Here is a 70,778-nt window from a genome sequence, read left to right on the forward strand (position 1 = left end):
AGATTGCGATAGGCCCAGGAACTGGAAGAGTGGAGAGAGGGTAGAGAGAGAGCAGCTGGGGCTGACACTCCCTCCTCCCATGTTACATAGCACCTGTCAGAAAAAAGAAAATTCACACAAGTCCCTATCCATTAAAAAAAAAAAAAAGAATAAAAATAAAGACTTTGAACAAAAGGAACATTTGCTGGCCTAGGGAGCATCTCAACTTCTATAGCACCAGAGATTCCTTCCCACCCCACCCCTTCACAGAGATGTAGCACCTTTGATACCAAACTGGGCGCGCTGCCACCCTACCCCCATCCCCGCCCCCACACAGTTGCCCCGGTGACACACAAAGACAAGAACGAGGTAGTCTTTTAGCAACACAATTACACAAGGAACAGAACGGTCTCTCCCACCCAGCCTGCACACACGTGTCCGATGTTTCCAGTCTGCTGTGACCCTGCCTGGCTCCAAATCCCCTGGAGGGGCAGGTGGCTCTCTCACCAGGGCCGGGGTGTGTTGCAGAGGCCATGGAGATGCCAGATGGTTAGGCTCCTTCAAAAGTCCAAGAACCCCATGTCCTGGCAGGATTTGGAGGTGCTGGGTGGGGAAGTAGGCTGGGGGTAAAGGGACTGATGGGATGTTTCAGCATTGCCTTTGGTTGCTGGGCAGACAATGCGTTAATTCCTGTGTCTTTGGGGGAGACTTAAATTTGGGAGCAATGGAGGAGAGGCCCCAAGAGGGGGTGGAGAAAGGAGCAGAAAAGGCAGCATTTGGGGTATCATAAGCCCAGCGGGCAGAAAGGGACTTATACCCACATAGGTCTTCAAGCAAGTGGACCAAGCTTCCTTTTTTAAAAAGTTATTTATTTATTCTTTTTTTTTTTCCTTTTTGGTAAGGTTGAATGCACTTTTGGTTTTTGGTCAAGTTCAGTTGGTCAAAGATAAAAACTAAGTTTGAGAGATGAATGCAAAAAAAAAATGTTTTCCAAAGTCCATGTGAAATTGTCCCCCATTTTTTTGGCTTTTGGGGAAATTCAGTTTGGGTTGTTCATCTGTTTCCAGGGTTGGGGGAAAATGGGCTGGGTGGGAGGGAACCAGATTGGGGTGGAGGGAGTTTACACGAAGCAGGCAGGGCCAATGTCTAATCCGAATTCCTGGTCTGGGGCACCAATGTCCAAGGGAGCCACATCGATGATGGGCAGGCGGGAGGTCTTGGTGGTTTTGTATTCGATGACTGTCTTGCCCCAACTTCCGGTATGACTCTGGAGTGGATGAAAACGGTGGGAGGGGGTCATTTTACCAAGGGCAGTGACGGAGTGAGGGTCACTCTGATCTGCCAAAAGGCTAAAGCAGAAGCCCAGAGAGGTGAGCTGGCCCTGTCTGGAGGACTCACCGTGCAGCCGTCAACAAGGGTGCTGTAGGTGAAGCGGCTGTTGCCCTCACCACGGAGCTCGATCTCGTTGGAACCCTGGAGGAGCAGGGACTTCTTGAGGTTGCCGGTCTGTTGATCCATGTAGGCCACGCTGTTCTTGCAGTGGTAGGTGATGTTCTGGGAGGCCTCGGTGGACATCAGGCGCAGGAAGGTGAGCTGGATGGCGACGTCAGCAGGATCGGAGCCCTCGCTTCCGTACTCGAACTGCGTGGGCCAGAGAGAGCAGGCAATGGGTGACCACATGGAATTTCTAGTCCCTGGCCTTCCTGCCCAAAATCTGCTAAGAAATTTCATCTCAAGTTAAAAAGTAGGGCACCCCTTGTCCATGGGCACCTAAGTGACCCAAGACTCCTGTCTCTTAGACTAACTCTGCCCTTCCACTAAGCCAGTATTAAATCTACTCCAGGACTTCCGCTGCCTTCTGAGCAGGAGGCTAGCCCATCTCCTGCAAAGTGGTTCTAGGGTTCAGCGCCTGTACCTGGAATCCATCAGTCATGCTCTCGCCGAACCAGACATGCTTCTTTTCCTTGGGGTTTGTGCTGATGTACCAGTTCTTCTGGGGCACAGAGGGCTGAGTGGGGAACACACAGGTCTGGCCTGTCTCCATGTTGCAGAAGACCTTGATGGCATCCAGGTTGCAGCCTTGGTTAGGGTCAATCCAGTACTCTCCTGAAGTGGGCAGGGCAACACAGAGTCAGGAGAAGTAGGCAGCCAGCCTACTTGTGGAAAGTGGGATGCATAAAGGCATGGGGGAAGCGGCATGGTGGGAGAAGGAGGGTTGGGGAGGGGAGGCAGCTGGGCTTGGTCCTTACCGCTCTTCCAGTCTGAGTGGCACATTTTGAGGTCACGGCACGTGCGGGCGGGGTTCTTGCGGCTGCCTTCGGGGCTTCGGATGTTCTCGATTTGCTGGCTCAGGCTCTTGAGGGTGGTGTCCACCTCAAGGTCACGGTCACGGACCACGTTGGCATCATCAGCCCGGTAGTAGCGGCCACCATCGTGAGCCTTCTCTTGGGGTGGCTGAGGCAGGAAGCTGAAGTCGTAACCGCCACTGGGAGGACCAGGAGGGCCAGGGGGTCCAGGAGGGCCGGGAGGACCCTGTTTAAAGAGAGGAAGTCAAGGTTTCCAGGTGTTCCAGTCTCCTAGGGGATGGAGAGTCATGAGGCAGAGGATGTGGGGCTACGTACAACAGGACCGCTGTCACCAGTGCGACCTCGGGGACCAGGGGGGCCAATGGGGCCGGGGAGACCGTTGAGTCCATCTTTGCCAGGAGCACCAGCAGAGCCAGGGGGACCCTAGTGGTAGAGATGGCCGGAGAAAGTTGGTCAGAATCCCAAGGCAGCCCCGACTCTGGCTGAGGAGCACCCTCCCCACCGCTGACTCAGTCTGGTCCCCATTTCTGCCTTAAAGGGTGTTCTCAACTAGTTACTATGGGTGTCCTGGAAGGAGCCAGGATCAGAAGGCCAGAGACTGAATAAGACCAAGGGTCTGTTTCTCCCCACCCTGTCTGGCCTCTGAACTCTTCTGTGGAGAACAGAGGGATGCCTGAAGGTAACCAGGGGTCCTCATGGTAGCTGAGATGGAGGACCCACGAAAAAGTAATAGAAAGTGCAACTTACCCGGGGACCTGCAGGACCAGAAGCTCCAGAGGGACCTTGTTCACCAGGAGAACCCTAAAGGACAGAGAAAGGCAGTTCAGGGGCAGCAGGGGGGTAACATGCCCCCTTCATTCTAGAACTCTAGCTCCAAGTTGTCCATATGCTAAGACCACTTCCACAATCCCTGTCTGGGTACCTCTCTCCCTGTTAGAAATGCCCAGAAATCTTCTGCCCCTCTCCCCCACTAGGAAGGAATCAGAATGTCTGTCTAGAGAAGAAACAAGGAAGAGCTCCTCCTCCCACTACGCAGCAAGCACAGGGAGATGGTGGGAGAGGTCAGAGTCCGGGAAACTAGGTATACTCACAGGAGAGCCAGGAGGACCCTGGAGACCAGAGAAGCCACGGTGACCCTTTATGCCTCTGTCACCTTGTTCGCCTGTCTCACCCTTGTCACCACGGGGACCTTGGGGTCCCTAAAAGAGAGCGGGAGACAGGTTGTTGGGTGAAGTTCTACTGCTGTCAAGGGGGACACTGTTCACACCTAGGCCGGTGTTCACAGGACGTGAGGTTTGCATGGGACACTTACAGCAGGGCCACGGGCACCAGCAGGGCCAATGGGACCAGCAGGACCAGCAGGACCCTGGGGAGAAAGTAGTGTGTTAGATCCTGACTAGGGGAGGCCAAGCCTGGGGCCTGCAGGATGAGCTCCTCTTGGTCCGATTCCTAGCCCACATCTCTGGTGCGGTGACCACCTCTCTTGACTGCCAGTCAAGCTTCCCCAGAGCCAGGCCTCCCTCGAAGTGCTGGGGCAAGCCCCATGCCTGGGGCGGGTGGAGATGGGGCGAGATGGGCCTCAAGGCCAAGTTATGGCTCAGTTTTTCCAGGGAGGCCAAGGACCCAGACAAATCCCAAGACTCCCGCTTTTCCCGCAGCTGGATGAGGTCATTCATCCATTCCCTAGCCTTTGGGCATGCCTGAAGCAGAGGCCCAGCTACTTACAGTCTCACCACGGTCGCCACTCTTGCCAGCAGGGCCAACAGGGCCAGGAGCACCGGGAGCACCAGGGGCACCAGGGGGGCCAGCAGGGCCAGTCTCACCACGGTCACCCTGGGAGCAGAGGGCAGAAGTCATAAAGTCAGTCTCAGATGAAGTACCCAGGCTGGGCAGGGGCCAGGGCAAACCAGAATCCAGCCCTGGTGTGGGGTCTGATCTCTTACCTTGGGGCCGGGAGAGCCATCTCTTCCAGGAGAGCCTTCAGCACCAGGGGATCCCTGTAGAGGGAGTTGGGAGAAGTGAGTGACCACCCCAGGAAAGAGGTCAGGCACAGTCCTAGTGGCCCCGCACCGTCACTGGCTAAGGGATGGAGGCTTCTTACCTCACGTCCAGATTCACCAGGAGGGCCAGCCAATCCAGGGGGACCCACGGGGCCAGGGGGACCGCGTTCACCACTTGATCCAGAAGGACCTTGTTTGCCGGGTTCGCCCTAAAGAAGAAGAGAGAGAGTAAGACGAGACCAGATGTGGGGTCTGGAGCCATGAGTCCGCTTCTATCATATTTGCTCTCCTCGCCTCTACCACTGCTGCCCCGCCCCTTCCAAGTCCTGGCATGATTTGTCTTGGAGACCCCCCCCCCCCCCCGCAACACGAAGGAGCACTCACAGAGGGGCCAGGAAGACCAGGGAAGCCTCTTTCTCCTCTCTGACCGGGCAGACCAACCACACCACGCTGTCCAGCAATACCCTGAGGTCCAGGGGTACCAGGAGAGCCCTGTGGGAGGCAGACAGGGGTGAGAAGGGCTCACAATAACACAGAGTATTCACTACTCTGAAACACTCCAGAACAACAGAGATCAGAGCTAGCACTTACAGCAGGTCCATCAGCACCAGGGGCTCCTTTCTCACCAGCAGGGCCAGGGGGACCTGGGGGACCAACTTCACCAGGACGTCCCGCGGGACCAGTCTCACCACGGGGACCTTTGCCTCCTTCTTTGCCAACAGGACCAGGAGGGCCAGGGGGTCCAGCATTTCCCTAAATGGGCACAAGAGGGACTGTCAGAGTCCAGGTTTCCAAAGCATCATAGTTACATGTCCCAGCCAAGCCCACTGTCCTGACAGTGCTTGTCCTTCACCCCAGTCCAAAACCACAGATACTCACAGAGGGGCCAGGGGGACCAACACGGCCAGCAGCACCAGGGAAACCAGTAGCACCCTGGCCGGAGAGAACACAGTGTGGTCAGAAGCGAACAGTAAGCTTACCAGGCCCGATCTCCTCCAATCTCTGGCTTTGGGGAGACGCCACAGAGACGTGGATGGTACTCACAGGGGGACCAGCAGAGCCACGAGCACCTTTGGGTCCAGGAGCACCAACGTTACCCTGTAAGAGAGTGTAAAGGTATAAGACCCAGGCTAGGCCCAAGTCTAAGGCTACCAGAAACTTGGGTTGTAGAGGATGAAGGACTCACAATGGGGCCAGGAGGTCCAGCAGGTCCAGCGGGGCCAGGAGGACCACTGTCGCCTTTAGTACCAGTTTCACCAGGTTCACCTTTAGCACCAGGTTGGCCATCAGCACCCTGGACAAGAGGGAGAACGGAGCAGTGGATAAGGCAGCCCGGCAGCAGCAGGCCTCTGAGCTGGAGGGGGGGCAGCTAGAAGCTTGGAGACAGCCAGTCCCTCCCCACCCTTCTCCCCTGACTCAGGGTTACACTTCTGTCCTCATTCAGTCACCCAAGGTTCTATGCCTCACATCTCAGCTGGTGACAGAAAGTAAAGAGGGTATTGGTACTCACAGGGGGGCCAGCGAAACCAGCAGGGCCAGGGGGGCCAGGCTCACCACGGTCTCCCTAGAAGAAGAAGATGATGACTTTGGAGAGATGTCTCAACATTGGGAAAGGAGAGAAACAGAAGGAGCAAAGGCACAGAGGTGATGGTCAGGGGTGGGGGTGGAAGGAGCAGAAAGCAGGTAAGAGAGAAGGGCTGAACACAGATCTTATCAGGGGGTTGTCTGTACTTACAGGGGCACCACGGGCTCCGGTGGGACCAGCAGGACCACTGGGACCAGTTTCTCCCTATGAGGGAGAGACAAGCGCTCTAAACTCTCCTAGAAGATGAACCAATAGCATCTCCCTTCCCTTCTGGTTCTTTGAACCTCCTGGGTCACCAGCTTCATGTGGCATGACCTGCCTTCCCTGCAAAGCCCCACCTGGGCTTGCTGAGGAAGCTGTGTGTTAGAAAATAAGGTGACAAGGCAGCCACTCACCTTGTCACCAGGGGCACCAGCAGGGCCAGGAGGACCAATGGGACCAGTCAGACCACGGACGCCATCTTTGCCAGGAGAACCATCAGCACCTTTGGGACCAGCATCGCCCTAAAGATAGGGAAAAGTCAGACTTCCAGCGTGGGGCCAGGAGTTGAGCTACAGCATCCTGCAGACGTTTCTCAGACCCGGTGCCAAGGACACAAGATCCTTTCCGGGGAAAAGGTGACTATGTGGGGTTCAGGTGGGACCTTGGTTAAGAGGCCCCTGAGCTCTACAGTGTGATAAATAAAGGAGCCTCTGTCAGGGAGATGGCCCAACTCTCATCACCATGGTAACACATCAAGAGAAGGGCCTGAATCACAGGTATAAGATTACCCAGCAAAGTGAGGAGATAGGTGAGACCCACCAAAGGCTCAAGGGAAGGTTGACTTACTCTGTCACCCTTAGGACCTGGAAGACCAGCTGCGCCACGTTCACCAGGCATTCCCTGAAGACCAGGAGCGCCCTGGCTACCGGGAGCTCCGGGGGCACCAGTATCACCCTGTTTGGTGAACAAGAAGATGAGTGAGACATGGAGTCCCAGGAAGCATCTCTGACCCCCAAGCTCACTTAGAATCTCCTATGTGTGGATCCAAGGTCAAGGTTCCAGCTAGAAGGACAAACTCATGAACCCGACCTCAGGTCTCATGGATACCTACTCTGGTCTTGTCCCCCAACCCTTCACATCCCTATGGCTTGGGTCATAACCATCATATGCTTTCCACGATGCCCTCACCTTGGCACCATCATTGCCGGGAGCACCATTGTTTCCACGGGGACCAGCAGGACCTGGGGGACCTTGTACACCACGCTCACCAGGGAAACCTCTCTCGCCCTGCAAAGGAAGGAGAGGGCACATGATGGCTGCTCCAACAGGGCCGAGCTCGGGACATTGTAACGGAAGTGGCATGAGAGGACCCACTTACTCTTGCTCCAGAGGGTCCAGGGGCACCAAGGTCTCCAGGGACACCCTAAGGGTGGGAAAGAGGAACAACAGTGAGCCCAAATTCCCCTTGAGAAAGAGTGTCCACCCCTCTCCCTGGGAGCTGGTCGTTGGGAGCCATGTTTAGAAGTGAAAACATTCTTGGCTGAGATTTGGAATCTCTCCTTACAATGGGAAGGCTTGCGGTAAAGCCAGAGTTATTCCAGGATGCGTGTAGAGAAGTCACCTTGCCTAGAAGCCATGCAAACACTTCCGCATCATATGCAGCTCCCTCAGTCTGTGTAACCACAGTCCTCCCCCGTGTCTAACCTCTATCCTTCTAGCTGCTGGTTCCCTGCTCATCTAGGGGCAGTGGGTGGTCTGTCTCTTTTTTATTTCCTGCCTGCTCCTGCCCTCTGGCCAGTTGCTACCCCTTACCTGTTCACCGGGCTTGCCTGCTTCACCAGGAGGACCAGCAGGGCCGGGGAGACCCTACAGGGTGGAGATGGGAGAGAGAGAAGGGTTTAGAATCTGTGAGAGTTAACAAAGAAACATTCTGCACTCCCCTACAAACCTGTCACCAGGTCTTACCTGGAATCCAGGGGAGCCAGCAGGGCCTTGTTCGCCTCTCTCACCAGCAGGACCCTGTCACAGAGAAGAGGTTATCATCATGAGTAGTCCAAGGGGAAGGGAGGCAGAGTCCCCCCTTTCCCTGCTCTCCAGGCCTCCCTGACAGGAACACTTACAGCAGGGCCGGGGGCTCCCTGAGCTCCGGCTTCTCCATCTTTGCCAGCAGGACCCTGTGGGGAGAAGGTGGCAAGCTCAGTGTGGTAAGGCAGATGGTAGTGGCAGGTAAGGCCTGGACCTCTGGGACAAGGCAGAGCCTGCTGTGGCTTCTGGTGTCCTCACAGTCACTACAGATGGTATGTGTCATAGGCAGGGGCAGAAAGGTGACAGAGACTTAAAAGAGATACTTACAACAGGGCCAGGGGGTCCAGGAACACCCCGCTCTCCAGCCTTTCCAGGTTCTCCCTGTGTAGAAAGGGAGGCAGAATTGAGGGTCATGGGATTCACTACAGTCAAGACCCCTCATTACAGTGAGTATTCCTAGAGGGCTTTCTGTTCAAGAAGGCCGAATCCTCTAGGGAAAGCCTTGCTTGGTCTCTCTCTGCTGTACACAAAGTGGATGCTGCCCAAGGCTCCTTCCTGGTCACCTTCTCCTCTTCCTTTTCCTGACACACAACTGCGGTGACCTGAACTGCTAATGGCTGTCATCTCCTCGGGGTTCTCTTCTTCCTACCACACTTAGGGATGACTATCGCATAGAAGACCAATCTTATCTGTATGCTGGGGGACGCTCACTCAGCAACAATACTTAATTATCAGGGACAAAACAATATCAAGGAGCCAAAAGTCTCCTATTTTACCAATGGGTCCCGAAAAGGTCATTAAAGGGCCCGAGGTCACGCAGCAAGTCAGCGGAGTTAGTGTGCCTGTTCTGCATTGTTCCTCAGTGAGTACTTACAGCAGTGCCCTTAGGCCCAGGGAATCCCATCACACCAGCCTGGCCACGGGCTCCAGGAGGACCTGGGGGTCCAGGGCGACCATCTTGACCAGCGGGACCCTGAGGATGAGAGGCACAAGAGTTGCGGTAAAGACCAAGGTGCATACACAGGAGGGTGGGGGTGACATGTGAGAGAGGAAGCATACTTACAGGAGGGCCAGTTTTGCCATCAGGACCAGGGCTTCCAGGGCTGCCAGTGAGACCCTAGGGAGAGGCAGGAGCATGAATGGAGGCAGGGGGAGGGAGCGGTGGAGGAGGGGTATGGAGCACCAGTTGCAGGCTGTCCCAGTCTCGTGCAGAACAAGAGGATCTTGGCTCTCACCTTGGCACCAGGCAGACCAGCTTCACCAGGGCGACCAGCTTCACCAGGAGAACCTTTGGGACCAGCAGGCCCGGGAGCACCACGTTCACCAGCAGGACCCTAAGTGAATAGAAGTCAAAGACACATCAGGGCCACAGCCTTGGCCTCATTACCACGGGCTGGCATCCACATCCTCTTCATGCTGGGGGAACGTTCAGGACTTTGAGGGGCATCGTTGGGGATGCCAAATATGAGGAGGAGGGAGGCACAAAGATGGGCCCAGGTAACAGGGAGCATTGTTGGGGTCATGAGTGTTGGGAGACGTGACCAGTCCTGTCAGGGGAGGTGAGCTCCTCTGCAAGGAAGAGAAATTACCTTGGGGCCAGCAACACCATCAGCACCAGGGAAACCACGGCTTCCAGGTCCACCCTGCAGGCAGAAGAGACCAGTGAGCTTAATCACCACGCCAGGGACAGGGCAAACACTCTGGGCAGAGAAGGAGAGGCACAGGGCACTTACACGCTCGCCAGGAGGTCCGGGCAGGCCAGTAGGTCCAGGTTCGCCACGGGCTCCTCGTTTTCCTTCTTCCCCAGCAGGGCCAGGGGGACCTTGAACACCAGCAGGGCCCTGGAGTGGGCAGAAAGGGAGTGGTCAGGGGGCACAAGTCTTGAAGCCCATGACGCTGGCCTCTAACCACAGGGCCCCTGGGTATGGGGCAGGGGCTCCCGTCCTCCCTTGGTCTCTCTTGAGAGTTGTCCACGCCCCAGGGGCTGAGGAGAAGGAGGGGTGATGTAGGACTTACGGGCTCTCCTTTGGCACCAGTATCTCCTTTGTTGCCAGGAGCACCAGGTTCACCCTGTGTTGGGGTAGCAGAAGAGAATGAGATGAATTGGCATTACTCTGTTGGTTCGCAAACGTATGCTTCCCCAGAAGGGGGTGCACTGGAGCTAGTGCATGAGTTGGGCGGAAGGGAGCGTTTTGTACTTACACTGTTACCCTTGGGACCTGGAGCGCCACTGGGTCCCTGGGGTCCAGAGGGGCCTCGGGCACCAGGGAAGCCAGGAGCACCAGCAATACCAGGAGCACCCTACAGGAGGCAGGATAGATATTTTAGCCCAGGGGTGGAGGGCATGAGGCAGGTGGCAGGCGGGCGTCAGAGGAGGGCTGGTGGTGACTTACGTTAGCACCTTTAGCACCAGGTTGTCCATCAGCACCAGGATTTCCCTATCACATAGAGAAAGGAGGGTGAGTGGCAGGCAAGGACTCTGAAGCTGGCAAGTAGCCCAGGAAGACAGTAGCAGGCGACACTTACAGCAGGGCCGGCAGCACCAGCAGGGCCAGGGGGTCCGGGCTCACCACGAATACCCTGGGGACCTTCAGAGCCTCGGGCTCCCTGGGGACCAGCTTCACCCTGTGTTGGAGGAAAGGACAAATCAGAACCCAAGCTGGGGCATCTAGCATTACTTCTGGATGTCAGGTGTGTGTGTGTGGGGGGGGGGGGCAGAAGAGGAAGGATGAGGACTTTGAGAGCTAGGAAGGGGACCCTAGGATAAGGGTATTGAGGAATGCGCTTCACTCTTTCCACTCTGGGCTTCTCTGGTACGGGGTGACACCCAGTTTTTATTCTGTGACAGTCATGTTCGAAGAAAGAATGGGTCTCACCTTAGCACCAACTGCACCAGGGAATCCAGGAGGTCCAGTGGGGCCAGTGGGACCCTGGGAACAAAATGGATGTTTAACTACAAGGCACAGATAGAAGCTAAGAGCTCCTAAGTTTCAACAGCTGATGTCAGCCCCAAGAGCTGACACTGAGACCTCACCCCACTCCCAAACTCAAAGTCAAAGCCATCCTTACCGGGGGCCCAGCTGCACCAGTAGCACCATCGTTACCACGAGCACCCTGTAAGAGAGAGGGGAGACCCAGTTATGCCCCTGAGCATTAGACAGCTTCCAGAGTCCCTGGTGAACCCCAGCCAGAGCCCAGGGACTTCCCAGGGGGCTAGGAGTACTTACAGCAGGGCCAGGGGCTCCAGGGCGACCTCTCTCACCAGGCAGGCCTCGGGGACCCTAATAACCAAACCAAGAGATGTCAAGCGAGATGGAGATACACTCTCTGCCAGCCTCCATCCACTCTTCACTCAACCCCTCCCTCTTGGTGCACCCCCACCCTCAAGGTAGCATATTCACCATCTGGCCAGGAGCTCCATTTTCACCAGGACTGCCAGGCTCTCCCTAGGGACAGAGAACAGAGTGAGGGCTTCGTGTACAGCAGGACTGTTGGGGTGTGTGTGTGCAGAACCTTTTGACAGCCTCTTACCTTAGGGCCAGCAGGACCAGCATCTCCTTTGGCACCATCCAAACCACTGAAACCCTAAGGGAGGAAAGAGAGATGAGGTGAGACTCTGGGGAGGAGTATGCCACTTGGATACCCACACAGATTTGAGGAGTTTTAGATCACCCCAGCCATCTCCCTGTCTCTGAGCCAGACCAGACCCCAATTCACCTATTGTCCCATCCAGTCTCTTTATAGGGACATCCTTCCCAAGAAAGGAAGTTCTTTTGGATGTCTAACCCATGACCTTTGAGACATCTGCAGCTACCAACTAACATGATGCACAACAGGATCTCTTGGGGGAAGGGTCTAGAATGGTGGCTTGGGACTTTGGTGACTTCAATGACTCAAAGGAGACTTACTCTGTGTCCCTTCATTCCAGGGAGGCCAGCTGTTCCAGGCAATCCCCGAGCACCCTGGAGAGAAAGGCAGATAAGGACACAGAAAGGAGTCAGGAGAGTTCAGGAACACTGCTCCTAAACGCATCCCCAGCTCAGTTAAGACCCGGGGCCTATCCTCACCTGAGGCCCAGGAGGTCCACGCTCACCAGGACGGCCAGGTTTACCAGCTTCTCCCTGCAGAGAGAGAAAAGGTCATTGTGGGTGTGCCCCACCCCATACTAGGAAGGAGTAGAAGGGCTCAGGTGTATTGGGGCTATTGAAGGTTTGGTCTGATTTTGGGACCCAGAATCTAACTTTGAATCTAAAACTCAGTTTAGATCTACAATGAAACCTCTGGTGACTTTTGAGTACCTTCAAAGTAGTTTCTGTCACCGTGCGTTCATTTCCACATCGGATCAACCAGAGCTCTTAAACTTGGATCACTCCAAGGAATGAGGATGGGAGTATGGACGGAGGTGGGCGCTGCCTTACTAAAACACGCTACTCAGTGGAAAGATCACTGCCAAGAACCCTCTGGGCATCAGGGAGAACTTTCATCTTCTTCCCCTGGTTATTGCCCCCGAGGGTGGTGAGACCCTGCCAGGAGGATCTAAGGACCCACACAGAGAAGGCCACGGGATGAGCTGGTGTCTTCCCCTGGGGTTACTCACATCATCTCCATTCTTGCCAGGGGGGCCTGGGGGGCCACGGGGACCCATTGGACCCTAGAGGAGACAGGAGAGGTTGTTAGCCCAAATGAGAGACAACAAAGAGGAAGACTGGAGTCAGGAGGGGACACAGGTCATCCTTCACTCAGTACGAGTGACTTTCACAGGAGAATTTGTGGAGAGGGAGGTGTGTCAAACGAAGGACTGACTTACTGAAGCGCCAGGCTCGCCAGGTTCACCAGGGGGGCCTTGGAAACCCTGAGGACCCTGGAGAAGGAGAGAAGGAGAGGCTCAGAAAGGCAGGTTCTTGCTAGGCTGTCTCCCTCTTACAAGAGATGTCTACCAGCCTCTTGCCTTCACCCCAATCGTTCTCCTCCAACGTCCCCCACATGCCCAAGATGATACACAAAGATCCTTGGATACGTACGGGTGCACCAGGGGGGCCAGGGAGACCACGAGGACCAGAAGGACCCTACAGAAGGAAAAAAAAAGGGAGGCATGTGATATCTGTGGGTGAAAGCCGCGTGGGAGAGGTCTGTTTTTACTGTGGGAATCACAGTTGTCCCGCATCTTCTCTAGGTCTGAGGTTCCAAAGCTTTACCTCCCAAAGCTTTCTGCACCTCCCCCTTGCAGGACCATGGTGGGCCTCTCTCTTCTGGATCCCTCCCCCCACACCCCATTCCCTTTGCCACCACTGCTCCCCCTGGTGGCTCACCATGGGGCCAGGCACGGAAACTCCAGCTGATTTCTCGTCATAGCCATAGGACATCTGAGGAGCAAAATTCTAGAAAAAGAAGAGAGAGTGCATGAGAAATTGGTCTGGGGTGGTGAACCGAAGGGCGGGAGGGCATTGCCAGGCATGGGGCAAACTGACATGCGCTTGCGGATGTGATTAACTAAGAAAGCCATCAACACTGCCTGTAAGATGTTTCCTGTAGCAGACACCTCAACTGAGCCATCGAACCAGACAATCCCAAACCACAGAACAATCGATAAAAGAGCCGCCTCTGCCTACAACCAGACTCTTCAAAAACTTGCTGAGCCAAGATGACAAAGAGTCTTAGAAACAGTCAACATTCGTGGGGACCGAAGAGGTGATGATGAAATGAAATTGGTGGACAGGAGGGGGGAGGGAAATGCTATAAAGGACACTTTGGGCATTGGTTAAATCTGACAGTGGATTGTATATTAGGCAATAGCGCTATATCAACATTAAATCTGGTGCTGTGGTCCCATAGGAGAATGTCCCTGTTTAGGGAAAGGCACTTAAGTGCTTCAAACACAGGGCACGGGCATGTTCTGTGCCCAGAGTGGCCAAAGAGTTGTGAAGAAGGGTGAGTAGAAGTTCTGTACACACTTTTCTATATGTTTATGATTATTTAAAAACATAAAGTTATGTCTGTCAAAGCCAAAGCAAAACAAAAACCGGGGAGTCACACAGGTCTGGGGTCTCAACGATCTACTTACTCCTCCGAGGCCAGGGGGGCCGGGTGGACCAGCAGGACCAGGAGGACCAGGAAGCCCAGGCTGTCCAGGGATGCCATCTTGTCCAGGGGGGCCAGCGGGTCCCTGGACCAAGAGAGGGTGGGGTTGCTATAAGCACAAACCAGAACCACACCCCCTCCAGTGTACCAGCTCACTTAGAATGCAATGCTTACCCTTGGGCCTTGAGGGCCACGGTCTCCCTTGGGTCCCTGTGGGTTTGAGGGTGAAGAAACAAGAGACAGATTAGAGAAACGAGGGAAGTTGCAGCCCATAGGAGGACAGTGGGAGTCACACGGGTGAGCTGAGCGGAAGCAGGGAGCAGAGTATTACCTGGACTCCTATGAGTTCTTGGTTTGGTGATTCTGTGGGGGCAAAAATGTGCAGTTAGAAGTAAATTTACTAAGGTATCCGAGGTGTTAGAGGCTTTCACGGCACAGGCAAAGATGGGTCTCTGACCTCCCCTAAGCCTACGTCCAGAACGTACCATATTCTTCTGGGCAGAAAGCACAGCACTCGCCCTCACGTCTTTGGGGGTTGGGACAGTCCAAGTTTTCCTGGCAAACCACGTCATCGCATACGGCCGTGCCATTGTGGCAGATACAGATCAAGCAGACATCGGCTTTCCACGTCTCACCATTAGGGATCTTTACGCCATTGTGTATGCAGGTGACTTCAGGGACTGCACAAATGGGAAACAGGACGTGAGCGGCTCTGAGACCCCACCTCGGGGCGCCAGGGATCCCAGCCCTACTCACCCTTTCCTCTGTCTAATAGCCGCACGTAGATTTTCCACTTCCCACCTCTCCTCCCCCCGCCAGCTCAAATCCTTAAATGCTGGTCTGCTCCAAAGCGGCGTTCAGTGATAGCACCGGGAATCCTGGTCAGGACAGCTATAACTTCCCAGTTCTCAGGAATTTAAACAAAGCTTTAGACCGGGGTTGCTTCCAAACTCAACTTCAGCCCACGCGCGCGGAAACCAAGTGAAGTAGAAAGCCTTCTGCAGGAGAGTAGGAGGGGTCCCACACAGTAGAAGGAGGTTCATGGGGGTGTGGTTTGCGCGCAGACAAGAGGCGGGGGTGGGAGGAGAGAAGGGGTGTTCCAGCCCTGGTCCCACCCCCATTCCCTGGGCAGGTGGGATGAAGTGGGAGGGGCTAAAATGTTGAGGAGCTGATTTCAGTGGAGTCCAGTCCTAAAGTTGGATACATCCTAACCCCCACCCCCGCTCCCAGGAATCTTAAAAAGCTTGCTTTCGAGACAAGCCCCGTCCCTCAAAGCTAAGAGAGTCTCTCTCTTAGCCAAAGAACTCAAGCCTGCAAACAGTAATTAGTAAACCATGCCCACGGCTCTAGTACCTGATCAAGTGAACCACTAGGTGGCAGGCAACACTAAGCAATGCCTAGGGCGGAAACAATTTTATCCGGCCTGAGCCACTTCTTTCAAAGACGGGCTACCCCAGCCCTGGCTTTATTTTCTCAGTCTGGAGATGGGGGTCCCAGCCCGGCAATAACCCAGATCTTCCCTCTTTAGCCCGCGCGCTGTAAAATGCTGACCCGGAACGCGTAGTGCTCAAGGTTGACCAGCAGGAGGCGCAGGGACCGCGCCCTGTCAAATCCGAGCCAAACTTTCTCATCCAGCAACCCTCCCACTCTGTGCGTCCCCTCCCCCCCCACCAGCCCAGCACCCCGGCGGCCCCAGCAACACTGTCTAGCTTGCAGAGAAGGCAAACAATCTTTCCTTATGAATCATCCCGCAGCCTTTTTGATAGCTTTTACATCTTGGGCTCCGAATCTCTATTCCAGGGGCCTTATTCCATCTTCGACGTACTCTGTCCCAGCTCGTGCCCAGATTCCCACTTTTCCTGTTATGCCACTGGTGGGTGCTTGGAATTTACTTCTTGTGTCATTTCACCCCGCGCTCCACTTCTGAGAACTGTCCACCCTCATCTGCACGCCTGGGTGTCCTCTCTCCTCCCAGTTCCCCTTCATTACCTTCCCACCTCTGACTGGAGCATCCCGCATTTCTGTTTAAGCCTCACTTGCCAGAATCCAGAGCAGAAAGCAATACCAAGAAGCCGTGAACTCGCCAAAGTTTGAAACTTACTGTCTTCTTGGCCGTGCGTCAGGAAGGCAGTGGCCCCTAAGAGGAGCAGGAGCCGGAGGTCCACAAAGCTGAACATGTCTAGACCCTAGACATGTAGACTCTTTGCGGCTGGGGTTGGGGGTTAGCTTCGGCTCATGCGTGTCCTCACTCCGCGTGCCTCCTGCTCTGTCCCGAGGAGAAACTCCGGTCTGCTCCGACGACTGGCCTGGGCCCCTTTTATACCATCCTGATGGAGAGTTGGGAGGAACCCTGCCTCTTGAAGAGGGGGAGTCGGCAGCCCGGCCCCCAGCCAATCAGAACTGCCTGGCCCGGCCCCCAGTTTGGATAGGAGAGGGGGGAGGAGGGGAAGGAAGGGAAAGGAGTCCACCCAGCCCCCCACCCCCCCTTTGCAATCCTGCCGCCCCTGCCCCCTGATCTACCCTGGCCAGAGGTACTGTCATCGGAGTGTGGGCCTCAGTATACTGATTTGTGGGTAGGGGATGCCCCTTGCACTTTTTTCCTGGGACCTCAAATCAGAAGGATGTGAAACTGGGGGTCTGAGTGGGGGGACATTACAAAGGAGTCAGGGTACAGGCATAATTGGGAAAACTGGCCCTGCTTCTTAATGCTTCTGACATCCTTGGGAAGAACTAAGGAATAAGCTGGACAGACATCTCTCCAAATCAGAAGAACCAAGTAGCTAAGCAGATGTGCCTGTTTGGGATGGTGGGGGGCAGAGGTAATCTCTTGGTGTGGTCCAGGTGTGAAGGGTAGGAATATGTCTAACAAGCTAGTTAGACATCTCTTTAAAGATACTGTGAATCAGATATATGATTGCTTGAAAGGAGGGAGGGGAATGGAGGTCTGTTTTGCTGTGCCTATGGCTCCAAGAAAAACCCATAAGCCCTTCTTCAGCTCCAGGTGTGACTGAGGCTGAGGTTGGGGAGAAGTTTGACACTCTGGACCTTCCAGAGGAGGCTTAGGCGTTAAGTGATGGAGTAGCAGGGTAGGCTGGAGGATTTCTGGGCCCCTAAAGCTATGGACTGGAGTTTGTTGTATAAATTAATCCCCTGAACTCCTTCAACCCAGAGCTGGGAAGTGAGCTTGTTGGGGGAGACCTGTGACCATGGATACCTTAGAAAAGGGTCTGGTACCAACAGTGGCTACAACCGGGAAGCGGTTAGAAGCATTCTTATGTAGCAGAATCAGTCCAGAGAGAACAGGTAGAAGGCTCATGGGCACAGAGGGCTGTTCTCAAAGTGACAGAGAGTCCCCTTTTCTTATTGTACCGTACCTGGACTTGATCTGGGGACACCTAGGTGAATTCGGTGTGTGGAGGGAACTTGTGTTGGAAGCAGAATGGCTTTATTTTAAGGCTTTCTCCCCCCCCCCCCCCCCACACCCTCACTTCTTTGCTAGAAACCCTGGCCATTGTTCTCCACCTCTGCAATCAGGAAAGGGACATTTGTAGTACCCCTTCCCCAGAACAGCGGGTTATATTTAGAGAAGATGTCTCTAGTATCCTTTCTTCCCCTATATCCGATCCCCCAAAATGCCCTGCCTGACCCCCAATCTATTTAGGACCTACACTCTGCCAAAACATGGGTGGTGAGGGAAGGCACTGGGGTCTCCTTGCAGGGCCTCGGATGTCCTGGGCCACTTCCCCCACCGGCTTCTTTAGAACTGCAGACGTGGAATCAGGGAGTCCCGCCTCCTCCAAACCATCCAAGATTCCATTGCCCCCCCCACTTCACGCCCTTCCCGAGCTAGTTTTGTGCAACGAAGGCAAAGGAAAAAAAAAAAAAGACCAAGGGAACAGAAGGGGAGGGAGCCACGTCGCTGGCCGTGGGCAGCTAGGCTGAGCAGTGCGGGTGGGAGACTGCATGGGGCTATAATTAAAGGGAAAATATAGAGTTTCCAGAGAGGCAGGGCTGGAGACAGCAATGGAAGGACGGGACTTCATCAATTATCCCAACCATGTGGCAGTAACTTGTGGCCCAGGATCTGCCCCCGCCTAGTGCCAGTGCCTGCAGGGCAAGACTGGGGGTTGAGATGCTGAGATGGTAGTTCCGGAAACCCACTGAAGCTCTGCCTTCCACTGTGGTCAGTTCCAAAGGGTGCTCCTGCTCCCCAACATTGGCCAGGAAGGACCCTGCGCCTAAGAGGGGCAATCATTTGAAGACTTGTCTAGGGTAGGATGCTGCACGGCTTGACAAGGAGTTGGTGTGATCACCTTTTATTGAGTTTTATATTAGGAAAGCACTGACCCAAATGAATCTCCTTTCCTTGCTCCTGACCTAGCCTCCCTCAGACTCACCTGTAAGAAGAGAAGAGCCTCACAGGTGTGAATTGGTGACTGCTACATCAATACATCAAGGGTCTGGGGTTCTGATGGAGACCTAGAGACCCCTGGAGGTGGGGGTGGGGTGGGGGCTTGGTGTGTATGTGTTAGGTGACAACCGCTACCCCAATTCCAGGTCTTTGCCCAGGGGTTGTAGCCAGATGGGTTCGGAGCTTTCTTTCCACGTGGCATGGAGCGGAGGCTCCGGGCCTCCTCTACCACTTTCCAACTTGAAAAGGCTGGCGGGTACCCAGCTCGAAGATGTGTCTTTAATTTCTGCAGTATGACAGTGAGGGGAAGAATGTGCTGGGGTCTCCTCCCAGCCTGGCGGGGCCTCCCTGGCCAGGCTGTGGACTGGAGACTGGGGGGGGGGGGAGGGGGAATTGGAGCTGGGAAGGGAGGAGACGCCACGCCACCTCATCTTTAGGAAACTCTGAAGCTCTGGCTTCTTGTGGAATGTAGAGCTTTGTCCGGCACTTGGAGTGTAGGGGGAGCAAAAGCCAGAATCTCCACCCCCCACCCCCAAGAATGGTAAAGTCATCAGCAATTGGGGAAAAAAAATTCCTCAAGAAGAAAAACAGAAGGAGGAAAGTGCTGAGCCCTGAGTTCTGTCTCTCTCCAAATTTTCCCAAATGTCCCCCCACCCCAGAGGGAGGGTGAGGACTCATCTGGACTCCGTGGTGTGGCACAGGGGTGGCAGCAGCCCTGGTATAAACGCACCTGATAGGGCACACGCCCCTGTCTCCTCTCACACGCTTCCCTGTCGTTCTAGTCCCTACATGAAGTTCTCTTGCCTTTCCCATTCAAATCCTCCAGAAAGTTGTTCTGCCTCCAGCCTTGGCTGCAGACCAGGGCCAGAGAGCTGGTCTCCTGGGAGAAGGGCAAGGAGAGTGCGCAGCTGTGTGTGGGAGTGGGCATCTCAGTCTGCAGTAAAGGCCATGGGCATGAAACATGCCCCAGCTCCCACCACAGAGCCCCACAGTCTTCAGAGGGAAGTCCCCAGAGCAAAACCTGGGGGTGGAGCCTAGGTGTGTGGGTGCCTTTCTTCTTCCCTTTCTTCTGCAAGGCACCTGGCACCATCTGAGCGCTTTGTTAGGTTCCCAAGCTCACCTCCAATTCTACTCCTTCCCTTCTGAGCATCCCCTTCCTTTTTCCATCCCTCCTTTCTTGGCCAGTTTAGGGTTAATGCCAATGAATTCAAGTCTCCTTATGTAGAGTGGTTGATGTGTGTGAGGCCTCCAGTCAGAATGCATAAAAAATCCTTTGTGGTGGCACACACCTTTAATCCCAGCACCCAGGAAGCAAGGCAGGCGGATCTCTGTGAGTTCGAGGCCAGCCTGGTCTACAAAGTGAGTTCCAGGATACCCAGGGCTACACAGAGAAGCCCTATCTCAAATGAAAGAGAGAGAGAGAGCGAGAGTGAGTGAGAGAGAGTGTGTGTGAGAGAGATATCTTTGTTGTCTAGATTCTAGATTTCAGAGGAGAAAGAGGGGACCCCAGGAATACAGTGACTGAAGCTGTGTGTGTGGTCGGTGTTGTCCCCAGCAACAGCATGGATGGTGGAGAGCTGAGGGCTGGAGCTGAGCCTCTAGTACCTTCTGGGTGAAGGATTGGGTAGAAGACCACACACTGGTAATGCGACAAGAGTGGCCCAATGAGAAAGAAGGAAAGAACTGGGCATGGTGGCGCACACCTTCAATCCCAGCACTCAGGAGGCAGAGGCAAGCAGAGCTCTGTGAGTTCAAGGCCAGCCTGGGCTACAGAATGGGTTCTAGGACAGCTAGAGATATACAGAGAAACCCTGTTTCACAAAGAGAGAGAAGGGAAGGAAGAGAGGGATGAAGATGGATGGAAGGTTCTGGAAGGAGGAAGAAATAGATGCTCTAGCAAGAACTAGGTGGCCCAGAGTTAACCATCCCCTGATTCAGCCACATGGTGTTTGGCGATGGTCACTTCTGGGGGAAAGCTGCTTTGGAGGGGTGGTGGGCAAAGAAAGGAGACTTCAGCCTCAGAGTGAGTGGGGAGGCAGATACCTCAGGTGGACTGAGGTGCGGTTCAGAAGTGGAACTCCCTCTGCTCTCCTGTTAGACCCCTTCTTCCCGCCAAAGGTGAGTCCCAGGGCCTCAGGCATCTCAGGCCTCTGGGGGAGTCTGAAGGCAGAGGAGGAACTCCTTAAAACCTGGAGGCACCACGTGACTGGGTTTTCACTTCTTCCAGGTGTTACTCATCCTGCCCTTGCTCTGTCTTTCTTCCTTCTCTTCTTTCCTGCCCCCCACTCCTCTCCCTCAACCTCTTCCCTTTTCGTGCATTTTTCCTGGTCTCCTTTCTTTCCTCTGCCTCCGCCCATTGTCTCCACCCCTCCACCCACGTGGCTTTCTCTCCTTCGTCTTCTCTTCAGGCATCTCTGTTTCCCAGTCTCTGCATCCTGTCTTTGCGGGAAGTGCTCTTTGTTGGCCGCGTGAGGATGCCCAGTTGTCTTCAGGGATGGGAGGAGGTCTAGGGGTCTTGTATCAACCCCGGATTCGGGTTTGAAGCACAGGGATATACATGCGAAGGTTCCAATGCAGCTGGATTTGAAAGTTTTAGAGTGTGTGTTTGCTGAGCTGGGTAGGGGGTAAAGTTTGAGTCGGGGACACCTATCCAGATATCGTCTCCCTTCCCTCATCCTGCTCCCCAGGGAAGCCTCAGCTATAGATCTCAGTCTTCCACTTTGTACCAGCCTCCAGCGCTCCCTTCTTAGGGGGCTGGAGGTTTTCACGTGTGGAACTATGGTAGGGGTAAGAGAAAAAGTCTACTCCCTGTGTCAGATCTGGGCAGAGGACCCAACAGGACAGAACTGGGCTTGTAGCAGAAAGAATCCAGTACAGAGGATCAGATAGCCCCACCTTCTTTCCCACAGTCACCCCCTTCCTTTGCTGAGGTGACCATTCATTTTTCTCATGTAGTCACTCCATGATGCTTCAACATCAAGGGTTTGTCTTCTCGGAATTCAGTGAGCTGCAGAGACCCTGTGGCTGCAGACGTGAATGAAATCTCATAATCACGACCATGCAGCAGACCAGGTTGTGAATAGGTGGGTCTGCCCTTGTCTTGGGACCCTGGACAGTCAGATGGCTGAGTGGAGATGGCTGAGGTAAAGGGCACACATCAGGTGGGGACTTGAGTTGACGGATGCAGCAATGCATGCAAAGATTCTGGAGCAAGCAGGTTGGGGACTCTCAGGAAGGCTCAAGAAGGCCCGTGCTATGACTGAGCATGGCCAATAGACCAGGCAAGCCTGTGAGGTCAGCACATCCCCTGTAGAGGGTGAAGCAGGAGGGAGCACAGTCACGTCTGCATCTGTGAAGGGTCGCCGTGGTGCCTGGATGGAATAGCTGCTGTGTGCTGAAGGGGTCCGAGGAGGGACAATGGCAGAGAGGTGCCAGTGTGGCCCAGTGAGGAGGCATGTGCCAGGTTGCTGAGAACGGAAACAAAATCGAGAATGGAGGATTCGTGAGCCTTGTGGAGGAGAACTTAGGGGGGTGCTGGGCTCGGAGTGGATGTGGGGTTGGGTGAGGAGGGGTGTGAAGCTCCTGAGCTTGTCTGGGGGTGGGGGAGCAGACTTGAAAAGAAGATCCTGAGTTGGGTGTCTGTGGCAGACACTCTAGTTGATGCTATTCAAGGCAAACTCCTGCAAGGCCTCTGGGATCAGCCTTGTGCTGGGAGAGTATTAGAGTCAACAGCTTGTACCCTCAGAAAAAGGGGGACAGGAAAGTCTGAGAAATGCAAACAAAAGTGAGTCTGGCCAAGACACACTGATTGTGGACTGTAAATTGCTTCGTGCCTCAGAACTTTATCTCCCTGATCTGTGAAATGGGGCAATAACTCCGCTTTTCTGACTGACTTATGTCTTGCACAGTAAATGGACACCTCTAGAAAGATGGTGGGGGTGGGGGGGCAATGCCTAGGGGAGAGGAGGCAGGCATCACAGAGGAGGGGGCTTTGGAGCCAGCCGGGAAGTACAGGCAATGGGGCTGAATGCAGGGCTCAATTTGGAGAAGAAGGTGCTGCAAATTCAGAAAGGGAGGGGGATGGGGTGTGAATGACAGCAAGCAGACAAGGGCTTGGATAGAGGAGTCCGCTGGAGCCAATTTCCAGAGGCTTGGAACTCTGGGGGCTCAGTTCGAGCATCTTAAAGGGTTGGTGACCACTTCTGAGCAGGGCATGGCTGTGACTTTTGACAAAGACTTGTCCTAAGCACTTTGACTCAATAACATCAAAAAAGACTCAAAAAGCTGGCGCCCTTGAGGTTCTGAGAAAAGTGAGTGGGGACGTGGGTCTGGATTAACAGGAGAGTAGACTGGGGTAAAGGAGCAAAGTTACCGTCCAACCTCTGCAGGGCTCCAGAATGTTTAGGGTCTGGGGGCTGAAGTATCAAAGAGAGACATTCTGTTGGAAGAAAGTTTTGTGCTCACTTTGCTCTCCTCTCTCAGCACAGAGAACTTTGAGGTCCAGAGAAGGCAAATGCCTGACAGGCCACGTTAGCTGGGACCAAGTGCTCTCTGTGTGATAAGATCTCTCGTGTTTTTCAGACCCTCTAAGTTCCCTTGGGAACTGCCCATCTAGGGAAGCGGCAGAGACTGGAGAGGCAGGCATGATACAAGACCACCATATCATTACAGCCCAAGCTTGGGAGCCCCGGGCAGTCCCAGACAACAGCTCCAGGCTCTCAGCTGGGCCCTGTGGCCAGAGGGGGAAGGGAGCTTGGTGGGCAGGGAGGAACTGCCACCTGGAAAGGCTTGATGGGAACCAGCTGGCTGGGGTGGGGCCCCGGGAGTGTGGGTTGGAGGGAGGGCGGGGCAAGACGGGCTGGAGGCCACGGTGGGCGGGCTACTGACAGCCCTGGGCTGGGAGTGGCTGCTGGAGGCCCCAACCTTCCAGACTGCTGCAGTCCAGATGCCTCCGCAACCGGCCAGGCTCATCCAACCCGCTGACCTCATTCCCAGCTCCCTCCCGTGCAGCCCCCCTCAATTGCCTGCCACGTAGGCTGGAGCCTCAGCAGCCGTCTCCGTTGGGGTGGCTGGAAGAGGACCCAGGCAACTTTAATCCAGAAAGCTGCTAGGCCAGACAGAGTTGAGGGCAGCTAAAATCACTCTGAGCCTCAGTTTCCCCTCCCCAAACATGAGGAGACCCAGTGAATGGAGAGGACTAGGGTTACAGGGAGCGGGGAGTGAAGCAGGTTAGAGCTGGCAAACAAGAATCAAGAGGTGGCGGTTGGGAGGGTCCCGGGGTAGGGTGTCCCTGGAGGTCATCCCAGCCATCCCTCAGCCTCTCAGGCCAGGAGAGGGCGTTGCTCTCCAGAAGAGGTTGAAGCAGGGGCGGGGTTTTCCTCCTTTTGTCAAACTAGTCAAAAGAAAGGAAGTTCCCAGAAGCTTTGAAATCCTTTGTGAAATCTAGACTCCTTCCCTCCTGCTGCTTTAGGCTGCAATTTGCCAATTTGGAACAGAGACGCAGCGGGAGTCATGAGGTGCCCTCTCCCTCAGCACCTCAGAGACCGTATCCCGAGTGTCTGGGCAGAAGTCCCTACCTCTGGCCACGGTTTCCCCCTTGCCTCCCTGTCCCAGAGTGGGTCTCCAGTTGACCCCAACTGGTCAGGGTTGTCCCCACTAGTCCACAACAACGAGTTCCAGGCTTGTGAGTCATCCCGGAATGTCTGCTGTGCCTGCAGCTCCCAGGGCTAGCCAGAGACCCTCTTTTCCCTCTTCTTTGGACAGAAGGGAAGCCTTACTTACACCTAGTCCCAAGTGAGCAGGAGGGACTGGCCTCTCAAAGAGACAGTCCCTTCCCAATGACAGGCTCCACGACTTCTACATCCCAGGTGGGGAAGCTGAAGAGGGGTGGGTATGGAAGGGCGGAAGGGCAGGAACATTGGGTCTCCCCAGCAGCGAGTCCACCCTCTTCCTGCAGCCCCGAAGACAGCTAGTTGGTGCAGCTTTAAGGGGCTCAGGATCTCCACTCTGTCACGCCCCTCATACTCCCAGTCCCAGCCCTGGTTTAGTTGTCTCTCTAGCTGCCACCCTAGACTGACCTGGTAACTCTGGGGGGGGGGGGGTCACTGCTCCATGCCTCAGTTTCCTTATCCGTAAAATGTGAATACAAAGACTGAACAGAAAAGTTCCTCCCCTCAAGTAGGAATGTGATTTACGAATCAGACACCAGTCAGGCATAGTGGTGCACTCCTTCAATCCCAGCACTTGGAGGCAGAGGCAGGCAGGTCTCTGTGAGTTCGAGGCCAGCCTGGTCTACAGAGTGAGTTCCCGGACAACCAGACCTCCATGGTGAGGCCCTGTCACAAACAAACAAATAAAAAACAAAAGAGAACCAGACACATCGTGGGTCGTACCCCTCCCTGCCCCTCGATGTCCACAGTACCCGCAATTTCTGTTTCTCCATCTGACAGCCCGTCTTCTCCCATGCCAGTCACCTTCGCCTACCCCTTACAGGCAGACCACTGACAAGGGCAAGGAAAGACAGAGGCTATGAGGTGTGAGCTTCAGGGTCAGCTCTGGTCAGGACCACTCCCGACTTCAAGAACCTTCAGGCTCCTCTGAGGTTTGCGGAGACAGAGGAGAGAAAGACCACTCTTTCCTGCCTGTTACGGACTTTCAAAGCAATACCCCTTACTTTTCTTCCCTGCATATCATTAGCAAAACAAACAAACAAACAAACAAACAAAAACCTGTCCCCTTTACATCTTGGGACTTCATCTTAAGTGTGACCAAAAGAGCAGCTTGCCTTGGCTGCTGCCTGAGGCTGCACCCTTCTAGGAACTTCTGACTAGGGGAGCCAGTCAGCTCTCAGAAGGGACGTTCCAGGGGATGAGATAGCCGCTGGCCCAGAAAGGCGTGGGAACTGGGAGGCCAGCAGAACTAACAACAAACATCTGTACCAGGCTGAGCTGTGAGCACTTCACACATTGATACTCCTGTTCGTACTCTCACGGAGTCCCTAGGGCGGCTGCGCATGCTGTCTGCAAGTTCAGAGGAAAGAAAGACACAGAGAGGCTAAGACAACTGCCACAAGTCACAAAGCCAAGAGTCAGAACTCAAACGCAGACAGCCTGGCTCCAGAGCTCTTGTGCTTGAGAGCTACTCAGGCAGGTCCCCCGGCCCCGGGATAGCCTGCAAAGGGCACTGTGGTACCGAGCTGGAAGAGGCTGCCATGTACTCAGACAGGCTCCCTCCGTGTGTGTGTGTGTGTGTGTGTGTGTGTGTGTGTGTGTGTGTGTGTTTGTGCTCACCCAGGGGGATTGCAAGGTAGCACGGTTCGACACAGATTTAGCACAGCTGCAGCAGACTGGAACAGTCCAGCATCTGCCTCCCTCCTGTCATTGAGAACTGGTGTAAAAACTGCACACTTTCATGGCCTCCCAGTGAACCCCCACAGCCCTGATATACCCAAATGTAGCCTTAATACCTCTGTTTCACACGTAGAGACGGAAGCCGGACAGGATCCAGGCATGACCTAAGGCCCCCTTTCTAGAACTGGGGGCTGACCGAAGCGGGACACAGTCATGGCCATTTTTGGCCTCCGCTCCATGTGTTCTTCCCTTGCGCATCCACACGGTTCCTGCGGCAGATCAGGTGCACTAGCGGAGATTGACAGCTTGTAGTCTGGATGCCAGCAACACATCCTTCCTTCTCACCGAAGACCTCCCAGGACGCTCTTAGGCCTGCTTTAGACACGACCAAAAGCTTCTTGCAGGGGTCTCCCCAGACAGGAAGTGGTGGGCCCTCTCTCCTTTCCGCTAACAGCCAGACTAGAATCCCAACTGCATATCCCACATGGCACCCAAGCTAAGGGTTCTTGAGTGTTTTCTGTGTCCTAGGCACCATCGTCAGGTCATTGAAGGGTCACAGCAACCCTATGGTGTAGGTTCCAGTTTTTATAATTTTATAGTTGCTTTACAGGTGACGAGAGTCTCAGAGGAATAATGTGTTCAAGGTCACACGGCCAGGAAGCTACGGAGCTGAGGGCAGAGCATAGCACTAAGCGGTGTGCTATTATATCTCGTTCTCTGACATTGATCGGGTGTTTACAGAGTCTGCAATTACTGACTGTCTTGCTGTGTTCTGGGTTAGGCACACAGAAGTCAGGGAGGCCTACGGTGTTCCTCTCTTTCTCTGCCTGCCCCTGCCTGACAGGCTTCTCAGTGGACTCCTTTCCCAGGGAGTCTTCCTCTAGGGTTTTGGCTCCCAAGTGTTTGACCCCTAGTGAGGGGACATGCTGAATTGGTGCCTGATGGGGAGGGTGGAGACCAGGAGATACACTGGGGTGAGTTTCTAGGGACCAGGACTGGGGTGGTAGAGCAGGGGAACATCTCTCTGCTTCTGCTCCAACTTGGGAGCTCGGGGTTCAAGAGAGGGTTTTACTGTGTAGCCCTGGCTATCCCGGAACTCACTCTGTAGACCAAGCTGGCTTCTTACAGAGATCCGGCTGCCTCTGCCTCCTGAATGCTGGGATTAAAGGTGTGTGCCGCCACCGCCCGGCTCTTGGCTCCATTTTGATTTTATGTTGCCATCTATCTGTGGTGACATCTGTGGAAGCCAAGAGGGTACCAGGTTCTCAGAAGCTGCCTGATGACAGCTGGAAACAAGACTCATGCCTTCTGCAAGAACGACAATTGTCCTTAACTGCTGAGCCGTCTCTCCAGTGTCTGTGTAGTTCATCTTGATGGACCCGCAGATTCCCCAGGGGTTAGTAGTACAGCTCATTTCTGGGCATGCCCGGGAGGGTATTTCCAGAGAGGATCATCTGGGGGATGGGGGATACTTCTCCTAAAAGTAGGCAACACCATCCCACAGACTGGGAACATGGATGAAATAAAAGGAGAAAAGTAGGAGGAAGCTGTGGAGATGGAGCAGTCGCTCATGGAATGGAATCACGAACCACAAGTGTCTCAGGTAATTGAAGTCTGGTGGACACATTCCCGTCTTAGACTGTCTCTTCATACCCATTATTCTGCTTGTGTCCGTCTGTCTTGTCTCCCTCTGGCCTTCCTGGGTACCCTCATCACTTACCAGTTTCTTTTTGCCCCCATGGAACAGCAGATTGGAAAGCCTGGACACCCATGTCTGAGTGAGACCCACTCCTTTGTGGTGGTGGTGGGGTAGAGGTCGGTCCCAGGGGACCAGGGCCCCTGTCCCTGCGTCCTAATGTTTGAAGGTTAATACATATACGTCATACTCTGTTCTTATTTGATCCCCCTCTTCCATGACCCCTCCGTCCTCTGGCTGACCTCTTCCTTCTTCCAGACTGAGTCCTCTCCTCAGTCCCATGAGTTCGTCCTTTCCTCACTCCCGTGAACCACCTCCCAAAGACCCTCTTTGGTCCTACCCCCGTTCCCTATTCTTCCAGATATGGTCTTACTTCAGTGGGACAGACATGGATAAGGACAGTCAGCACAGGATACTGGAAGCCCAAGACAGTGTCTCAACATCCTGGTTCTCATTCCGGAGGTTTCCCAGGATGCCTGAGGGCCTCCCGTCTCCTCGGCTCTGGATCCTCAGAGCTCATCTATCTAATACTTCCCTAATGTTAGTTTTCAAAATAACCTTTTCATTTTGGCATATTTTAGATTTACAGGTAAGTTGCAAGGAGGGGACAGAGCATTCCTGTACGTCCCTTAGAGCCGAGGCTAGCATCCTCCTTCAGTGTGTGATCTGTATAAGCCAAGGATGCCGGCACTGGGGCATGACTGTGAGCTAGACTCTGGACCCGACTCCAGCTGCACCATTTTCTCCTCGTGTCCGTTTTCTGCCCCAGGATCCTATGTCACACTCTCATGTCCTGTTGGCATGTAGCCGTGTCTTAGTCTTGAATTTTTCTTTGTGACTTTGACACTTTGGAGGAGAATGGGTCCTATGTTCTGTAGAATGCCCCAATGGTAACTTCGCCACAGCCAAACTTTCCTCAAATAAGACCTTCCAAAGCAGCCTTACCCTGGGCATAGAAGTGAATGTAGAGGGTGTGAAGGCATCTGTCGTCTGAATCTGAATATGACCTCCATGAAATTCCATTTGGACAAACTCCTCTCAGAGGCTGGGTTTTTTGTTTTGTTTTGTTTTTGTTTTTGTTTTGTTTTGTTTTGTTTTTTTTCAAAGGCTCCATTCGGGGGCATGGCCTTCATACTTTAGAAGAAGCCCTGGTGCTGGAAATGTGTGTGGAGTCTTCTTTCCAAGCGCTGTTGTGGGGAGCTGTGTGCTGGCCAGGTCACTCTGTAGTACCAAGACAGCCTATCTGCTAGGTCTCCATCCCTCTACAAACATCACTCTCAGAAAAAGTGGTCACTTTACCTGGAAGGTCATACTCCATCTTCAGAGGCATATCCCTGGACTGACAGTTACGAAGGCATGATAGAGCTGACCCATTGTCTAAAGATTGTGAGTGTCTGTGTGTGCTGTATATACGATATCCAGGGTGTGAGTGGACATGCATGTGCATAGAAGACCAGAGGACAAGGTTGGGTGTCTTTCTGAATTGCTCACTATCTTATCTTTGGGGACAGGGACTCTCATAGAACCTGGAACTGACTGGGTAAAGTGGTTGACCAGCAAGCACCCAGAATCCTCTCGTCTCTGTCTCCCAGCACTGAGACATAGCCACCAGGACCAGCTTTTTGCATGGGTGCTGGGGATCCAAACTCAGGTCCTCACGCTTTGCTTCATCCTCAGAGCCACCTCCCCAACTGTCTGTCTGTGGCTTTTTACGAGGCAGCATCTCTCTCACTGTGAATCCCTCGCTGGACTAGAACTCACTGTGTAGACCAGGCTGGACTCAAACTCCTGGTAATCCTACTGCCTTGGTCTCAAGTGGATTTCTATCACCATCCCTGGTTTAATCTGCATGTCAGCTGGTTCAGAAGAGGGAGAGGTGGCAGGAACCTTGACATGTGCCTTCCAAAAGGTATGGAGAAAAAAAAAAACTACAAATATTTAGAAGCACATAAGGTTTGTGAAATCTTCAGTAGTCTTAGATATGCCTGGATATTCCATCCAAAGAAAAGAAGAAATTGTTTCATTGTGTTTCCCTCCACAAATAAGAAAGTGCCCCTGGCTAGTTTCTTCTAGCTCCGGGGCAAGTATGTTCTACACTGGAGAATATGTCTACAGGTGGCGCGAGTGATCTGAGTGACAACCAGAGCAGGAAGGCACTCGGCAAGCCTTTCGGGCAGGGTAGAATGGCCCTGCCGCTTGGGCCGCACCACCTACAGACCCTGCAGTGTAAGAGGTGTATGTATTTGTGGATCAAAAAAAGCATTTGAAGCCTACATAAGTTAAACACATGTGTAATGCCAGCACTCAGAAGGTAGGATATTGAGTTCAAGGCAATTGAACTACATAGTGAGGAGAAAAGATAAAATGACTTTAATATATCAACGGGAGAGTCGCAATGTTGTCCCCAAGGGGAAGGTCATCTTCATTAGATTATACAAAACAGTTTCTACAAGGTCCTGGCAGAGTTAGAACATCAGGGGACATCAGGGGGCCCTGTTACCAGAGCTGTCTAGCATGAACTTGGTTCTGACATGTCCTGCCCACAACTGATCACTGTGATTTTCCTAGATCTCTCTTGGATACCCTGATATGTGTCTATTAATGATCCTCCTGCTAGTGTGTCACTTAGCCAAGAATACATGCACCTAGCAACAAGTGGCCAGAGAGCAGGGTAAGAGGAAAACTCCCCCTTGATAACCCCACTTCATGATATAGACAGCAAACTTGATGTATATAGACGTTTTATAATGTCTCCACCATTGGGGTGGCGCATCCCTCAAAGTCTACAAGAGCCCACAGGTACTGGATGTCTCAAAGGAAGAGATGAAGAGCATAGTGCTCGTAAACCTGAAAGGCCATATTCAGGAAGATTTTGTAGCAATCCCAAGTAACCGCCATGCCCTTTGATAGTGCACAGGCACGAATTTGGAGTCAATTGTTCTGTCTTGGCAGCTTGTCTCAGGCAGTATATTTTCATTTAGCTCACAGGGCTTGAGTGATCCCTCTTGTGAAGCAGAATCCCCTCGATCTAAATGAGTCAGCCTTCCAGCAGTGGTTCATCAAGGCGTGGGGCGGGAGAGCCACTCAGGATCTAGGACTGAGAGGAGGACTGGTAAACCCTGAAGAAGAATCCAGTTCCCAGCCCCACTATGGTGACACACGCCTTTAATTCCTGCACTCTGAAGGCAGAGGTACAGGGATCTCAGTGAGTTCAAGGCCAGACTGGTCTTCAGAGTAAATTCCAGGACAGTCAGGGCTACAGAGAAACCCTGGAGCAGGCTTTCTTGGACTGCCAGCCCACAAATCATGACACAGAGACTTATTATCAATTATGAATGCGCAGCCTTAGTTTAGGCTTGTTTCTAGCTTGCTTTTTTAAAAACAAAGTTAACCCATTTCTATTCACCTATGTGCTGTCCTATGAGCCCCACCAGCCCCACCTATCCCTCCTCTCCCTAGCTATTGACTGTTTAGCTTTTTATTATACATATTAGGTGCCTGAATCACACAAGGTGAAGCAACAGCACATCTCTACGTAGTTAAACAAATGCAGCATACACAAATGCAACGTATCTTTACATACTTAAACAATTATTCTGCCACGCAAACAAATGCGACACATCTTTACATAGTTAAGGTAATATTTCACAACATAAATAAATGCGACACATCTTTACATAGTTAAGGTAATATTTCACAACATAAATAAATACGACACATCTTTACATAGTTAAGGTAATATTTCACAACATAAATAAATGCGACACATCTTTACACAGTTAAACTAATATTCCACAACAAAACCCTATCTTAAAAAACAGACAAGCTGGAGAGATGGCTCAGCAGTTAAGAGCGTGTCCCCTAGAACGTATGAACCCCATGAGCTGGACCCCTACAAGAAAGAGCACTGGCTTCTCTTCCAGAGGTCCTGAGTTCAATCCCCAGCAACCACATGGTGGCTCACAACTATCTGTAACTCCTGTTCTAGGGCATCCGATACCCTCACGCAGACATACATGTAGGCAAAATGCCAATGTACATAAAATGAAAAGAAAAACAAACAAGCAAACAAAACCACCCAGCTCCCCACAAAGCTGGTCACTAAGAACTGGGACATGCTGGATGGTTTCACACAGGCAGCGGCAGAAGAGAAACAGGCAGTGGGATGCTGGACATCTGAGAGCAGCGCTCCCTGGATGGGTGATCCGTGCCATCTGAATCCCCAGTGTGCTGTATGTTATGAAACTTCATCCAGTCGTGGCAGGGAGCCACCAAGAGTCTCACATCATTTTCAAACACACACAGTGACCTTTCTGATGAGCCATTGGACAGATCGCTCTCTCTCTCTCTCTCTCTCTCTCTCTCTCTCTCTCTCTCTTTCTCTTTCTCTTCCAGAACAAAAGCAAAATAAAGTCTCCAGGACAAAATTGATGGATTTTTTTCACCACTCCCACCCCAGAGGCAGGAAGAAAAACAAACTCCAGAGGCTGGATCGAAAATTACATCCTCTCAGTTGAACAGATATTGAAGCAATGCGCCCCGCAAGACTTGAGCCCAGCTGCACTCACCACTATACACACACGAGAGAGCAGGAAGTCAGCCTTCAGGGGCCATGAAAAGGATGAGATGTTAGTTTAATTAGAATAATCTTGCTTGCTATCATTTTTTTTTTTTAAATACAGGGTTTCTCTGTATAGCTCTGACTGTCTGGGAACTCGCTCAGTAGACCTGGCTGGCATTGAACTCAGAGATCCTCCTGCCTCTAGGCCTGTGCCGTCACTACCAGGCAACTCTTGCTATCTCACACGCTCATTAAAACTTGTAAATTTGAGCAGGGCGAAGGTGGAGCACACTTTTAATCCTAGCACTTGGGAGGCAGAGACAGGCTGATCTCTATGAGTTCAAGGCTAGCCTGGTCTACAAAGCAAGTTCCGGGATAGCCAAGGCTACACAGAGAACTCCTGTCTTTAAAAACAAAACAAAAACCAACCAAACAAACAAACAAAAAAAAAGTTTTGAAAAAATAAAGGTGATAGGCCTCCATGTGCACACAAACTTGTAAGTCTTTTTCCCTGTCAAGTTTGGACTGTAACAAATGCCTGTGCACAGGATTTGCTCTTAGTGGCTGCAGCTGAGGAAATATCCTGTCAGGACCCCGAGGGCAGGCCAGAGCAGATGCCCGAATACTAACAATCTGCCCAAGCTTTATAAGGTCTTAAACAACTTGGTCTCTAGCAACCTAATTAAGACTTGAAGCTTTCTGTTGTTGAGACAGGGTTCCTTGCCAGACATGGTGGTGTGGCAATACCTTTAATCCTATAAGAAATATCAAATACGAAGGTTTTCTATCAAATTCTATAAAACTTGAGTTTAGAAAAATTTTATCTTCCCCACTTTGTAGGACTTTTATGCAAATGTTTTAATTCACCCACCCAGTAAAACCTTTGTTTACACAAAGTCCCACTGCTCTTTTCTAGGAATTTGAGTACCTGGAGCAATGATTCCGTCTTCCACCCCCTTGGAGTTAGTGACCTTGGGACTCAGTTCTCTACGGAGTAGCCAGCTGAATAAAACCGTGAGGTTGGACCTCAACTGGTGGGGAAAAGACACAGCCACCACCTGAGTCAGGATAAAAATCAAGTGCATTTCCCAGCACACACTCTTTTCCAGCACACACTCTTTTGTCCTGGAATTTGCTAGGTAGACCAGGCAGGCCTTGAACTCACTGAGTTGCCTACCTCAGCCTGGGATTAAAGGTGTGCACCAAGGCCGCCAAGCTGCCCAACACACGTTCTTGATCAACAGTAAATTTGGCCTTGTCCAGATTCTTCAGTTGGAATGGCCGTCTCTTCCTCTGTGAGCCTGAACTTATTTCTAACAAATCTAGCACTTGAGAGGCAGAGGCAGAGGCAGCTAGATCTCTGTGAGTTTAAGGCTACCTAGGTCTGCATAGTGGACCTAGCTAGTGTTTAAGATCTTAAAATTAATTTTAAAACTTGTCCAGCCGGGGCTGCAAAGAAAGACCCAGTCTCAAAAAATAAAACAAAAACACCCCCCCACACACACACACAAAAGTAATGCACGATTAATAAAAACTCGAGAGAGAAATTGGGGTTCAACCTCAAGACCCGAAGAGCAAAACAGCTAGTCACTGGCTCTTTCTTGACCTCAGTCTGAAATGGTGATCCTGCCTCCAGGTATCTCAGAATGAGACTGTCTGAAAGTGGTTTTACAATCCCCTCGAGGATTAGGATTAAAGGCATGCACCACCCAGTTTCTATGGAAAGCTAGTTGGCTACTGGGATTAAAGGTGTGTGTTGCTATTACCTGGTCTGTAAGGCTGACCAGTGGGACTGTTTTATGCTCAAATCTTCAGGCAAGCTTATTTATTAAAATACAACTGAAATGCCACTACATTTCCCCTTTTTGTCTAAAATAAAAAAAGAAGGCTATAACTAATAGAATAAAATTATACACAATAAATACAATGACTATATACAATATATACAGGCAATAAATACATCAACAATATCTAGTCCATTTGCATTTGACAAATTCAGAGAAAATACTCTATCCTATCTTGGTGAGTCTAAAGTCTTGTACCTAATTTATTTTCTATCATAACTTGCTCTCTCCATCTGGTAAACTATAACTATCTAATCTTCAGCTCCCTCAGAGATCCAAGAAAGAAATAATATTAACTGAGTAAGCAGGAAGTGCAAGCAAGTGACTTCCAAGAAAACTGTGAGTAATGACAGAAACAGTTGGCTTCCTGGACAGTCACCCAAAGTTCCTCTGCAACGATGGGGCATCCATCTTCGGCCTAAAGGCCTAGCATATCCGACAGACTCTTCTGTGAAGCGGAATATTTTTATAGTAAGAGGTCACTTGTTCGTTTCCTAGCTTGTTCATTTCAGCCCCAAAATAATCACACAGAAATCATATTATTTGCAGTACTATTTGGCCAATAGCTTAAGCATATTTTTGGTTAACTCATATCTTTTTTTTGTTTGTTTTTTTGTTTGTTTTTGTTTTTCGAGACAGGGTTTCTCTGTGGTTTTGGAGCCTGTCCTGGAACTAGCTCTTGTAGACCAGGCTGGTCTCGAACTCACAGAGATCCGCCTGCCTCTGCCTCCCGAGTGCTGGGATTAAAGGCGTGCGCCACCACCGCCCGGCTTGGCTAACTCATATCTTAAATTAACACATCTCCATTAATCTGTGTATTGCCACGAGGCTGTGGCTTACTAGGTAAAGTTCCAGCGTTTGTCTCCAGCGTCTGTCTTTGGCTGGGCTACATGGCTTCTCTCTGACTCCACCTTCTGTCTCCCAGCATTCAGTTTAGTTTTCCCCACCTAGCTCTACTCTGCCCTATCAGGCCAAGCCAGTTTCTTTATTCATTAACCAATAAAAGCAACACATAAATGAAAGGACCTCCTACATTACTGCTTGTCTAATTAGGACAGCATACTGTCAGCAGTCGAGGCAGGGACATTTTCTTTCCCAGTGGCTTACTTTTGCCACAAAGAAAGTAAACTCCATGTGGAGTTTCTTCAATGCCCATTATCTTCTCTGAAATAGATTGGTGCTGCCAGGAGCAGATATGTCTCGTCATAAAAAAGAAGAACCTAGGTTATTAAAACACCTTAAACACCATATTCTGTAGATCTCTGAAGTGTTTGAAGATGACCTGTCTGTTTAAAATATATCTTTGTTTGACCTTGAAAACATACCTAATGTGATTACAAGTTTGATTATACTAGGTGATTAACTACTAACCTATATTTCCTTATTATCCTAAACAGTTGGTAAAAATAATTTTCAAGGACTAGAAATTTGTATTACACTGTTAAATGAATTATATAAGTACAATAATTTGAATAAGAGTAGAAATGTATGTATAGCATATTTTAGCAAAATTAATCTCAAATTTGTATCAATATATAAAATTTGTATACAATATACAAAAGTCCAATTCAATGTAAATATTTAAAACTAGTAGTTCCTTTTTAAAGGTAGATTCAATAATCTACCTTTTTATCATATCATATCTATAGCCTCCCTTTTTTCTTTTCAGAGTAGATTCAATAATCTACCCTTTTATCTTATCATATATATATTCCTCCTTTATTCAAAATAAGAACCTTGAATCGGGCTGGAGAGATGGCTCAGTGGTTAAGAGCATTGCCTGCCCTTCCAAAGGTCCTGAGTTCAATTCCCAGCAACCACATGGTGCCTCACAACCATCTGTAATGAGGTGTGTTGCCCTCTTCTGGCCTGCAGAGATACATACAGACAGAATATTGTATACATAATAAATAAATAAATATTTATAAAAAAAGAACCTTGAAACTAATTTCTTTTGTTTAGTTTTTTCCCTGACGATTACCAATAATGACTTGCAACTAACCCCCTAAACAACGACAAATATTTATAATCCATTTTGGGGGAGGGAAATGTGGGTGTAGTTTTCTAGGCTAATTTCTGTTGATTGGGGGCACTGATAATCTTATGGGGACACAGAAAATTTAGGATTATGGTCAATTCCTGACTCCAGTATTCTCTAGGCTGGATCATCTCAGTCAGCAGTCTTGAAGCTGTTCTGGATGTAGAACTCAGAGGAAACTGCAACAGAGATGCTCTAATACATTAGATATTCTGGGCCATCCGTTCCCTTTGAAGATTTTTCAGGGAATCTTCCTTGATCAAACCTTATTTCAAGAATGAATCTACAGCTGATCAAACCTTAAATTTCTTAACCAAGAATGAATCCACAGATTCTCACTTCTTGTGAAAACAAAAACAAAACCTCCTTTCCAAAGTAACATATCTTTTGACTCAAATTTTGAAGTCAAGGCATTTTCAAACTGTATAGGTTGGATTAATCTAGTTGCATTTATAACCAAATGCAACCATTGGTTATAACCATTTTAGCAGCCATTGCTCTTCCTCAGTAGTCAAACAATGCAAAGAAAGCACAATAACATACAGTCAGATTCTCTCTATATTTTCCGTCTTTACATGGAAGCTAAACAGAGGCAGGTGGGGGATGGGAGTGCTAGTTTTTCTCCTGAACCCAGGTGTGCTGGCGCAGGCTGCTAGTTTGTTTCTCAACAGCCCTGACTCAAAATAACCACACAGAAATCTGTATTAATTACAACACTGTTTGGCCAATGACTCTAGCATATTCCTAGCAAGCTCTTACATTTTAAATTATCCTATTTTTATTATTTTATATTTAACACGAGGCTCAAGGCCTACTGGCAAAGTTTAGGTGGTCTCCAGCGGAGGCATCTGTCTCCTGTGCACTGCTACATGGCTTCTCACTGACTCCGCCTTCTTTCTCCCAGCATTTAGTTTAGTTTTTCCACCTAGCTCTAGTCTGCCCTGCCATAGGCCCAAGTGGTTTCTTTATTAACCAATGGCATTCACAGCAAACAGAGGGGAATCCCACATCACAGGTGGCTAGGTTTGGGCCCAGCTCTGGCCTGAGCCAGTGGCTAAAAAGTCTCAAGCAAATGGCTTTTTCGTAAATTTGTGCCCCAAAAGTTGGATGCCCAATGAAGCACGATTAATAAAAACAAAAGACAGAGTCTCATTATGTAGCCCAGATTGGCCTGGCATTCACAGTCCTGCCTTCACCTAAGTGCTGGGATTACAAGCGCGTGTCGTCATGTCTGAATGTACAAACAGTTGTAGCTCGCCTTTCTTTTAGGCAACCCATGTGGGACCATGTTGAAGTTGGCTAAAGATCAGTGGAGTGTGGAGTCCAGACACACTCAGTGTGTGTGTGGTTCAGACACAAAAGGAGGGTGCTTGGCAGTTTTCAGTTCAATCACAGTGCTTCTGGACCAAAAGGAATCTTTGCTTGCTAATTATTTTTTTAATCATGATATGAGTTGATAAAATGTTTTGGAGATCATTGCCTAGGGAGGACCAAGTGAGTGACATTTGTCATCAGGAAGGTCACTCCTTCCAGGATGAAAGAGACCACACATAACAGCCAGTTTCTATCTGTTTCCTGATTGCTTTTCGGGGTCTGTTAGTGCAAGTCAGTGTCCCCCAAGACCTCCTCTCCTCTTCTTGTCGTAATTGGTAGTTCCAATTTTAGCAGAACAGATGACCTAGAATTATAAAAACTACATTTCCCATCCTCACTTTCAACTGGATGTGGCCATCAGACTATGTGGCCAATGGGATGTAATCTATAAAGTGTGGCTTTCAGGGTCTTTACAGGAAGGGGCACCTGGCATTCCTCCCACTATCACTTAGCACCATTTAGTGGTCAACCATGGTGGAGCCTGCAGATGACAGCAGAGTCTGTGGGTAGCCGAAACACAAGATGAAAGGAGTCTGGGACTCTGAACAAATTGGAAAAGGGGAAAAAATTCTCAGTCTTGGGATACTGTCTTCCAGATTTTTAGATAAGAGAGAAGCTAAGCGCTGTCTTTTAATTGCTGTTTATTTAATTGCTGTCATGGAATGCAGCTCAGGCTGGCTTGAAACTCACTGTGTAGCTCAGGCTAACCTGGAATCTGACCCTTCTGCTTTAGCCTTCCAAATGCTGGGATTATGTGTATCATACCCAACCTTTACTGTTATTGTCTTTATTTTTTTTGTCTTTATTTTTTATCTTTCTTTTAATTTTATTTTTATTGTGTGTGTGTGTCTGTCTGTCGTGTGTGTGTGGGCACAAGTGTGGAGGTCAGACAACAACTTGTGGGCATTGGTTCTCTCCTTCTACCCTGTAGGTTCCTGTTAGTGAACTGGGGAAGTCAGGGTTAGCAGCAGGTACCTTACCTGTTGAGCCATTCTGATGGCCTGACACTTTTTGACCTCAATGATGAGGGGTCAAATCTAAACACTCCCCAATAGGAGCTGAAGGAAACAGTGGAAATTGGAACTGTGAGTCAGCTCCATCCCTGACCCCTTCTTTTCAGCTATGTTGTGCAAAGATACGAGAACCAAGGTTCAAAGTCTGTGCTTCGTCATGAGCTTATCCAACTGTGGAGGAAAATGTCTTGCACAGAGAACCTTGAAAAGAATGAGTAAATGAACCCATGATATCATGCTTTTGTAAGGCTACTCAAGATGACGTCCACAGTCCTGAGTGGTCTAAGCAGACAGCAGTATAGTCAACAACCGCACTGCTCAGACATCACTAATCTATCACAGATGTACTGTTGAGTTTATGTTAGCCCACTTCTCCTTTACGGTTTGCACCAGGGACTGAACCCAGGGCCTCACTCAGGCGCTGCTAAACACAGCTCCAATTGAGCTACAACCCTGAGCACAGCAGAATGCCCTAAAACCAAACTGCAGTGTGTCTGCTCCATCACCGGGGCTTGATCTTCCCAGCCATGTGCAGAGTTTTGTTTCTGAGCAGGAGACTGGAATCAATGACATATTATTAAGACTATTTGAAAACCACATCCAAACATTACATCAGAACTTAAAGAATTCTTTCCAGGGTCAAATTCAAACAAAGCATAGATCGCTGCATTTACGTGCTGCTCTCCCTAAGCTATGGTAGGCAGCCGGGGCCTTAAGTCTCAGAAATCTGCATCTACTGACCTTGCACTTGGAAGGTGAGGGTGGTTTGTCCTAAAAGCTCCCTGGACTCTTGAATCCAAAACCGTGGGACAGAGCCACTAAATATTTGCTGCCATCGCTAATGACCTATAATCGTGGCTTGGGGTTTTCTCATTCAGTATGAATAAGAATAAGAAAAGAAAGTGACAGGACTCAAAACCCTTGCGACTTCTTCCGCTAACTGCTGTGTCCTCTCCTTCATTAATGTGAGGTAATTCTCCCTCAGATTGCTTTCACAGTGCTGCGGGTTTTTTTAATTATTATTTTGGAAATAAACACTTCTAAAATTGGCTTCAACTTGGTGGTTGGTGTAAGAGTTCAATGCTGGTTAAGGAAGTGCTGATGTTAAGAGTGTGAAAAACAGCCGGGCGGTGGTGGTGCACCCAGCACTTGAGAGGCAGAGGCAGGCGGATCTCTGTGAGTTTGAGGCCAGCCTAGTCTAGAAGAGCTAGTTCCAGGACAACCAGGGCTGTTACACAAAGGAAAAAAAAAATGTGAGAAAATTGCATCTCAGCTTGCTCCCAGTGATAAGGAAATTCCAGCGAAAAATCCTGGTGGCCTTTAAGATCCTCCAGCCTGGCCCATGATGTATGGTCACACTGTGGTGACTGGGCCCAAACTCTCCATGGCTTTAGCTAGAGAGAGATGTTCGCTCCACATCCCAATGTCTGCCCTCACACAGTGGAGGTACAAGGCATTCCTATTTGACTTTGGACCCCAGCCCAGCGCTTCTCCCCAAAGCCACCCACCTTTTGTCTCAGATGTTTCATGGCCCCTCCCCCAGGCTGTCTTTCACATGACAACCTCAACAAGTTAGCAACCGTGGAGGCACCCTCACAATCTTCACAACCAAACCCTTCCAGCTAAGGGGATCCTCAGCTCCACTCTAGAGGTGGGGTCCAGGGAGGTTAAGCAACCTGCCCTTCGCCCTTCTGCTGTTAAAGGGCAACACAGGCTCCATCCTGAGGGCTTTGACTCCTGCCACAGCTGGTCATGAAAAGGGTTTTCTAGTTCCAAAATCAAAACTTCTCCATCATGGGCTGTCACCCAGGCTGTGACCTCCTTGCTCTGCCTCTCAGTCTCTGCAAATGCCAGACACTATTTCCTGCTCTGCTCCTCTCTCAGCATCCCCAACCCCCCGTCCATCCCCTCCCCGCTCCTCCCACCTCTGCTCTTTCTGGAAAAGGCAGCAGCAGCAGCGTGGTCTTCCTGGGGTGCCTGATCTCTACTCTGAATATTTGGCCCCTTGCCTAATGGTTCCCTTCCCCAAAGGGACCCGACCCCCAGCCATCCCTCAGGTCCTACAGCTGGAGGCGGTGTGGGTGCCACGTCCTGCATAACACTGGTGGCCTGCCAGTGCCGCCGGCCCTCCCTTCCCGGTGGCGCAAGGCCTGGGTGTGTCCTGCCCAGCATGGGCTGCTCTGGAGCAGCATTTAGGAGACAGTCCCCTCCCCTGTCTCCTGCTGCTGCCTCCTATGCCACCCAAAGCTCCCCAAGGCCCCGCTCTCAGGAGGGACTCTCCTGAGATGCCACCGCAGCACACCGGGCACCTGGTTTCCCACAGGCTCATCTCACCGCATTGCTGCCTGGCTGATAATAGGGGGCAGGGAGGCGGGAATGGGGGATTTGGGAAGGAATAAAGGAGGAGGGGGGAATGGTGCAAACAAATTTTAATTAAATAAAGGAAAATAATAACCATAAGGGTAGGTAGACAGCGGGGACTGCGAGAGCGAGAGAGGCTCCATCCTATCCCAGTGTCTCCTCGCGCCATCCTAGTTGGTATTGGATGCTCAGAGAATCCTGGAGAACTGTAAGAGAATTAGGTCGGTACGATAAATAACCAGGCTAGCTCAAGAATAACAGTTATACTTTAATGGTTAAAGAGGGCAAACTCACACTATAAGAGTGGGCGGTCCGACTTCAAATCGGTCCGGGCGGGCACTGCGCAGAGAGAGCTGGCACCAGGATCTCCCAGTTTTTCTTCCTGGGGTCCAGGTCGCCACTCCCCAATTAGCTGTGATTGGTTAACAGAATTTCCCCATCAGAGAACTGCTTAGGCTCTGGGCTCAGACCTTCATTTCCAATCCCAGGCTCCCCCTTTCCCTGCCATGTGATCTTAGGCAGGTTGCTTTCCTTCTCTGAGCCACCCTCATTTGTCCTGTCTCTAAGATGGGGAAAATCAGCCTTTCATTCTATGTAAATATAAGGCCCTTAGGTCCAGTCCAGGGCCAGGTGTGTAGCTGTCCCTGTGTCCTCCTCTGGGAGAACCCTTTTCCTGGGACTGGTCCCAGTCAGCATCCTACCCCTGGATCCTGCTCTCATTCCCCTCCCCTCTCCCAGAGACCCAAGTGCCCCCCTGTTTCTCTCAATTCTGGCAAAGGTCCCCTCAGATCTAAAGAGAGACTTGGGAGGTAGAGGCAGTAGGATCAGGAGTTGGAAGTCGTCTCTGGCTATACAGTTCGTTGGATGCCAGGCTGGGTCACATGAGACCTAGTCTCAAAAGACAAACAAGGGGATTGGGAGGTGGCATAAGGGCCTGGGCAGAGGAGAGAGCACAAAGAGGTAGGATGTCTGCTGGTCAGCTTGTCTAGTCAGTCAATGAGGCCCAGGTTCATGAGAGACTGTTTCTGTCCCCCAAAATAAGAGAGAGTGATAGAGGACACCCACTGGCAAACACCGGCCTCCATGTGCACATAACACACCACACACACATACACACACACACATACACACACATACACACACACACACATACACACACACATACACACATACACACACATACACACACATACACACATACACACACATACACACACACATACACACACATACACATACACACACATACACATACACACATACACACACACATACACATACACACACATACACATACACACATACACACACACATACACACACATACACACATACACACACATACACACACACATACACATATACACATACACACACATACACACACATACACACACACATACACACACATACACATACACACACATACACATACATACACACACATACACACACATATACACACACATACACACATACATACACATACACACACACACATGTCCACCTACCTGTGTTCCCACATGTACACACACACCTGCACACACACAAAACATGACCGCACAATCCAAGGGAAGGATTGTCTTTTCTATTATATCTTCCCACACTAGCCAAGACACACCATCCACAACCCAAGACACACTATCTATGACCCATCTCAGATAAAAAAGTCCCATAATGGGGGCTGGAGAGATGGCTCAGAGGTTAAGAGCATTGCCTGCTCTTCCAAAGGTCCTGAGTTCAATTCCCAGCAACCACATGGTGGCTCACAACCATCTGTAATGAAGTCTGGTGCCCTCTTCTGGCCTGTAGGCATACACACAGAACATTGTATACATAATAAATAAATATTAAAAAAAAAAGTCCCATAATGGACACGGGGTTTGCAGGGGTTCTCTAGTCACCTGGCTCTGTCACCGAATAGGCTTGAGATTGCAAACCTCTCTGAGCCTTTCTTTCCAGCGCAGGGGGGACGATCCCATCCAGCCTCCCTTCTCGGGCTTGCGGGGGTTCTGCTGCACAAACTAGCAGCCCAGTGCTTGGTAAACCTAGACAAGGTGGAGAAACTCCAGGCCTAGTTTTCATAAGAATGGGAGGGGATAGTGGACTGCGGCATCTCTACTAAGGCTGTGCCAAGGGTGTAGTCCGCGGGCTGTGGACTGGACACAGAGCTGTTGCGAGGAGGGGTTGACTAGGTGACAGCTTAGAACCAAGCTTTGTGCAGGCACTGGGGCTTCTGCTTGCCGTGAACCTTCCACCTGCTCTCCCCCTTTCTCCTACAGCACCTTCAAATGTCTACCCAGGGCGGGGGAGGTGCAGGAACCCACATTGGATCCTGATGCCCAGAGGCCCTGCCAAGTCTGGCTGTGGCTATAATTCCCCTCCCTTCCATCCTCTGAACTCCAGCCCAGTAGAATTAGGCATTTCCTAATATTAGTCATGATTCCTTCAGCCACAAGTGCCAACAGCCTAGCTCAAAGTGGCTTAAGCAGAAAATTAAAGGTATTTGGCCAGTGTGCCAGGCTCGGAGGGCTGGGAGGTTATCGTGAGTGGTCTCTCGCTCTCTCGGCGTTGCTTTTCTCCTCAGCAATGGCTTTTCTTCCTGCACAGTTTGACTTCGCAAGGGAGGTCCTCAGACAGCCTCCTTAGCCTATTTTCTAAAAGCTGAACAATCCCAGGAGAAAAACAAAACCTCTTTCACAATCATTTCAAAAATGAAAAAAAAAAAAATCCCGAAGATTGACCCACATTGAGCTGGCTTAAGTCATATGTCCTTCTCTCCACCAGTGACTACAGCCAAGCAGATGAAGAATACTGGCTGACTTGGGCAGATGCCCACACTTGCAGCGTGTGGACTGAGAGTGGGGGAGGGCGGGTTCCCCAAAATAAAATCTGGATGGCTTTTCTGGAGTAGAGAAGAATGAAAGCTAAGGCAGGCAGAAACAATGGGTGTCTAAAAACACCCCACCCCTTGGCTGCCGGAATATATACACATGAACTTTTTCTACACACATCCTTTTACAAGCTCGTCTGTCACCATCTTATCTTTCTTTTTATTTGGAAATACTTTCACATTTATAGAAAAGTTCCCCAAACGGTACAAAGCACTTTTCTTTGCAGCAGCACTTGAGAGTGAACGGCCACCATGGTGTCTCAGCACCCTTGCACACCTTAGTGTGCAGGGCTTAGATGACATTCTCCAAGTCACTGCTAAGCAGTAGAGAAAATCTAGCTATAGTGTTATAATTTATGCACCATTTTGGCGTTTGCCACAATACTGTCGTTTTAGTAGAGAGACCTGGTTGGTTGCTTTGCTCTTGTCCTTAGTTTTTTCTTGGCACACGTGAACGTTCTCATCAAGTTTGCATTGCTGAGAAAAACACCATGACCAAAACAACGTTAGCGGGAATGGGTTTATTGCATCCTGTGCGCCAGGGTGACAGTCTACGGTTGAGAGGTGTCAAGGCAGGAGCTCAAGCGGGCATAGATGCAGGAACTCTGAAGCAAAGATGCTTCCAGGCTCTTCCTACACAGCCTCAGCCAACCTGCCTAGGAATGGTACCACCCACGGTGGCCTGGGCCCTCCCACATCAACCAGTCATCAAGAAAATGCCCTCACGGACATGCCCACAGGCCAGTTTGATGGAGGCAGTTCCCCATTTGAGCTTCCTTCTTCCCAGGTGTGTCAACTTGCAAAATGGCAGACCATAATTCTGCACAGTGTCTTTCAACAGGAGTTTGTCTGATATGGCCCATGGTTAGACTTCAGTTATGTGGGCCAGGAAACTCACAGAAGTGACACTGTGTTCTCACGGACTTCTGACATATTACTCTCTCTGTTGACTGAGTTTGACTGAGGGAGTGTCTACCAGTTTTATCTTGTAATTCCATGCATTTCGTGGGCAGGAATTGTGAGCCATGAAGTCTCATTCTTTATCCACCTGTGCCCATTGGCTTTGGCATCCACAGACCCCTTTGACTGACATGTTCTTTATTATAATGATCAGGATGCTGTAACTATGCACTATAGACTGGGGAGAGGGAAGGGCTGGTCGGCCAAAGAAATCTTTCTTATAAAGAGGAGGCTAAAAGTCCGAATTCAGGGTATCAGTCAGACCCAGGCGGGCCTTCTTCCCTCTCTAAGGGCCAGCTTCTCATGTGGTAGGAAGAGAGCTAGAGAGAAGCATTATGACAGAAGGGCGTGGTAATCAGGGAGGCCAGGAAGTGGTCAGTGAAGCAAAAAAAAAAAAAAGGTCAGGGATGAAGATTCTGCCCTCCAAACACATAACAGGGTTCAGTGTTCAGTGGTTCAGAGCCCTTGCTTCTCTGGCAGTAGCCACATGCACACGTGTGAATGGTTGCGTGTGTGTGCATGCCGTGTGCACTGCCTGCTGCCTGCAGAGGCTAGAAGAGGATGCTGGACCCCCTGGAACTGGAGGTCCAGTGGTGAGCCATGTGGGTTCTGGGAATTGAACCGCTTTTAACCACTGAGCCATCCCTCCTGCCCCACTAAGGCCATTATTTATTTAGGTGCCCAGGGTGTCAAGATGTAGCTGGTGAGAACCTTTTCAAGTTGGCTTCTGCGTCATCTTAACGTCTTTCTCCACACTGAAATGGATATGTGGAAGCCCTAACTGTATTAAATAAACTGTTTTTCAAAAAACACAAGGAGGATCTATGGTTAAATGAAGTCATAAGTCCGAGCCCCAATCTAATAAAACTGATGACTTTGTAAGAGGACGCGATCCCAGGAGACGGCACACTCAGAGGGCGGGTGATGGGCAGGCCCAGGAGAAGGCTGCCACCTACCCATGGAGAGATCAGCTCTGTCAGCACCTTGACCCTGGATTTCTGGCCTCTAGAACGGTATGAAAAAACAAATACCTGTCATTTCATCTGCCTGGACTCTGGGGTTTCCTTTCAGTGGTCCAGGCTGACTGAGGTGACATTCATTATTCTTTGAGTAGTTCCTGTTGAGGGCTATTAGTACACTGTGTGAAGATGTGTCACTGTGATTGGTTTAATAAAGAGCTGAATAGCCAATAGCTAGGCAGGAAGAGGTTAGGCAGGATTCCCGGGGACACAGAGGACTCTGGCAAGAAGAAGGGTGAGGATGCCAGCCAAACGCCTAAAGCAGAAGGTACAAGATGGGAGGTAACACCACACGACAGACTGTAGATGAACAGAAACTGGCTAGTTTACGTTATTAGAGTTAGTTAAAAAATAAGCCTAAACTATAGGCTTTCATGATTAATAAGTCTCCTTGTCATTATGTGTGAGCTGGTGGCCCAAAGAAAAACCCTACTACAGGTTCCCTGCTCTCTGGAACAAAATCCTACCAGTTCATTTGGTACATTCTTTGCCTCCTGTCCCAAAGCCAGTCAGTTCTCCAGAGTTCTGGTTCTTTTTAGTGGAAAGCAATGCCTGGAAGCTAAGACATGAGAACAAGGGCTCATGGACATTGAAGCACCCATGCTAGTTGGGTATCTCAGTGGTAGAGTGCTTGCCTAGAATGCACCAAGTCCTGGGTTCTAGCTCAGGTTCTACTCCCAGGTCCATAAGATAAGACAAAACAAAAACAGAATGGTACTCCTCTGAACATTCTTGTTGGGCAGAACTAGGGGATGCCCAAACCTATACACACTTACCTTCATAGGTTCTTCTTTGTCTATATTGAAAGCCGCAGCTTCACACAGACCCTACCGATGCGGGTTCCCCTCTGTGTGCTGTGAATATGTTTTATTACCATTGGTTAATGAAAAATCTACTTTGGGCCTATTGCAGCTCAGAATAAAGTGAGGCGGGAATTCCAAGCAGAGATAGAGGAGAAAAGAAGGTGGAGTCAAGGAGACTCCATGTAGCCACCAAAAGAGAAAGATGCAAGCCACCAGCTGGAACCTTATTGGTAAACCATGAGCCTCGTGGGTAAAATATAAAATCATTGAAATGGGTTAATTTAAGATGTAAGAGTTAGTTAATAAGAAGCCCGAGCTAATAGGTCAAGCAGTGTTGCAATTAACACAGTTTCTGTGTAATTATTTGGGTCTGGGAGGCCAGGAATGAATGAGCAGCCTCTGCCTACAAATAGGTGTCCGGCGTGGGCTGACTACATACACATAAAACCTGAGAGAGTTTGAAAAGGAATCAAAGACACACACACACACAAACACACACACACACACACAAACACACACACACACACACACAGAGTTTAGCACAGCTTCTTGGTAGCCACATTTTTTTTCGGAAGGGCTTTGGTTACTGGTAGTAAGCAGGGACACCACAGCTCCTTTAAGAGAGGTCTTCCTGACTCAGTATTGGCAGCAAAGACTGTGTGGCTTTCTGGTTCATAGTTACATGAACAGCTCTGGCTCTTTCAGGAGCTCAAGCACTTAAATGGGGTCTCTGAGCAATGTGTTACAGCTTGCTTAATGATGACATAGACCTGCTGCAACCCTGAAGCTGGGGTGCTGTGCATGGCTCTCAGAGGCAGTGAACATGCCTCCAACATGTTGGACTGGGCAGAGACAACAGGCAGGGCCAAAGAGTTGGTCCTATCCACGCCCGCTTAACATTTAGAAGGGAAAAAAAAAGTGGTCCTGGTAAAAAAAAATAATTACAGATACACAATAAAGACAGATTCAGACAAAAATAAACCTCTAAATGTGTTGGATAAATGTATGTAGGCTTGGGAGAGAGAAGAAATAGTTTTAAAAAGAAGTAATCCCAGCACTTGGGAGGCAGAGGCAGGTAGATCTCTGTGAGTTCGAGGCCAGCCTGGTCTACAAGAGCACCTGGCAAAGAAGCATCTTTCTTTTTCTTTTTTTTTTTCAAGACAGTGTTTCTCAATAGCTATGAAGCCAGTGCTGGAACTCGAGCTGTAGACCAGGCTGACTTTGAACTCAGAGATCTGCCTGTCTCTGCCTCCCAAGAGCTGGGATTAAAGGCATGTGCCACCCCACCCCAAAGTAAAGTCTTTAAAGAGACAGAATACAGACAGTCATAGATTAAATGAGTAAAGAAAAATAAACCGCATAAAGATGGAAAATAAGCAGAGAGTCTAAATTATGTATATTATTGTGTTTTCTTTGAATTTTTTGACTGTGAATGAGCTAAGTACAGAGAGACATTTCATTGTATGGACTGCTAAGCTAAACCAATAATTTATACTTTAATGGTATCTTGACTTCAAAATTTGGGTCTAAGGATATGCTGTTTTGGAAAAGAGGTTCTGCTTTTGTTTCCACAGAGGATGAGAGCCTATGGATTCCTTCCAGACTAATGTTGTTTGATGGACCAAGACCCTCCCCCAAAAAAGGTCTTCATAAACTCCTTCCACCTTGTAGATCACAGATAAGGAAGCCAAGTTGTCATTTTTATGTCATGGAACATTTTTTTAATGACACAAAGATGTGTTGCATTCTTTTATGTTGCATTTGTTTAACTCTGTGAAGCTGTGTTACTCTCCTGTCTAAAACCCTGGTGGTTTAATAAAGAACTGAACAACCCAATAGCAAGGCAGGAGAAAGGATCTAAGAAAGAGCTGAACAGCCAATGGCAGAAGAAAAGATAGGCTGGGCTGGCAGGTAGAGAGGATAAAGAGGAGGAAAATTCTGGGAGGAGAGAAGTAGGAGAAAGAACAAGGAGAGGAGGATGCTAGGGAGCAGCCACACAGTCACACAATCAGCCAGAGTAAAAGTGAAAGTAAGATATACTAAAGTAAGCAAAGGAAAGAGTCCGGAGGCAAAAGGTAGATGGAATAATTTAAATTAAAGAAAGCTGGCTAGAAATAAGCCAAGTTAAGGCTTATAAATAACAATAAGCCTCCATGTGTGATTTATGTGGGAGCTGGGTGGCAGGTCCCTCAAAAGAGTCAGAAAAGTAAAAATCAACCAACAATAGGCCTGGAACTAAAAAAGATCCACCTGCCTCTGCCTCGGGAGAGCTGGGATTAAAGACGTGCACAGCTGTGCTGGAGACGACATCTATTGGTTGCCTGGTTCCATGGCTGTACGCAGGCCCTCTACGTGATGAGCTTTCCTCCACTACACTCAGGCTGCCTTCAGTCCCACGCAAAGCCCAGGATGGCTACATGATAATTTGGGCTAGGCCAATGTTTAGTGCCCTCCTTGCTCTAAGTATGTAATTGGTCCATTGTCTGAGCTGTGGAGTGTTTTATGGTCACCTTGGCTCTTTCTTCTGGAGTAATAGGTACCTGGCTTTACTGCTGCTCACTTGGCTTCTTGTGTGATCACCTGTCAGCCCTGCTGGTGGAAGACTGTTTCTAGATGGCCAGACACACCAGGGCCTCTGTCAGCTTCTCCTTCTGGTCCTGAGCTGCTGATGCCCATGCTCTAAACCTGGACCCCCCCCCCATTCCCTTCCCTCCCCTACTCACGCTCCCGGAGTCCATGTCCATACCTTTTAGGCTTTGGTTCCCGCGTTGCCTAAAGTCTATGTCTTCCTCATTCTCTTTCTAGACCCAAGAAACTGTGAAATTAATATAATTTCTGAGAAAAATTAAATATGTGAATGTCCTTGACCTTCTCTTACACTTGACTCATCATTTTCCTGAGTCTATATAGAATTCTAGGTAACAAGTCATTTTCATTTATAATTTATATATGTGGAGTATACATGTTTATTATAAATATATACATATATGTATATATTATACAAGTTGATCTCCCATCTATGTAGTCCTGGTAAAGAGGCCTAACATAACCTCAGTGCAGTCATGACAGGCTACAGACAATACTGGGACTAGACCTTACTCTTATAATAACCAGAAAAAACACAAACTGTACCCTGCAGGGGACAAATCAGAATCGAGACAAACAAGTACTAGATGCTCCAGAACATTAAGAATAGCTTACCCAGCTTGTAAATAGGTTGCCAATTTTTTTTGCAGCAGTGCCGTACCAATCCCTGTTTGACAAGACTTCTGTTGCCCCACTCTGCCCAATCAGGAGTTCAACCCCCATCTGAATCCAGAATTCTCCCCACCCGCTTCCTTTACTTTTTAGAAACCCTGCCATAGCTGAGCTCGAAGCTCTCCTTGATTCAGCCACTGTGTTGGAACAGATGGAGAGCCCAAGCCCAAGTTTGCAATAAGGGTTTTTTGTTTTTGCATACGAACTTGGACTCCTGGTGGTCTCTGGGGGACTCATGACTCACACATAGCACTGAGTGTCCTGGAACTGACTCTGTAGACCAGGCTGGCCTGAAACTCACGGAAGTCTACCTTCTTCTGTCTCCAAAGTGCTGGGATTAAAGGTGTGGACCACTCTGCCCAGCATATTCTATAAGGTTGAAGTCACATTTCAGGTCCTAGTATGCTTCTCTTTTGCTGTAATCAATCCTGAGACCAAAGGCAACTCAAGGAGGAAAGGATTTAGTTCAGCTTACAACTCCCAAGTCACACTGCAGCACTGTGTGAGCTCAGAGCAGGAACTCATGGCAGGAACCTGGAAGCAAGAACTTAAGCGGAGATCAGAGAACGATGCTCTTATTGGCTTGCTCCTCATGATTTGCTGAGCTAGATTTTTTTAATTTTTTGTTTGCTTTTTGTTTTTTGTTTTGAGATAGGGTTTCTCAGTAGCTTTGGAACCTGTCCTGGAACTCACTCTGTAGACCAAGCTGGCCTCAAACTCACAGAGGCCAGCCTGTCTGCCTCCCGAGTGCTGGGATTAAAGCCGTGCGCCACCACCGCCCCACTCAGCTATCTGTCTTATGCAACCCATGACCACCTTTCCATCTGGGACGATCCATGGGCAGATGTCAAGGGTTATATAAGAAACCTAGCTGAGGCAGATTCAAGATGGTGGCTGCTGTCAACAGCCCGTGAGGCAGAGGAGCAGCTGTGAGAAGCTGGAGAGACCCATGGAGGCTTCTTGAGGAGACTGAGGGGAGGAAGATGAGCTTGCAGAGTGTGAAGTATCTCTGGAACCAAAAAAAGACAAGTCTTGTGAGAGCCAACTTTACATTTTAAGTTTTAATTACTATGCCTAAGAGATCCATGAAACAAAAATGCCTCTGATCTGCAAGGCCCTCGCCCAAGGAACCACAAGTTTTCACTCCCCTAAACAAGCTTGTTTGACCCATGTGCACCAGATGTGCTTGGTAACATATGGGCGGGAGTTTCACAGGTTGGAGGATGTATGCTTGCCTCTGATTGGACCTGATGGGAAATGCAATGAATTGTGGGTTTTCCTTCTTAAGCTCCTACAAACTATGGTTTGGTCCATTTCCCAGGAACCTCAGTATGGACCTGGCCAGAGCCCATCTACTTGGGCTCTGTAATTAATTAAAACTGACTTCAAATTTGGTTTTAAAACTGTGGTAGTGGTCTTATTCTCATTGGTGGGATTAACAGTTTTAAGGAAAGATGCTTTTAGAAACTGCTTTCATAGCTGAGTGGTGGTGGTACGCTGCATGCCTCTAATCCCATCACTCCTGAGGCAGAGACATGATGTGGGAGTCCCCTCTGTATGCTGTGAATGAGACTGGTTAATTAATAAAGAGATTGCTTTGGGCCTATAGCAGAGCTATAGGGAAACAGAGCTAGGTGGGGGGAAGGGGGAGGGAACTAAGCTGAATGCTGGGAGAAAGAAGGGCAGAGTTGGAGAAAAACCATGGAGCCGCTGCCAGAAACAGACATGCTGAAACTTTACTGGTAGGCCACAATCTCGTGGTGATGCATATATTAATAGAGATGGGTTAAATTAATATGTAAGAGTTAGCCAATAAGAAGCTAAAGCTAGTGGGCCAAGCAGTGATTTAATTAATACAGTTTCTGTGTGATTATTTCGGTTTGGGGCGATTGGAACAAACAAGCAACCTCCTTCCTACAGAGACAGGCAGATCTCTGTCAGTTGGAGGCCAGAGCGAGTTCCAGGACAGGCTTCAAAGCTACAGAGAAACCCTGTCTCGAATAACCAAACAACAACAAAACTGGTTTCATTGAAATGGAAAAAAAAAGATTGCAGAACTGAGTGGCATTTATGGCAGAGAGAAGTGGAATGGTGACAGGTACAGGACGAGACTGGTGAGGACAAAGGAGCATGTCCCTGCTGAATACGGCCTGTCCTTGGGCTGCTGGGAAGCTCAGGCCACCATCAGACCTGTCTGACCCTGCCTTCGGCATGGAGCTGCCATTGCTGGTGCTGCTGCCTTAGCTGGGAGAAGGAGAGCAGGGGTCTGCAGGGCAGCAAACACAATGGTCACGCCTGGGGAACCAGCAGGATCATGGGTGTGATAGCAGCATGGTACACAGCAGCCTGGACACAATGCCCAACCATACAATCGCCTTGACTTCGAGCAATAGCCAGTATCTGAGAATGGCTCATTTGAGTCTCCTCCAAAGACTTCTGTGGTCCGTGCTACTGCTGGAGGCCATGCTGATGCCCGTGATCTGTGCTGCTGTGGTAGGCCATGCCATGTCCGTGGTCCATGTTGCTATCACTGCTGGAGGCCATGTTGCTGTCCGGTGGTCTCTGGACTGCTGCTGTAAGACTTTAAGACAATTCTGAAGCCATTTCTGACAACTCTGAATCCTCTCAGCCTCCGTGCCATAGTGCTTCCTCTCCTCCCCTGGGAACCAAGGACCTAACAGCCACACATGCACATACTCAGTTCCTGAACAATTACCCATATATGTATGTTTTGATTAAGTCCCCTGGGAAACGGGGTCAAAATGACCTCTTACCTCATCTGATCTGGCAACAGCTCTCCAACCAATTATTGGTAATAGCCCTTTTGAATAAGCCAATCAAAATAGTCAAAGAACAACCCCCCTTGCTTCTGTGGCCCCTTTAAAAGTAGACTGTACCAGTTATTCGAGGTCTCTCGGCTTCACGAATGCTGAGGGACCCTGTCATGACAGAATTAATAAAATCCTCATGCTTTTGCATCGGCTGTGGTGTGTGAAGTGGTCTCTGGGGGAGACTCCACCTCGGTGTTTGGACGCTAGGGTCCAACACTGCTAGAGACTATGTTGATGTCTATGATCCAGGCAATTGCTGGAGGCCATGTTGATGTCTGTGACCCGCGCAGCTGCCAGAAGTCTTGTTTAGGTCCATGCCACCAGAGGCTGTGTTGATGTCCACAGTCCATGCTGCTATGGGCAAGGAAGCTTCTTTTGCAGTGGTATTGATGACTGCAGACTCGTAACTGAGAATGAGAAACACTGGAGGCTTCTGTGACCCCACCCCCCAATAAAAAGAAACAGTCCCGACAGGAAGCTATTGCAGAGAATCTTTAAAAATTGTGATGAAGATGCTGAGCTGTAGCTCTTAGCAGTTGATGGTTTATGCTGAGGTGGAGGTGGGGAAGGACTCAGTTTTCCTTACGGGACTGGCCACTGGAAGTTGGACCATGCTCTAGTAAATACATGGGTAACACAAGTTGGACTGGGTGCTGTTTTCTTTTTCTTTCTTTTTCTCTTTACTCTTTTTTTGGGAGAAGGTGGGAGGGTGTACCAGGAAAGAATGGGTGCATTGTATGAAATTTCCAAATAATTAATAAAAATATGTTAGGGAAAAAAGAATGGGTGCATTGTATGAAATTTCCAAATAATTAATAAAAATATGTTAGGGAAAAAAGAATGATTGAATCAAGAAAGGAAGGGAGAAATAAATCTAACTGAGTAAGATTTGGGTGGGGTGGCACATGCCTTTAATCCCAGAACTGGAGAGGCAGAGGCAGGTGGATCTCCAAGCCACTCAAAGTGTTGGGCGTACTGGGCAAAAGTTCAACCACTGACTTCCAAGCCAGGCCTGTTTCTGTTGTTTTTGAGACAGGGTCCCACCTCGTAGCTCAGGCTGACGTGGAGCTTGGAATCCTCCCTTCAGCCTTCTGCGTTCTGGAGTTACAAGTGTGTGCCACCACAGCTGGAGTTACAAGTGTGTGCCACCACAGCTGGCTTGTTTTTGTCCTTTAACATTTTCCTAAAAATTTTATAAATCAGCTTGTCAGTTCACATCAAAAGAAAAAAATTATCTTGGAGGTTTTTTTTTATTTTTTTAAAGATTATTGAATTCACCCACTTAAATAAGTGTGTAATTCAATGGATTTTGTTAACTTCACAGTTGAGCAACCATCACCAAAAGAGATTTTAGAAATTTAACACGCTCCAGAGAAAACGCCATGCCCATTAGCAGTTCGGTCCCATTCCTTTGCCATTCTGCCTGAAACCCAAGGCAATTACTAATCCTATTTAATCGTCACGGATAAACTTATTTTGAATATTTCATCTAAGTGGGATTGTTGGGTCAGCAGGTAAAGAGGTTGATGCTATGCTTAATGATCCAAGTTCGAGCCCTTGGCCAGAGGAGGAGAAACAATTTCTCATTGCCTTTGACCTCCACATAGGCACACACACAGCCCTTCCCCAGTAAATAAGAAATTGAAATTTAAAATTTGCTTTTCCAGACAGGGTTTCTCTGTGTAGCCCTGGCTGTCCTGGCACTCACTCTGTAGACCAGGCTGTCTTCAAACTCAGAGATTGGCCTGCCTTTGCCTTCCGAGTGCTGGGATTGAAAGTGACACCACCACCCGGAAATGAAAAAAAATTAATGGAATTGCAGAATGTAGTATTTTATGGCTGGTTTATTAACAACTGTCACTGGCTGCGTGTACCCATGGCTGGCAGATTGGAGACACCATGTTAGCATGTTTGTGGAGCTCCTCTGTGTGAATCTACATTTCATTTCTGTGGTGGATGATTATTTTTGTCTGGATGTACCACATTTTGTTTATTCATTAGCTGTTTCCACATTTTGGTTTTTAGGAATAATGACACAATGAACATTCATGTATACTTTCTTGGTTTTTTTTTTTTTTTTTTTGAATTTTCGAGACAGGGTTTCTCCGTAGCCTTTGGTTCCTGTCCTGGAACTAGCTCTTGTAGACCAGGCTGGCCTCGAACTCCCAGAGATCTGCCTGCCTCTGCCCCCCCCCCCCCCCCCCCCCCCCCCGAGTGCTGGGATTAAAGGAGTGCACCACCACCACCCGGCTTACTTTTTTGGTTTTTATGGGGGTTGTTTTGGTTTCTGTTTTTCTGGCAGGGTTCCTTGTGGTCCAGGTTGACCTTGAACTTGATAGGTAGGTCAGACTGGCCTTGAACTATTGATCTTCCTGTCCCCACCTCCTGAGGGCTGTTATGACAGGCACGCTCCACCTTGTATATATCTTAGTGCAGACAGAAGATTAGAATTGCTGGGCTACAGCTTCACACAGTGACCTCTCAGCACCTTTATTCAGGGACACCCCTGCACTTGCCTGGCCTCAGCGGCTTTCCTTAGCCATGAAGGGAGATTCTATAACCCCTTTATTTTATCCTTGACTCTAAAGGCAGAACTGTGTGGACAAAGCTGCCAAGTTCTGCTGCTTGCTAGGGCTGTAACATGGCCTCCTTGTTCAGTCATCTTCACTAGATTTTTTTCTTTCTTTTTTAAATTTTTTTTATTTTTTTAAATTTTTGTGTTTTTTGAAACAGAGTTTCTCTGTAGCTTTGGATCCTGTCCTGGAACTTGCTCTGTAGACCAGGCTGGCCTTGAACTTGCCTGTCTCTGCTTCCCAAGTGCTGAGATTAAAGGCGTCTGTCACCACCACCCGGCTTCACTAGCTTCTGTTTCCCATGGTTTCCTTCAGTACCTAAGCCTGGCTGTTCTGGAAACAGCTTTGCAGACCAGGCTGGCCTCAGTCTTAGACATCCACCTGCCTCTGCCTCCCTAGTTCTGGGAAGAGAGAGGTGTCACCACACCTGGCCCTATGCTTTTCTTTAATTGCTTTTCCCAAGTTGGAAGCTTAGCTGGGTGGGATCTTGCTCTGAGGTCACCACTCCCTTTGTTCCGTTTAACATCAGGATTTTCTTTAATCTGTTTATCTCCTTGAACACAGGATTTAGCTCCTGGTGCTCTTCCTGGTGTCCCCTTTGTCCTCAAGCTGCACATTTTATGTTTTTTATTGCTCAGCTTGCTCCTTTTCATTGTAGATCTGAGTAAGAGTGAACACCAATAACCACAGGACAGAGTCAGTACTGGGCTGTTTTGAGACGTCCTCTGCTAAAGCCATTATTTCAAAAACTCTTCTATTTAGTCTCAGGCAGACTTTTTGGACAAGGGCAGGCAGCACCAAAATATCAAAAGAACAGTCTCTATACATTATTTTCATCTGAAACCTCTTGAGCCAGCACCCTGCCCCCCAGCACCACTGTTTTCCATGTTCCCACTGGGATGACCCATTAAGCCCCACTTAAAATGCTCAACTGCTTTTCTAAGCCAAACCCCTAAAGTCCACATTCTTCCAAACAAAAGCATGGTCAGGCCTATCACAGCAATATCCCAGTCCCTGGTACCAGATGCTAGTGGCACACACCTTTAATCGCAGTGCTCCGGAGGCAGAGACAAGCAGATCTCTATGAGTTCAAGGCCAGTCTGGTCTACAGAGCTAGTTTTTGGACAGCCAGGGCTACACAAAGAAACACTGTCCTGAAAAACAAAAGCAAAAATTGACTTTCTTAAATATAAACAACAGCAACAAAAGGAGGGGTCTTCAGACCTGCTTGCTCTTACAGGGAACTGGAGTTCAGCCTATGCCCAAATGGGGCTTCGGCTCCAGAGAATCCAGTGCCTTTGGCTTCTGAGGGCAACTGAACTCACATGCACATAACCGCACAGAGACATAGACACAGAAGCACAATTAAAAAATAAATTATAGGCTGGAGAAATGACTCTACAATTAAGAGCTCTTACTCTTAATTGAAACCGATCTGGGATGGGTTTCCAGTACCCAGTGCTGGCTCACTACTGCCTGTAACCCCAGTTCCAGGGGATCCACCAGGTTGTGCAGGCTCCTGAACACACATGATGCTCATAAATTCACTTAGACTCATACGTATACACATTAAAATACTATTTAAAGTCTAAAAGGTATTTTCTTATGAGTAGTATTCTATAAATTCGTGTGTACAATCTTGATCATATTCTAGGTCTAGATTTAGATTTCATCTTAAAGAAAAATTCTATTGTTAACAAAAATGTCTGCTTCCTTTTAAACATAATTATTTTTAGTTATATTTATTTTATATGTATGAATACTTTGTCTGAAAGTGTGCATGCATATTATATGTGTACTTAGTGCCCACAGAGGTCAGAAGAGGGCATCAGATGCCTTGGAACTGGAGTACAGATGGTTGTAAGCTATCATGGGGGTGTTGGGAATTGAACCTGGATCCTCTACTAGAGGAACAGGTATTCTAAACCATTAAGCCCCCTATTCAGCCCCCAAATTTTATTTTCTGATGGCAGCTGCCAGTTTATAAGTCTTGTGCATTGACCTTGTTTCTGGTAATACTGCTAAATTTATCAAGCCAAGGGATACATCTGTACTTAAGAAAAAAATAGTCCTGCCTACATAATCATAATATCAGCTGCATTTTGTCTCCCTCCACCCCTTCCTTTTCTCTTCCTTGGTTTTTTTTTTTTTTTTTTTTTTTTTTTGTTCCAGTGAGGCCTTCTGAATATCAGTGAACAGAGGTGGTGGTGTTGCTTCTGCTCCGACCTCAGGGGCTGCCTTTCCATACTCTATACCACCAAGTGTAGGGGTTGCTGAGGCTTTTCTTCATGACCAGGCTGGGGGGATTCCTCTGATGCCTGCTACCGATTTCCACCACAGAGAGATTTTGAACTTTTATCAAGTGCTTTTCAAGGATCTATTTAAGTATGACTTTATGCTTTTATGCCTGTCATGTGGTCATTGACACAACTGGCTTTCAAACCTGAAGCCAACATCACGTTCCTGGCATACGTTCAAATTTGTCCTGATGCACAATCATTTTTTTTTTTGCACAATCATTTTTATACAACCTTGCATTTTATTTACTGCTAATTTGTTTAGGATTTTGTGTCTATGCCGTGACAGAAATAGCTTGCCTCTGTTCCTTCTTATATTTTTGGTTGTGAGCCTAGCCTTTAACGGCTGAGCCCCCTCTGTTCCTTCTTATGTCCTCTTTCAGTTCTAATATCAGGGTTATGCTGCCTTCATCCAAAAAGTTAGGAAATGTTCTCTCTCTATTCTATTCTATTCTATTCTATTCTATTCTATTCTATTTGTGTGAGACTCGTGTTATTTAATGTTTGGAAGAATTCAGCAGTCAAGCCATCTGGACTTAAAATTTTTTTGTGGGAAAATTTTTAGATTAAGATTTTTAAATTAATGATATACTGTCTCTAATAAAGTACAACATTTTGTTTTCTGTAAGATTCGGCAGGCTATGTTTTTTTTCTTTTTTATGTTTATCCATTTTGTCAAACATTTCTAACTTATTGACTGGCTGGAATGACTTTCACCTTTAACCCCAGCACTCGGGAGGTGGGAATGGGTATTCCAGTTCTAGTTCTGTTTGGTCTACCCAGCGGTTCCAGGACATCCAGCACTACACAGAGAGACTGCCAAAAAGCAAACAAAAACCTTCTAATTTATTGGCATAAAGTCATGATTATGTTTTAATTGTCTGTAGCAATGACTTCCTTTTCATTTCTGGTGTTGTAGCTGATGTCCTCTTTCTTGCCGGATTATTTTTTATTGCTAATTCTTTCTGATTTATTAAATTTATTTCTGTCATTATTTATTGAATTTTTGTTTTTATGTTTCGAGGCAGGGTTTCTCTGTGTAGGCCTATCTGTCCTGGAACTCACTTTGTAGATCAGGCTGGCATTGAATTTACAGAGATCCGCCTGCCTCTGCTTCCCAAGTGCTGGGATTAAAGGCGTGTGTCACCACCGCCCAGCTTGTTGAGTTTTTTGGTATTTATCCATTTCTAATAAATGCACATTCAGTCAAACTTTCTCACTAAGTACTATTTTAGTTACAGTTCTCAGTTGTTATTTATTTTGAGACAGGGCTTCACTCTGTAGCCCTGGCTGTCTCAGAACTTGCTCTGTAGACCAGGCTGTCACAGAACTTGCTCTGTAGACCAGGCTGGCCTTGACCTCACTGAGATCCGCCTGCCTCTGCCTCCTGAGTGCTGGGATTAAAGGCGTGCACCATCACACCTGGCACCTATACAATTTCTGACATATTTCATTATGATTTGTTTAAAATGTTTCTGATTCCTAGCGGGATTTTTTCCTGAATGGCGGAGAGGTGACTTTAAAATGTCTTGCTTGGCCCACGGCAGTACACACTTTAAATCCCAGCACTTGGGGTAGAGGAGGCGGATCTCAGTGAGTTGGAGGACAACGTGGTCCACACAGTAAGTTCTGACAGCCAAGGCTACATAATGAGACTCTGTCTCAAACGGAAGAGAAATGTTTTGCTTAAAAGTCATCTTTATGTTACAACGCCTAAGCTCCTCTTTGGCCGTTGGAGGAACCACACTCTAGGGTGTCTGTCCTTTAATACTTCCCTAGGCTTGTTTTCTGATGCAGAAATGAGCAACACATACATGTGCGCAGACATGCACACAGGTATATAGTCTCTCTTTGGCTTAAAGTCCCTATATGCTTACTATTTTTGCCTGCTGCTTCTACCGGCTACCTGTGGTCACACATTTTAATGAAATATCCTTACATTTGAAGAGACTGGAACTTTCCTGGACCTCACAGCCTAATAATGCAATTCTTTCTTTTTTTCTTTCCATTTTTTTGAGACAGGGTCTCTCTGTGAAACAGTCCTGGCTTGCCCTGAAATTCACTTTGTAGACGAGGTTGGCCTCGAACTCACAGAAATTCACCTGCCTCTGCCTTCTGAGGGCTAGGATTAAAGGTGTGCACCACCACTGCCCGGCTTAAGGTTACTTATGCCTTTACCTGATGCCTTTAAGAGAACAATGTAACAATCAACCTTACTTGCCTTGCATTTCCCCGTAATTAGCTTTTACAGTCTAAATTAATGCATAACTTTGGTCTTAAATTATATATATATATGTATCTATATGCATATATATACATATGTCCTGTTAGATGACACTGTGTTTTCAGTACTGAGGGCCATGGGGTCAGCTGGGATCGGCTGGAACAAATAAGTTAATCCCTTGTAAAACCCTATTAAAGATTTCCGTAAGGTATTTCTCATCCTTCCCCACAGGATGTTTTCTGTGCTGTTCAAGAAACAGAACAAGGCCCTTTGTTAGGGACAGCTAGACAGCGAGCAAGCATGGGGCTCACAAACAAGTAATAGGGACAGAATGAACACAACTGACTACAGACCAGCCAGAAACAAAAAAACTACACACAGACTGAAGACAGGGAGAAAAGAGGCAAATTCAGGTGTGGGCTCTCTCTTGGTCCAATGCATCCAGGGGAAGTGCTGAATTTTTCTTCCTTAATGTGGCACCAACACATTTTGGTGCCTCGGAAGTTGTCATTATTGCATTTAACCGACACACTTACCAAGAGGAGTGTACTAAAATTTCTAATCCACAGTGGGGATCTGTGCAAGCCTACAGGGATTTCTATCATTAAGTTTTCAAGTTTCTGTCTTATGTATTTTAAGACATCATCACACTCTAAGAGATATAGAAACTAAATAGGATTGTATTTTATGGATTGTTATATTTGTCTCTTCTAAAATCAGGAAGATCATGGTTTATTACTAACTCCATTTCTTAATATACAACCTATTCTGTTTATATGAGCAAAGTAGCCAAAATTTATATACTCTATGTTAGATTAGTGTTTTCCACCTGTAACATGGAAATTTGGGTGGTAGACTAAGATTTCTAGGCTCACGATCAGCCTGGACCACACAGCTAGGACAAATCAATATCAGGCAAAACAACCTTTTCCATGGTCACGCAACTTTATATCCTCTAGTATCTTAATCTTTTGGTTAGTAGTTACATAGCATAGTTTCAACAGCCTTCATTTTCTTTTCTTTTTACATATTTTTTCCTTTTATAATGTAATTTTTTTAAACATTGCTGAAAAATAACACTTCTTTTTTTTTTTTTTCAAGACAGGGTTTCTCTGTGTAACAGTCCTGGCTGTTCTGTAGCTATCTCTTGTAGACGAGGCTGACCTCAAACTCAAGGAGATCTGCCTGCCTCTGCCTCCTGAGTTCTGGGATTAAAGGCATGCGCCATCACCACCCCGTGAGAAATCTGCTTCTAAATTAATTCACCTGGATGTCAGCAAGACTGGCTATAGGTTACAATTCTTAAGGTGTGTGCCTTCCCTCCTAATATCCTTCCTGCTATAACTGGTTTCTTCTAAGTGGGTGGGGAGAACAGGAATCAGTAAGTCTGGCTTCCCCCAGAGTGTGGGGCAGGGACTAAAACATTTTAAACTTAGAAATAATCATTTCTTCCAGGCAGTGGTACCGCACACCTTTAATCCCAGCACTAGGGAGTCAGAGGAAAGCAGATCTCTGAGACTGATGCCAGCCTGGTCTATAGAGCGAGTTCCAGGACAGGTCCCAAAGCTACACCTCTCTCGAAAGGAAAAAAAGATCACTTCTGCCTTATTTTACTGGGCATTCAGACTATCTGTGGCGACTAAGCTACAAGTGGTAACTTCCTTTTATTGTGGTACAGACCATGACCAAAACTAAAAGGGTTTTGGAGAGGGGTTCACAGTCTATCACTGAGGGAAGTCCAGGCAGAAACTCAAGGCAGGAGTCTAGAGGCAGGAACTGAAGAAAAGGCCATGGAGGAACACTGCTCACTGGCTTGATCCCTATGGCTTGTGCTGCTCCTTTTGTTTAAATACAACCACCTGCTTAGGAATAGCACCACCCAAGGTGGGCTGGGCCCTCCCACATCAATCATTAATCAAAAACATCCCTCTCCAGACTTTCCTGCAGGCCAATCCGATGGGGGTAATTTCTCAGTTGAGATTCCTTCTTCCCCAACGACTCCAGCTTGTGTCAAGTTAACAGAATTTCCCCACCCTACAAAGGTTCATGTGCTAAAGATTTGGTCTCTACCTGATGGCACCACTGAGAGGTGACCAGATCCTGAAGTCTTTGACTTTGTCAACCCACTGATGACTTCATATCAAATGGGCGAATAGGAGGTGGGGCCTGGCTAAAGGGTGTATTCACTGGGGGAAACAGATTGTCCCCAGGCCCTTCCAACGCTCTCTGTTTCTTGGTACCATGAGAAACTTGGTGGCACCATGCCCTCTATGCCACGTTGTTATCTCTCTCCACTCCCTAAGCAGAGAGGCCAGGGCACAGCATGTGCTTTTCCTTTATTCTGCCACACATCACAGTTCCATCCAGGATCACTTCACATTGATTTGAAAATGTACTTTAAAAACAAAACAAAACAATAAGCAGGGAAGACATAGGCCCGCCTGATGCCACTCGGCTCAGGCAGGTGGAAGCCATTCACGGAGCAGCCTGGGTCCTCAAGGCCTGGGCTGGCTGAAGACATTCATGCCCAGTGCTGGAGGGTGCCATTATGATGATCAAATGTGTGGTGGTGGAGAAATGGGAGAGAAAGAGAAGCAGAATGGCTCATGTGCTGTGGAAAGAGGCGGAGTGGAAGAAAGGAAGGCAGTGAGGACAGGCTGATGTGGGAGCCTGTTTATCACCCAGGGCCATGGTGATTACCGACTTTTTGTTGGTTTGGTTTGGTTTGGTTTATTTTTAATTTGCTTTGGGGGGGCACTGCAAATGTGAAGGACAGATATGGAGGGACTGGGAAATGAATGGAATTGGGGTGCATTATGTGAAATTCCCATAAAGAAATTGTTAGTAAATAAAACAAAACAAGTAAAAAAACAAAGTCTCTGGGCTGGAGAGATGGCTCAGAGGTTAAGAGCACTGGCTGCTCTTCCAGAGGTCATGAGTTCAATTCCCAGCAACCACATGGTGGCTCACAACCATCTGTACTGAGATCTGGTGCTCTCCTCTGGCGTGCGGGCATACATCAAGGCAGAATGTTGTATACATAATAAATAAATAAATCTTTAAAAAAAAAAAAAAACAAAGTCTCTCTGTGTAGTCCTGGCTGTACTGATTCTTGCTCTGTAGACCAGGCTAGCTTTGAACTTGTAAACCCGCCTGCCTTTGCCTCCTGAGTGCTGGGATTAAGGGTCTGTAGCACCATCAGCAGGCTGGGATATAATTTCTAATGCATCTCTTCCAGCGATGAACAAAGGGTCTTTTGGGACTGGTCTTTAAATATCTCTATTCCCTTCATTTTGTTGATTAAGTTTTTAGACTTATTTAATGCTGTTTTGCCTGCATGTGTGTATGTCTAGTACATGCGTGCTGGCACTCGAGGAGGTCAGAAGAGGGTGTTAGATGCCCTGGAACTGGAGTTGGGGGTAGTTATGAGCCTCCACGTGGGTGCTGAGATACAAACTTCCTCCTTCACAAGAGCACCGAGTTGCTCTTAGCCTTTGAGCTACCTCTCCTGACTATTTTTAGGTTTTTTTAAATGTTTACTTATTATTGTGTGTACACACATACTTGAGTGTTCACACGCTGTAGTGTGTGAACTCAGGCACACATATGTAAGTCAGAGGACAACTTTGTGGATTCTGTTCTCTGTTTGCACCATGAGCTCGGGAGATCAAAATGTCATCAGGTTTATGCAGAAGAGCCTTTACATGATGAGTCCTCTTACCTGCCCTATTTTCTTTTTCATTTTAAAGGTAAACTTACACATATTTAAGCTATAAAATATCTGTGATTGCTCAAAGTGGTGGCACATGCCTATAGTCTTTGCACTTGGGAAGTGGAGGCTGGAGGATGAGAAGTTCAAGGCCAGCCTCGTCTATACATTGACTGTAGGTGAGCCTGGGCTACAGAGCCCCTCTATCACAAACAACTTCTACAGAGCAAAATTGTCCTGTTGAGCGGCCGTGCATCCACTCTTGGGTTTGAGAATCACTTGCTTAATTTCCAGTTTTTGAGTATGGCACAACATTACAAAATTGTATTTTTTATTTTTAAAATTCTCAAATATAAAAAAAGCTGAAAAATGCAATAAATACTTAGATACCCACATCTAGTATTGCCATATATGTTTCAAGTGTGTACGTGTGTTCTGAAGCCATCTCAAAGCAAAATTACAGACACCATGGAGTTTCTTTGCTAAATACTTCAACACAGTGATGTCACCTCACCTTACCACCATCCCAAAATCATCCTCAACGATGCTGAGAATTATCCTGTATTTTCACCAACCACCCAACCTATTGTCTGATTTACACATTTATCCCAAAAGTGTTTTCCCCCAAAGATACTGTCAATAATTACCCACTCTCTTTGGTCACAATGTCTCTTACTTCATCTCTCTAATCTTGGTTTAAACTGACTTTCTGTTTTAGAGCAATCTTAGGCTCACTGTGAATCTGAGCAGAAGGCATGATGACTTCCTTCTTACCTCCTGCCTCTGCAGCACACAGTCTTCTCCACACTCCAAACCCATGCCAGGCACGCTGCGTGGTGAGCCTACACTGGCTTATCATCTGCACCCAAAGCGCACACCTCTTGTGAAGGCTCACTCTTGGAGCCGTGAGCTTTATAAGCTCTGAGAAACATATATATAACATCTAGCTATCACTGAAATACCGAACAGAGTAGTTTTGACTTTCCCTAATTCTCTGTCAGGCTGTGGAGATAACTGACTTTGTAAAGTGTTTGCAAACCGGAGTTGGATCCCGAAAATCCCCATAAGGAAAAGAAATGGGCGTGATGGTGTGCATGTGATCCTAGCCCTGGAGACAGCAGGATCCCTGAGGCTCATCGGTCAGCCAACCTACTTGGTGTAATCCAACCAAGAAGAGAGCACTTGCTACTCTTGCAGAGAACTCAGCATCCATGTGGAGGCTCACAACCATCTATAACTGGTTCTAAGGGATCAGACAGCCTCTTCCGTCTCCAATGGCATCTGCACATCCTACACACCCTGCTCACACGGTGCACATACATACACGCAGGCACACACTCATACACAAAGAAAAAGGAGAAGAGAAATCGTCTCTTCCCTGTTCTCATGTCCCCTGCCCTTGGCGACAACCAATGCTTTTTAGTTTTTATAGTGTTGCCTTCTCCAGAATGTCATATAATTGGAAATGCACAGTCCACAGCCTCTTAGATTATTTTAGGATTATGCATTGAGTTTGCTTTCATGGCTTTTCCTAGCCTGCTAACTCATTTCTCCTTAGCGCCGAGTGTCATTTCCGCTGCCTGTGTGTACCAAAGCACATTTACCCATTCACAGAAGGACATCTTGGTTGCATCCAGCTTTTGGCACAAACAGAACTGTTGTAAACATTCATGTGTAGATTCTCATGTAGAATTGACTTTTTGACTCATTTGGGTAAACACCACCGAGCACAAGTTGCTGATCGTATGGTAAAGCTATGTTTAGTTTTGTAAGCAACGGCCACCAGCTGTCTTCCAAAGTGGTTGCAGCATCTTGCATTCCTCCAGCAATGAATGAGAAGTCTTGTCCCATACCCTTGCCAACATTTGCTGCTCGGCGTGTTTTGGATTTTAGCCATTCTGTTTAGTGTGTAGTGGTATCTCATTGCTATTTGAATGTGAGTTAACAGACACATGACACCAGGCATCTTTTTGTATGCTTATTTGACAGATGTGTGTCTTAATTGGTGAGGTGTCCAGACCTGCCCGCTTTTAAACTGGATTATTTGTTTTCTTATTGTTGAGTTCTAAGAGTTCTTTATGTGTTTTGGATAAAACCATCAGTTTTTTTTCCCCAATAACTTGTCTTCCTATTCTTTCTTTTTTGGTGGGTGGAGTGGAGTGAGGACTACATATGCAAGTGTGGTATGCTGTAATTTAAAAAAAGCAGCAGTGAGAGAGAGAAAGATGCCATGAAATAGAGTTCGCGTGGAGGGGTTTTTATTAGTGGAAAGGGAACATTAAAAGGGGGAAGGGAAGTGGAGGAAGAGACCCACCTCTGGGGATGGTAGCGTCAAAAAAAGAAAAGAGGGAAGGAGGGAGGAAGGGAGGCAAAAAAGAAAAGAGGACAGGAGAGAAGGGAGGGAGGGAAGGAGGGAGGGAGGAGGGAGGGAAGGAGAGAGGGAGGAGGGAGGGAGGGAGAACCCTTTAAAAGGGAACAGCTTAGTGGCTACAGCTGAGGAGGAACCCTGTATCCTGTCAGGACCTCAAGGACAGGCAAGTGCAGATGCCTGAATACTAACATTGTGTGTATGCATGTGCATGTTCAAATGTTACGTAGGTACATGTGTATGTATGAAGGTGCACACATGTGCACTTATATAGAGGCCAGAGTTTGGCACTGGGTGTCTTCCTTAAACATTCTCCACTTTATTTATTGAAGCAAGATTGCTCCATGAACCCAAAGCTCGATGATTTTAGTCTGGCGGCCATCTTGCCCCTGGGGATCCTAGGTCCATCTCTGGTGTGCTAGAATGACAGGCAGGCTGTCATGCCCATCCAGCTTGTTTGTTTTACATGGATAAGACCATGCTGGTGTTGGCCATTCTGGAGCCTTTGGCTCTTCACATATGCTTGAGAATCAGCCTGCCGGTCTCTGATCCAACCTGCTGGAAGTTCTATTGGAGTTGTCATGGGGCTGGGGATGGAGCGTGGATGGTAGAGTGCTTATCTAGCCCCCCTCCCCCCCCCGAGCCCTGGGTTTGATTCCCAGTACTGAATAAACCCAGAATGATGTTGAGCATCTGTAGTTATAGCACTTGGTGGGCAGAGGATCAGGAATTTAAGATCAGCCATGTGTGGTGGCACACGCCTTTGATCCCAGCATTCAGGAGGCAGAGGCAGGTGGATCCCTTTAAGTCTGAAGCCAGCTGGTCTACAGAGCTAGTTCCAAGACAGCAGGGACTACATGGAGACTCCCTGTTTTAACAACAAAAAACTAAATAAATAAATAATGGTATTAACTTTGATATCTTATAATGCTCTGTGAACAAGTTGAAAATGTGCCTCACTTCTTGAAAGTTTTTGTTTTTTCTTTTTTTGAGACAGGGTTTCTCTATGTAGCTTTGGAGCCTGTCCTGGAACTTGCTATGTAGACCTTGAGCTCACAGAGATCTGCTTGCTTCTGCCTTCCAAGTGCTGGGATTAAAGGTGTACACCACCACCGCCCGGTTGTTATTTTCATTTTTTATTCATGAATAGGTATTTTATTTAGCCAAGTGCCTTTTCTGCATCTGTTTTTTGTTTGTTTGTTTGTTTTTGTTTTTTGAGACAGGATGTCGCAATGTCAGCGATTCTCAACTTTCCAAACATGGTGACCCTTTCACACAGCTCCTCATGTTGTGGTGATCCTCAGCCGTAAAATTATTTTCACTGCTACTTCATAACTATAATTTTGCTACTGTTATGAACTGTAATGTAAATATCTGTGTTTTCTGATGGTCTTATGTGATCCCTGTGAAAGAATTGTTTGATTCTCAAAGAGTTCTGACCCACAGGTTGAGAACTATGGCTCTGTCTTCCTGGATGGCCTCACATTCAGAGAGAGCCTCCTGACTCTCTCAAATGCTGGGATTAAACGTGTCTGCCACCACATCCGGCCTCTGCAGTCGGCGATATGGTTGTGAGAGTTCAAGATTTCCAAGCGTTGAGGCAGACTCGAGGGCTTGGGATGACTCATACTTGGCAGTAGTTGCAGTTATTCTACACGCTGTTGGATTGGATCTGCGCTTGTGAAAAGATTGGCTGAACTGACATCAGGCCAGGAAAATGGACTCAACAGACATCCCTTGAAGACAAGGGGGCGTTTTCAGAGTATTTGCCTCCATACTGCAGCAAATGTTTCCTTGAATCGATGTCCAGTGAAGGAGTCATCTGAAGAGTCCTCGGATGAACCAGGAGCTACTTCAACAGCATTTGCACAAAAGGAGTTTGATTGAGGATGCTGGCAGCACATTGCTTGCCTTAAGTTCTTAGAATTATCGAACTCTGTTTTTAGTATGTCCTCAGGAGACTTTGAAATTGGTTACACAGTCACAGATATATTCTTTTATTTTGATTATTATTCTTACACAAACACCTACCATCCTTTGTTTGATAATTCAGTAGGGCATCAATAGCACAGACTCAGCTCAGAGCTCAGTGAGCCTCTGCGGTGGAGTCCTTGCATTCTGCCAGATCTTCTTTCGGGTATCTGTTGTACCTGCAGCCCGATAACTTTCACATCTGGTGTTGAGCGCGTCTAAAATGTATGTTCATGAGAGATGTTAGTCTATAGTTTTTTCCCTTATATCTTTGGTTGATTTTGTTTGGTTTGGTTTGTTGTTGGGTTTTTTTGTTTGGTTTGGTTTGGTTTTTGTTTTTTCGAGATAGGGTTTCTCTGTGTTGCTTTGGAGCCTGCCCTCGCACTAGCTCTGTAGACCAGGCTGGCCTCAAACTCACAGAGTTCCTCCTGCCTCTGCCTCCCAAGTGCTGGGATTAAAGGCGTGAGCCACCACCGCCCGGTAGCTGGTTTGTCTTTTGGAGACAAGGTCTCACTACATAACCTTAGGATGATCTTTTTTTTTTTTTTTTTGGTTTTTTCGAGACAGGGTTTCTCTGTGGCTTTGGAGCCTGTCCTGGAACTAGCTCTGTAGACCAGGCTGGTCTCGAACTCACTGAGATCCGCCTGCCTCTACCTCCCGAGTGTTGGTATTAAAGGCGTGCGCCACCATCGTCCGGCCCTTAGGATGATCTTAAACGTACTGTGTAGCCCAGGTTCCCTAAGGATTCATTATTCCCCTAAGTATTATCTGCTTTACCTATGCCAGAACAAAAACACTTAACAAAAGCAACTTGAGAAGAAAGGGTTGATGCTGCTTCACAGTTCGAACGAGTAGTCTATCATGGCAGAAGGGCAGGGGTTGTCTGGTCATAATGCATTGCAGTCAGGAACAGGACAGCAACAAAATCTGGTACTCAGCTTGCCTTCCCCTTTAAATAATACTTTAACAGTTCTTTATTTTGTGCTTGGCCTCGAATATGCAACAATCAAGGAGAACCTTGAACTTTTGATCCTCCTGCATTCACCTCCTGAGAGCTGGGATGCTGGGCATACATCATCAGACTTGACTTACTCAGGACTGGAAACTGACCCTGGCTGGGGCTCTGTGCATGCTTATGTACGTACTCTCCCAACTGAGCTACATCCCCAGCCCGGCCTCCTGCGTTTAGATGTGGATTAGGGGCATAGACATAGGATTTTAATGTCTTCTAGGAGAATGGATGCTTTTGTCACTGTGTGATGGTTTCATTTTCCTCGACAACTTTTCTTGCTCTGAAATCTGATCTCTCTAAAGTCAACAATGGTACTTTATCATTCATGTTTACGTAGCCTTATGTTTAAAGTGTTTTTTTCTCTGAACATCATAGAGTTAGCCCATGTGAGTTTTTTTAAAGATTTATTTTATTTTTAAGTTATACATCTGTCATTATGTCTGTGCATGTTAGAGCAGGTATGCAAGTCGCCATGGTCAGGAACTGTCAGATCCCCTGGAACCGGAGTTATAGGTAATTTTGAGCCACCTGACGTGTGTCCTGGAACTCGAACTCAGGTCCACTGCAAGAGTATTACTTACTCAACCACTGAACCATCTCTCTAGCCCTAGGCCATGTTTTTTAGTTGATTCTAACTTTTTCTTTTTACATTTACTTGCTGTGTGTGTGTACCCTCGAGTGTGGGGGTGCCACACTGTATATGTGGAGGTCATGGGAGACTTTCAGGGAAAGGTTCCCTCCTTCCACTGTGTGACCTCTGGGGACTGAACTGAGGTCCTCAGGCTTGAGAACAATCACCTTTGCTCTCTGAGACATCTTGCCCACCTGGGAAATCTCTTTTCCTTGGTGTAGTAGGCCCCTGCTGTTAAAGTGGCCATTGATTTGCTTGGTTTAATATCTACCCCATTTTTTTGTCGAATTTCATTGCCCTTTCCCATTGTCCCCCTAATATTGGTGATTTCACTGTGCCTTTTGTACTATTCTGTTTTCACTTCATCCCCAGCTTCTGGTACAGCTGGTTAGTGACTGTTAGGGTGTGCTCTGGTATAGTTGGTTGTTACTGTTAGGATGTGCTCTGGTACAGCGGGTTGTTACTGACTGTTAGGGCGTGCTCTGGTACAGCGGGTTGTTACTGACTGTTAGGGTGTGCTCTGGTACAGCGGGTTGTTACTGACTGTTAGGGCGTGCTCTGGTACAGCGGGTTGTTAGTGACTGTTAGGGTGTGCTCTGGTACAGCGGGTTGTTACTGACTGTTAGGGCGTGCTCTGGTATAGTTGGTTGTTACTGTTAGGATGTGCTCTGGTACAGCGGGTTGTTACTGACTGTTAGGGCGTGCTCTGGTACAGCGGGTTGTTACTGACTGTTAGGGCGTGCTCTGGTACAGCGGGTTGTTACTGACTGTTAGGGCGTGCTCTGGTACAGCGGGTTGTTACTGACTGTTAGGGCATGCTCTGGTACAGCGGGTTGTTACTGACTGTTAGGGCGTGCTCTGGTACAGCGGGTTGTTAGTGACTGTTAGGGTGTGCTCTGGTACAGCGGGTTGTTACTGACTGTTAGGGCGTGCTCTGGTACAGCGGGTTGTTACTGACTGTTAGGGCGTGCTCTGGTACAGCGGGTTGTTAGTGACTGTTAGGGTGTGCTCTGGTACAGCGGGTTGTTATTGACTGTTAGGGTGTGCTCTGGTACAGCGGGTTGTTACTGACTGTTAGGGCGTGCTCTGGTACAGCGGGTTGTTAGTGACTGTTAGGGTGTGCTCTGGTACAGCGGGTTGTTATTGACTGTTAGGGTGTGCTCTGGTACAGCGGGTTGTTACTGACTGTTAGGGCGTGCTCTGGTACAGCGGGTTGTTAGTGACTGTTAGGGTGTGCTCTGGTACAGCGGGTTGTTACTGACTGTTAGGGTGTGCTCTGGTACAGCGGGTTGTTAGTGACTGTTAGGGTGTGCTCTGGTATAGTTGGTTGTTACTGTTAGGGCGTGCTCTGGTACAGCGGGTTGTTACTGACTGTTAGGGTGTGCTCTGGTACAGCGGGTTGTTACTGACTGTTAGGGTGTGCTCTGGTACAGCGGGTTGTTACTGACTGTTAGGGCGTGCTCTGGTACAGCGGGTTGTTAGTGACTGTTAGGGCGTGCTCTGGTACAGCGGGTTGTTAGTGACTGTTAGGGCGTGCTCTGGTACAGCGGGTTGTTACTGACTGTTAGGGTGTGCTCTGGTACAGCGGGTTGTTACTGACTGTTAGGGTGTGCTCTGGTATGGCTGG

General features: G+C 48.6%; 1 protein-coding gene across 1 annotated transcript; it reads right to left on the reverse strand.

Moving 5' to 3' along the window:
• Positions 1-302: 302 nt before the first annotated feature.
• Col1a1 (collagen type I alpha 1 chain) lies at positions 303-16,223 on the reverse strand. Its single transcript, XM_041664599.1, has 51 exons — positions 16,057-16,223; positions 14,441-14,635; positions 14,287-14,318; positions 14,130-14,165; positions 13,939-14,040; positions 13,187-13,255; positions 12,899-12,943; positions 12,685-12,738; positions 12,475-12,528; positions 11,945-11,998; positions 11,786-11,839; positions 11,409-11,462; positions 11,279-11,323; positions 11,105-11,158; positions 10,947-10,991; positions 10,754-10,807; positions 10,404-10,502; positions 10,271-10,315; positions 10,080-10,178; positions 9,894-9,947; positions 9,611-9,718; positions 9,467-9,520; positions 9,113-9,211; positions 8,941-8,994; positions 8,752-8,850; positions 8,205-8,258; positions 7,973-8,026; positions 7,818-7,871; positions 7,665-7,718; positions 7,231-7,275; positions 7,041-7,139; positions 6,699-6,806; positions 6,266-6,373; positions 6,021-6,074; positions 5,796-5,849; positions 5,472-5,579; positions 5,330-5,383; positions 5,165-5,218; positions 4,877-5,038; positions 4,670-4,777; positions 4,387-4,494; positions 4,229-4,282; positions 4,011-4,118; positions 3,598-3,651; positions 3,377-3,484; positions 3,033-3,086; positions 2,601-2,708; positions 2,229-2,511; positions 1,895-2,085; positions 1,378-1,620; positions 303-1,246 (listed from the first exon to the last, which is right to left on the reverse strand). Exons 1-51 carry the CDS (start codon positions 16,130-16,132, stop codon positions 1,100-1,102), a joined length of 4,362 nt encoding a protein of 1,453 aa, XP_041520533.1. The 5' UTR covers positions 16,133-16,223; the 3' UTR covers positions 303-1,099.
• Between the last annotated feature and the right edge of the window lie 54,555 nt (positions 16,224-70,778).

Source organism: Microtus oregoni, unplaced genomic scaffold (genome assembly GCF_018167655.1).
Source record: "Microtus oregoni isolate MIOR12 unplaced genomic scaffold, Mior012 000015F_ref0000493, whole genome shotgun sequence".
NCBI classification, from domain to species: domain Eukaryota; kingdom Metazoa; phylum Chordata; class Mammalia; order Rodentia; family Cricetidae; genus Microtus; species Microtus oregoni.

What these genes read in the sequence shown, in the direction of transcription:
- Col1a1 (XM_041664599.1), bottom strand. Translation starts at nt 16,132, where the DNA reads ATGTTCAGCTTTGTGGACCTCCGGCTCCTGCTCCTCTTAGGGGCCACT. An exon ending in GTGGACCTCCTGGGCCTCAG is followed by an intron (nt 11,840 to 11,944) that starts GTGAGGATAGGC and finishes CTTTCTCTCCAG; the next exon opens with GGTGCTCGGGGATTGCCTGG. An exon ending in CTGGTGCTGATGGACCTGCT is followed by an intron (nt 4,778 to 4,876) that starts GTAAGTGCTAGC and finishes TGCCTCCCACAG; the next exon opens with GGCTCTCCTGGTACCCCTGG.